Source organism: Jaculus jaculus, chromosome 5 (genome assembly GCF_020740685.1).
Source record: "Jaculus jaculus isolate mJacJac1 chromosome 5, mJacJac1.mat.Y.cur, whole genome shotgun sequence".
Lineage (NCBI taxonomy): Eukaryota > Metazoa > Chordata > Mammalia > Rodentia > Dipodidae > Jaculus > Jaculus jaculus.
Window position 1 is genome coordinate 25,431,439 of NC_059106.1, and position 70,630 is coordinate 25,502,068.

General features: G+C 44.1%; 2 protein-coding genes and 2 pseudogenes across 4 annotated transcripts; 2 read left to right on the forward strand and 2 right to left on the reverse strand.

Moving 5' to 3' along the window:
- Positions 1–4,818: 4,818 nt before the first annotated feature.
- Nifk (nucleolar protein interacting with the FHA domain of MKI67) lies at positions 4,819–16,663 on the reverse strand. 2 transcript variants are annotated; one of them, XM_045149743.1, is made up of 7 exons: positions 16,508–16,663; positions 15,052–15,189; positions 12,705–12,813; positions 10,324–10,535; positions 8,382–8,474; positions 7,153–7,263; positions 4,819–5,873 (listed from the first exon to the last, which is right to left on the reverse strand). In XM_045149743.1, exons 1-7 carry the CDS (start codon positions 16,610–16,612, stop codon positions 5,691–5,693), a joined length of 951 nt encoding a protein of 316 aa, XP_045005678.1. In that variant the 5' UTR covers positions 16,613–16,663; the 3' UTR covers positions 4,819–5,690. The 2 variants fall into 2 exon arrangements, with proteins under 2 accessions (XP_045005678.1, XP_045005679.1); XM_045149744.1 differs by lacking the exon at positions 8,382–8,474.
- A 2,348-nt stretch (positions 16,664–19,011) lies between these two features.
- LOC101596818 lies at positions 19,012–20,978 on the forward strand (annotated as a pseudogene).
- Positions 20,979–28,158: 7,180 nt separating this feature from the next.
- Positions 28,159–45,123, forward strand: Tsn (translin). 2 transcript variants are annotated; one of them, XM_004659750.2, is made up of 6 exons: positions 28,159–28,309; positions 30,213–30,306; positions 31,501–31,597; positions 39,354–39,469; positions 40,527–40,606; positions 44,779–45,123. In XM_004659750.2, exons 1-6 carry the CDS (start codon positions 28,244–28,246, stop codon positions 45,010–45,012), a joined length of 687 nt encoding a protein of 228 aa, XP_004659807.1. In that variant the 5' UTR covers positions 28,159–28,243; the 3' UTR covers positions 45,013–45,123. The 2 variants fall into 2 exon arrangements, with proteins under 2 accessions (XP_004659807.1, XP_004659808.1); XM_004659751.2 differs by lacking the exon at positions 40,527–40,606 and having other exon boundaries at positions 44,779–44,849.
- An 11,080-nt stretch (positions 45,124–56,203) lies between these two features.
- LOC123460645 lies at positions 56,204–61,289 on the reverse strand (annotated as a pseudogene).
- Between the last annotated feature and the right edge of the window lie 9,341 nt (positions 61,290–70,630).

Below are 70,630 nucleotides of genomic sequence, written 5' to 3' on the forward strand. Positions count from 1 at the left end.
CCCAGCAGTGGCGGCTTCAGCAGCGGACCCAGCAGCGGGGGTGCCCATCTACAGGGCCACAGTTGGCAGGCTCGGTTTGCCCCACAGGAAAAGCCAGTGCCCAGCTCCAGAAAACAACAGCGGTCCAGCGACCCAGCCAGCCTACTTGACTGAGACCAAAATCATCCAAAAAGGTAACTGGGATTGCACCAGGGAAGGGTCTCACTTGGTCACAAGCTGACTTGGAACGCTCAACAGACCAGAAATATTAACCTCTTTGTTGATGGAGGATCTGGTTGTTATAACACCTACTCTTGCATAAATACTCGGTGCTGTTGTTGATTGAATGTGTACAGTGTTTAGTTAAATTTTAGACTCTACCTGTATTTTGTTCCACTCAGCCTACTTGAATACTCCCATAGCAGGCAAACTCAACCCCTAGGAACACTTTTCTAGATACTCTGAGAGTGTTAAGAGCCACACCTAGCATCTTAATCTCCTACACTGAAGATATATAACATCAGATCAATTGATACAGTTAAGAATACCCAGCAAACTAGAAAATCCAAGCATTAACTTAATCCAAGATGCAAAAATATATACATTATAACACGAGAAACACCAAAAATCGAGACAATATAAATCCACCAAAAATATTAACGCATCAGAGATGACCTCCAGTGAGAACGAGTTGGAGGAAATGCCTGAGAAAGATTTCAAAAGCATGATTGTAAATATGTTCAAAGAAGTCAAAGAACAAATCAAAGGAGTCAAAGAGGAACTCAAAGAGGAAATCAAAGGAATCCAAGAAGATGAAGGACACCAATTTCATGAAATAAAGAAGGCAATACAAGACATAAATAAGGAAATAGAAATAATAAAGAAAAACCAGTCAGAATTACTAGCAATGAAGAACACAGTTAATGAAATAAAAAACTCTCCACCAGTAGAATGGATGAAGGAGAGGATAGAATATCTAAGCTAGAAGACCAGGTGGCAGACCTAATGCAGTCCAACAGAGAAAGACAAACTAATAGAAAAGTATAAATGGGAATTCCAAGATATTCGGGACACTATGAAAGGATCAAACATAAGAATTCAGGGCATAGTAGAAGGAGAAGAATCTCACTCCAAAAGCATAGTAGGCGTCCTCAACAAAATCATAAAAGAAAACTTTCCCCAAATTGGGAAAGAGGTGCCAATGAAGATACAGGAAGCCTTTGGAACACCAGCCAGACAAAACCTGGAAGGAACCTCTCCTCGCCATATTATAATCAAACTACCAAACACACAATCCAAAGAAAAATTTTTTTTTTTTTTGGTTTTTCGAGGTAGGGTCTCACTCTGGCTCAGGCTGACCTGGAATTCACTATGTAGTCTCAGGGTGGCCTCGAACTCTCAGCGATCCTCCTACCTCTGCCTCCCGAGTGCTGGGATTAAAGGCGTGTGCCACCACGCCCGGCTGCAAAGAAAAAATATTGAAAGCAGTCAGAGAAAAATCAAGTTAACTACAAAGGCAAGCCCATCAGGATTACAGCAGATTTCTCAACACAAACTTTAAAAGCTAGAAGGGCTTGGAGTGATATATTCCAAATTCTGAAAGAAAACTGTTCCATATTTTAATTTGAATGTTTACTTTGTGTTTTTATTTTTTTTTTTTCGAGGTAGGGTCTTACTGTAGCCCAGACTGGCCTCAAACTCACAGCACTCCTACCTCTGCCTCCCAAGTGTTGGGATCAAAGGCATGAGCCACCACATGTAGTTACTTTATGTTTTTAATCTCGGCTTCATGAATTAAAAAAAATTGAGAACAATGAGTGAAAAATAGGAAAATATCTTGTACATTATGGCTAAGGACTGCATTTAGTGTGATTTTGGTAGTAAAACAAAGTTCTCCTTTAGGAAATTTTGTTTCAGCCACACATGGTGACAAATGTTCAGTATTTGGGAGGCTGAGGTAGGAGGACCTTCATGAGTTCGAGCAGACCTTGAATGAGTTCTAGGGAAGCCTGGGCTGCAGTGAGACCTTTAATCCTAGCACTTGGGAGGCAGAGGTAGGAGGACCACTGTCAGTTCGAGGCCATTCTGAAACTACATAGTGAATTCCAGGTCAGACTTGGCTAGTGCAAGACCCTACTTTGAAAAACCAAAACCAAGCAAACAGTTAAAAAAAAGTTTAAAATAAAAGAATGAATGAATAAATAAATAAAAGTGGAGGTAAGGCATTAGGAAGGTTATGGAACAGGTGCCTAACATGCATGAGGTCCAGGTCGATCCATTCAATGGGTCTAAAAAAAAAAAGAAAAGGAAAAAGAAAGAAAACCATGAGAGTAGGAATGGAACTAATTTGGGAGGCAGAGGTAGGAGGACCATGAGTTAGAGGCCACCCTAAGACTAGAGTAAATTACAGGTCAGCCAGGCTAGTTAGACCCTACCTCAAAAGAAAAAGAGTAAGTAAGGTGTGGTGGCACATGCCTTTAGTCCCAGCCTCGGGGAAAAATAAAACAGAAAAAAGGGTAATAGGTGAATATGATCAAAATACATTAAGTACACTGTATTCATGTATGAAAGTGTTATAATGAAACCTATCGGGTGTAACATATGCTAATGAAAACCCCTTTTAAAAATGTTATGCTCTTTCTGTGCATGTGCTGTGTATATAATGATGCTTTACAAAACATCATTAAAAATATGCTAACATAAACCAGGCATGGTGGTGCTTGCCTTTAATCCCAGCACTTCGGAAGCAGAGGTAGGAGGATCACTGTGAATTCAAGGCCACCCTGAAACTCCATAGTGAATTCCAGGTCAGCCTGGGCTAGAGTGAGACCCTACCTCGAAAAACCAAAAATAATAAAAATAATAATAATAAAAAAGCTAACATTGGACAATAAATCACTTAACAATTTTGCATTTTGCTGTGAGGGCACTGTATATCACAGTACTTAGGATCTACTGCCACCTAGTGGTATATTACTATTATCTCAACTTGAGAACCTCTGCATAGAAATCTTGCCCTTCAGTCACCAAGTCTCATCCATGCAAGACTTTTCATCTTTCCTTTTTATTGTTAGGAATCTTCTAGCAGCTATAATCATACCATTGAAAGAAAACAGCCAAAACAAGAAAAAGAGATTGCTCAGTGGTTAAGGCGTTTGCCAGCAAAGCCTAATGACCTGCCTTCAATTCCCCACCTGAAGTTTGCTTGCAGGGGAAAGAGGATCTGGTGCATCCATATTCTTTTGTAAATAAAACACACACACATAAATGAAGAGGGGGGTGGAGAAATGGCTTAGCAGATAGAGCATCTGCCTGCAAAGCCAAAGGACCCAGGTTTGGTTCCCCAAGACCCATGTTAGCCAGATGCACAAGGGAGCACATGCATCTGGACTTCGTTTGCAGTGGCTAAAGGCCCTGGCACACCCATTCTCTCTCTCTCTCTCTGTCAAATAAAAAAAGACTGGCTGGAGAGATTATTTAATGGTTGCTTGCCTGTGAAGCCTAAGGACCCAAGTTCGATTCCCCAGTATCCATTTGGAGTTTGTTTGCAGCAGCTGGAGGCCCTGGCATGCCTATTCTGTTGAGGTAGGCCTCACTCTAATCCAGGCTGATCTGGAATTCACTGTGTAGTCTCAGGGTGGCTCTGAACTCACTGTGATCCTCCTAACTCTGCCTCCTGAGTGCTGGGATTAAAGGTGTCTGTCACAACTGGTTGTTTTGTTTTTGATACAAGGTCTTATTCTAGACCAGACCTGCTGAGTCATCTTTCCTTTTTTATTTTTATTTTTTTTGAGGTAGGGTCTCTATCCCAGGCTGACCTGGAATTCACTATCTAGTCTCAGGGTGGCCTCAAACTCACAACAATCCTCCTACCTCTGCCTCCTGAGTGCTGGGATTAAAGGTGTGTACCACATCTGGCTATCAACTTTCCATTTTGCAGTTCATGTGCCAGTCAAATGTACAATTTATATCAGTGATTATCCGAGTTTCCCATGGCTACATTGCCAAATGATGCTAGCAACAGAAGCAAAGCCAACAATCTTGAACCTGTTAAGTTTATTCACATGCCACTGAAACTCATTACCTAATTCCATCCTATGGCCAATCTGCAGACTGAAATGCCTGGCTCCACCTGAACCTCACCTCACTTAATATTTTTCTTTTCTTTTTAAAATAATTAATTTGAGAGACAGAAAGAGGCTGATGAATGAGCTAGGGCCTCTAGCCACAGCAAATGAACTGCAGACGCATGTGCTACCTTGTGTGTCTGGTTTATGTGTGTATCAGGGAATCGAACCCAAGTCCTTACGCTTCACAGGCACACACCAACCACTAAGCCATCTCTCCAGCCCTTTTTTTCTTTTCTTGAGGTATGGTCTTATTCTAGCCCAGGTTGGTCTCACACAGTGATCCTCCTACCTCTGCCTCTATTAAACATATGTGCCACCATGCACAGCTAATTTTTCTTTTGGAAGGTATGTATACATGTTGATTAAGAGGGGCCAGGCATGGTGGCTCATGCCTTTAATCCCAGCACTTGGGAGGCAGAGGTAGGAAGAATTGCCATGAATTCAAGGCCACCCTGAGACTACATAGTGAATTCCAGGTAAGCTTGGGCTAGAGTGAGACCCTACTTTGAAAAACAAGCAAACAAACAAACAACAACAACAAAAACCAAACACAAAAAATAAAAGTGCTGTACATTTTCCATCAGGATGCTAGGTGGCATCTTACTACATTACAACACAGCAGTTGAAAGTTGGATACAAAAGATGATCCATGGCAATGCTAATGAGTCTAGACTACAATACAAAAGAACTTTTCAAGGGCACCAGAAGCTTAAAACCAGTGAACAGAAATCTTTTATTTTTTCCTCACAGCACCAAGGTGCTACTTATATACAGATAAATTGGAGAAGTGTATTGGGAGAGGGAATTATCATGGTTTATTGTCAACAACAACAACAATAATAGCAATAATAAAGAAGTGTATTTGTTGGCCACTGTTTGGATCTTAAGTACACTGCCATACTGCTGATATGGCTCCAAAATGGCAGCTATCAATTGATCCTAGCCCACCCTAAATGCCTATTACTGGAGAAAACAAGTCATGTCTACTGTGCCAGCATGTAAACACATACGCAGACTGTATCAGCACTTGAACTGCTCCTCTCCACAGAATTCAGCTTCTAGTTTCAGCCACCTGATGAAGCCTAAAATATCCTTTGGGGGCTGGAGAGATGGCTGAGCAGTTAAGGCGCTTACCTGCAAAGCCAAAGGCCCCAAGTTCAACTCCCCAGCATCCACATAAACCAGATGCACATGGGGGCACAAACATTTGGGCTTAATTTGCAGTGGTTGAAGGCCCTGGCACACCCAATCTCTTGTTCTGTATCTGTCTCTTTCTCTCTCAAGAAAGTCAGTAAAAAATTTAAGAAGAAAATACCCTTTGGGTTCCACCAGGACTGGTGGTGACAAATGGCAGGTAAAACAAAAGGAAGCTATGAGCTCACACAAAGCCCATCATTGCACCCCTGTATTTTAACAAGGGCAACCAGCCACAATTACTGATGGCTTTTCTTAATGGCATGAATACACATTAAAAGTCTTAACATTTGGATTTTACTGTACCTAGTAAAATATGGACAGCCTTATAAAATTATCACATTTTTTCCCCCCAAAATATGCTACATATAAGATGTCTCTTCAGAGTCACTGGCTGCCTTTTCTTTTCCTTCGCCTTTTTTTCCCTGAGCATGCAGGCACTGGAGTCTTCTGTACTTCACTGGAAACAGGCTGTTTGAAAACGATTTCGTTATCTTTGTCATCATTCATGCCAGTCACTTCTGATTTTCGTTTCTCCAAAAACGTTGGCGTACAAACTGGTGTGGGCCCCTGAAATCAACAAGTGGCTTTATTATATATCAGTATGGGATATCAGGAATGACACTGCCCAAAATCATTTCGTCCTTTCAGCTCTCTCTAGACTGGGCATGTTATCTTAGGCCTCTTCTCATCTTCTGGTGACACAACTGCATACTTAGGGGTTTAGGGAATTATCAAATTTAGTATGAATAACCAGGGGTGGTAGCAAATACTATAATCCCAGCACTAAGGAGGTAACAGTAGGAGGATGAGAAGTTCAAGGTCACTCTTGGGTACATAAGGAATTCAAGATTAACATGGGATAATTGGGATCCTTGTGTCAAAAGAAAATTCAAATTTAGTATAGAAGGTAACTAACTGGATATTTAATTAGAAAGGTCTTAAAATACACAATTGCTAAATCTCCAGTTAAGGAAGGATCTACCAAAAATGTCAGGAGATTAAACCTGACACTTAGCCATGTGTGGTGGTACATGCCTGTAATTCCAGCACTTACTTGGGAGTGGAGTCAGAAGAGGAGTTAGGTCAGCCTTGACTACATAATGGAGGCTGGTCAGGGTTATATGAGATATTGTCTCAAAAACCCAAAACTGGGGCTGGAGAGATACTTAGCTGTGAAGGCCTATGAGAAGCCTAAGGACCCAGGTTCAATTCCCCAGAACCTATATAAGCCAGATGCACAGGGTGATCCATGTGCACAAGGTCACACATGCACACAAGGTGCCAATGCGTCTGGAGTTCTAATGCAGTGGCTAGAGGCCCTGGCGTGTCAATTCTCTCTCATTAAAAAAGCAACAACAAAAACTCCCCCAAAGCCCCAAAGCAAAACTAATCTGGAGAGATGGCACAGTGGTTAAAGGCACTTGTTTACAAAGCCTTATAGCCTGAGTTCCATTCCCCAGCAGCCACATAAGGCCAGTTGCACAAAGTGGTATATGTGCCTGGCATTCATTTGTAGTGCTGGAGGCCATGGCTCTCTCTGCTCAAAAATAAATGAAATCCGGACCAATAAAAATAAGCAAACAAAACAAAACAAAGAAGGGCATGGTGGCACATGCCTTTAATCTCAGAGGTTGGTGGATCACTGTGGTTTTGAGGCCACCCTGAGACTACATAGTGAATTTGAGGTCAGCCTGGACTAGGGAGACCCTATCTCGAAAAACCAAACCCAAAAAAACTTAAAATATGCCCTCCCCTCCAACTGAAAAGAATCGAGTAACAGAAACTGCTTTTTCTTCTTCAAATTCTTTTCTGTAATAACAGACACCAGGATACAAGGACAACCCACCTGGCTATCCACAGACTTCTCGGGAGTGTTAGGAGTGCCTTTTGAAACTGCTTTCTTCTTCTGTTTCTTAGCTATTCCCAAAGTCTGTTGTTTTTTGGTATCAGGCAAAACCTGGAAATACATTACAACTTGACTTAAGAACCTTGGGTACTTCTCTCCTTCCACCTTCCAATACAGGGCCTCTTTTGTGGCAACTCTGAGATTCTCCTGGCTCCACCTCCCATTACCATAGGCACATTGGGATTATAGACGTGTGCCACTTTGTGTCTGCCTTTATGAGTACTAAAGAATGAACTCAGGTCAGTAGGCTTTTTATAAGCACATGTCTTTAGAGGCTGAGCCATCTCCCCACTATTTGCATAGTCATCATTCATATCCAAGTGTTGTATGTTTTCTGTAAGCTTTACAGTCTAACTACCAAAACTGTTCATGTATTTCCAGGGAAAAGGCAGAATTGGGAGTTTGTGGCCAGCCTAGATTACATACCAAGAGCAGGTCTCAAAAAAGACCTTTGGGCCAGGGATGGTGGTGTACACCTTTAATCCCAGCACTCCAGAAGCTGAGGATCACTGTGAGCTTGATGCCATCCTGAGAGTACACAGTGAATTACAGGTCAGTCTGGGCTAAAAGAAAAAAGACTTTGGGCTGCCCATGGTGGCTCATGCCATTAATCCCAGCACTCAGGAAAGCAAGGTAGGACGATCACTGTGAGTCTGAGCCCAGCCTGGGACTACAGTGAGAGTCCCGGGTCAGCCTAGTGTATACACTGTGACACCACCTGGGGGGGGGGACTGTGGTGCTAGAGATGGCTCAGCAGTTAAGTGTGCTTCCTGTCCAAGTATGACGGCCTGAGTCCTCCAGATCTACATAAACAGTTGGATGTGGCCATATATGCCTGTAACCTGTCTGAAATGGGAATAGAGACCAGAGAATGGGACCACACTGGCAGAGGATTACCAACAATGGAAGCTGGCCAAAAAGGAGAGTAATCTAAATTTCTAGTTTCTGAGTAGGATCTAAAAAACTTGGGAATTGAAGCCATTTCTTAAACTAAATAATGTTTTGGAAATAAGCTGTCAGGTATGGAAGACCAAAACATTTTTAGATTTGATCAAGCCTGGGCATAGTGGCGCATGCCTCTAATCCCAGCACTTGGGAGGCAGAGGAAGGATTACTGAGACTTCCAATGGTTTCTGTAACTAGCACCTAGAATACCAAGGCCGCCTCACCTGGCCATCCACAGACTGCTCAGGCTGGGCTTCTGAGACTCTTTTCTTCTTTTTCTTGGATGGGCCTGAAACTATTTTTGGATTAGGTAAAACCTGGAAATAAATGTTAAGACTTTAAAAATTTGCCTATTTATCAGCCATAACCATATAGCACAATTGTATGTCAACTTTTAAAAACTTCCCTGTTCACTAGGCATGGTTTGCCAGGCGTTTAATCCCAACACTTGGGAGGCAGAGATAGGAAAATGGCTGTTAGTTTGAGGGCAGCCTGGGAGTACAGAGTTCCAGGTCAGCCTGGGCTAGAGTGAGGCACAAACAAAAAACCAATAAACAGGGCTGGAGAGATGGCTTAGCGGTTAAGAGCTTGCCTGTGAAGCCTAAGGACCCTGGTTCGAGGCTCGGTTCCCCAGGTCCCACGTTAGCCAGATGCACAAGGGGGCGCATGCGTCTGGAGTTCGTTTGCAGAGGCTGGAAGCCCTGGCGTGCCCATTCTCTCTCTCCCTCTATCTGTCTTTCTCTCTGTGTCGCTCTCAAATAAATAAATAAATAAATAATAAATAAAATTAAAAAAAAAAAACCAATAAACAAAGTCATCATCAAAAAAAAAAAAAAGCCCCAACCAACCCCCCCGAAAAAAAACAGGACTGGAGAGATGGCTAAGCAGTTAAAGGCACTTGCTTGCAAAGCCTGAATTTGATTCCCCAGTACCCATGTAAAGCCAGATGCACAAAGTGGTATAGGCACCGAAAGTTTGGCACAGGACCAAGAGGCCCCAATGTGCCCGTATTTTCTCTCAAAAAAAAGATGGGTTGGAAGCCAGGTGTAGTGGTGCACACCTTTATTTGTTCATTCATTCATTCATTTATTTATTTATACACCTTTATTTAATTCTAGCACTCGGGAGGGAGGCAGAGGTAGAAGGATCACCATGAGTTCGAGGCCACCCTGAGACTGCATAGTGAATTCCAGGTCAGCCTGGGCTATTGCAAGACATACCTTGAAAAACAAAAACACAAAACAAAAGAGATAGGCTAGAGAGGTTATGTAGAGATTAAGGCAATTGCTTGCGATGCACAAGGACCCAAGTTTGACTCCCCAGCACCCACATAAGCCAGTGGTACATGTGTCTGTGGAGTTTGTTTGCAGTGGCTAGAGAGCCTGCTGCATCCATTCTCTATTTGCCTCTTTTTCACTCTCACTATCAAAATAGATAAGTTAAAAAATGTATATAGCTTGGCATGATGGTACATGCCTTTAATCCCAGCACTTGGCAGGCAGAGGTAGGAGGATTGCCATGATTTCAAGGCCACTTTGAGAATACAGAGTGAATTCCAGATCAGCCTGGGCTAGAGTGAGACTCTACCTCGAAAAACAAAAAGATGGGGAGGCAAAGATATAGTTCAGTAGTAGTGATCGCCTAACAAGGTGATGCTTTTGGTTCCATTCTCAGCAACACACATACACATACTCCACATGCATTATTTCAAAAATGTAGTCAAGAGCTAGAGAGATGGCTTAGTGGTTAAGGCACATGCCTGTGAAGCCTAAGGACCCAAGTTCAATTCTCCAGGTCCCATGTAAGCCAGATGAAAATGGTGGCACTTGCATCTGGAGTTTGTTTGCAATAGCTAGAGGCCCAGGGGTGCCCATTCTCATTCTCTCCCTGTCTCAAATAAATAAATGAAAATAAAAAAATGTTTTTAAAAAATGTCGTCAAACCTTATGTGTAGCTCACCAGTAATACAGCACTTTACCTACTCATTCAAGTGAGGCCCTAGAATGAATTATATAGCCCAACACCCAAACACCACACCCCCAACCTAGCATGTGGTAAGCACTGAGCTATAGGCACCATCATTATACAGATACGTAGTTTAACTAGGGAGGCTTGAAGCCCACCCTAAGAAAAGCCACCAAGAAAACATCACATAGGAACATTTACCAAAGGAGGAAAACTGTAATCAATTCCTTTCTCAGCTAGCCTCTTCCTGAGTAATTTTTCTTTCTTTTTAAAACGTTGCTCCATCCGTAGCTTTTGTGCCAATTTCCGATCCTGATTGTAGCGCTTCACTGCTGGAAATGAGGGCTGACGAAATGGAACATTCCATTCCTTAAAAAGTTCCACATGTACTTTTTCTGGCGGTATATATTGACCTATATTTTTTTAAGTTAAAATAAACACAAAACAAGAAGTATGAAAGAATTGTAGTTTTAACTTCGGAATTTCCTCGGGCTCATTTCTCACATCATAACCATTCTACCCCAGTGAGATTGGTTAGTGCTTTTAAGCATAAGTTCCAGAACTCTGTAGAGTCCCAAACACTTTCTGCGACTCCCCACAAGTCTGGCACAGCACAGCACTGACCTGGAACATGCAAGCAACACCTATCAGAATCCTGTTCAGCCCATTCCCCCTAGCAAAATCTTTCAATGTGAAACGAACCCAGAACTTCCAATGAGAGTGTGCCACATTAATGCAGTGGGGTAGAAAGATGCTACTGGGTGGTCTGTCATATGAATTGGTCACCTAGGGGATACAAGAAACTGAGTCCTGCCATCTGAGGGCAGTGAGATCTGAATAGGAACTCTCGGTACTCTGTGTGAATGCAAGTACGGGGCTCTACTCAATGATTTCTGTGGGATGAATTTCTAGTCTGTTGCACACTGGTTTGTTTACTCCTTAAGCTCTTTCCTTCTGTAAGGCAATGCAGCCACTGCACACCTGACTGTGGAAGTCAGAGGTCACCACAGATGTTTTCCTCAATTGCTCTCCACCATTTCTCTCTCTCTCTCTTCTTTGCTTCCTTTTCTTTCTTCCTCTACCTTATTTCTTGAGACAGGGATTCTCAATGATTCTGGTAGACTAACCAGCCTGTGATCCTTAGGGACCTGCATGTCTCTGCCTCTCCAGCACTGAGAGTATAAGTACATAGTGGACACCTAGCTTTTTTAAAAAAATTTATTTGCTTAAGGGGACAGGCAGATAAAGAGAATGGGCACACCAGGGCCTCCAGCTACTGCAAATTACGTCCAGACAGGCCACCATGTGCATATGGCTTATGTGGGTACTGGGGTATTGAACCTGGGTCCTTAGGCTTTTCAGGCAAGTGCCTTACCGCTAAGCCAAGTCTCCAGCCCCACACCCAGCTTTTACCTGGGTGCTGCAGATCTAACTCTCCTTAGGCCCTTTTTTAGACTTATTGTGAAATGTAATTCCTTACTTTTGGTATTATGGCATCTAGACTCCATTAATGGGCTGCAAATTGGCTTAAGAATAAATTCTAAACCCAACTTATAAGGCCTTCAAGAACCTGACCTGGGGCTGGAGAGACAATTCAATTGTTAAAGACACTTGCTGCAAAGCCAGACCGACTCAGTACTCACATAAAGCCAGAGCAGGAAGTGGCGTATGCATCTGGAGTTTGTTTGTATGGAACACTTATACTCCCCCCCCTCTCTCAAGTAAATAAAAGAAAAAATTAAGTAAAAAGATTCTGGCACTAGAGAGATAGCTTAGCAGTTAAGGCATTTGCTAGCAAAGCCTAAGAACTCATGTTCGATGAAGGTTCCATGTAAGCCAGTTGTACAAGTGTGCAAGGCTGTACATGCACACAAGACAGCGCCTGTGTCTGGAGTCTGAATGCAGTGGCTCAGGCCCTGGCATGCTCTCTGCAGCTGGGCGTGGTGGCCTTTAATCCCAACACTTAGGAGGCACAGATAGGAGGATCGCCTTGAGTTCAAGGCCACCTTGAGACTACATAGTGAATTCCATGTCACCCTGGGCTAGAGCAAGACCCGACCTCCAAAAACCCAAAAACAAATAAATAATTAAAATAAGATTTAAAAAACGCTGGGCATAGATGTGGTGGTGCACACCTTTATTCCCAATACTCGGGGGCAGAGGTAAGAGGATTGCTGTGAGTTTGAGGCCAGCCTGAGACTACTGAGTAAATTCCAGGTAAACCTGAGCTTGAGTGAGACCCTACCTCAAAAAACCAAAACCAAATCAAACCAAACTAAAACAACAACAACAAAAAACCAATTCTGATCTGTAGCCTAGTTTTTCTACATTCCCTCACTGCAGAACATGGTTAGGTCCCTCTGGTTTAACATTTACCATCATCCCCTTGGCCAGATATCACCTCAGTCTTCACTCCCAATCTTTCCCATGACTCACTCATGTTCAATATTCAGTTTTCAAGTTACACGTTTCCCACTATCTATTAAGGATAGGTTAGCTCTTCCCATGCATCCCGAAAGTAACTTGACCGATGCCCCCTCAACATAATAACAGCTCTCATGCTGGAAGGTCATAGTACTTACACACCAGAAGTCTTTCACCAAAAAGGTAGTTGTTCATTGTTTCTGCAACTATCTTAGCAACATCCTCACATGCAAACTCCACAAAGGCATAGCCCCTGCTATTTCCAGTCTGCAATGGAAAACCCCCCACAAAAGAACAATTAAACCTTATCCATTATCAAAACTCCTATTGAGACAGATAATATTCACTGGACTGCACCAGTTTTCTATCATTTCAATTCCAACTTAAAAAATATTTAAGCTGAGTCTGGAATCCCAGCACTTGGGAGGCAGAGGTAGGAGGATCATCATGAGTTCAAGGCCACCCTGAGACTACACAGTGAGTTCCAGGGCAGCCTGGGCTGGAGTGAGACCCTACCTCAAACAAATATATATATTTATCTATTTGAGACAGAGAAAAGACAGTGTGGTAGTTTGATTAGGTGTCCCTCATAAGCTTATGGATTTTAAATGCTAGGTAACAATTTGGGAATTGAGCACCCTGGATTGCTGGGGCACACTTATGGGTGCTATAGCTAGCTTCCCCTTGCCAGTGTTTGGCATACACTTCTGCTGCTGTCCATCTAATGTTGGCAAGGAGGTGGTGTCCACTCTCTGCTCATGCCATCATTTTCCTCTGCCATACTGGAGTGTCCCCTAGAGTCTGTAAGTCAAAATAAACCCTTTCCCCCCAGGAAGGTGCTCTTGGCCAGGTGTTTTCTGCCAGCAAAGAGAAGCTGACTGCAACAGGAAGGCAGTAAATGAGTATAGGTATGCCAGAACTTCCTGCCACAGTAAATGAACTCCAGACACATGTGCCACTTTGCTTATCTAGTTTTACATAGACACTGGGGAATAGATCCAAGGCCATCAAGCTTTGCAAGCAAGTGCCTTTAACTACTTGGCCATCTTTCCAGCCCACCTCAATTCCAACTTTAACTCATGTGTACTGGAACTGTTGTGAGGAAAAACAAAATATCCAGAGCAATCTGAATGTGGAACATGCAGCTGTCTAATCCTGAGATTTTGGTTATGTACAACAAATATATAATTACTGGCTATAGTTTATTCAACAGCAATGTCTCACTGTATTAAAGAAATCTATTAGGCTTCCACAGTTCTAGGCTTGAATTCTTATTCACTACTCAGGTCACATCAGACAGGATGTTTCAACCAAAACTTCAGGTTGGTTGGGCACAGTAACACATACCCACACTCCCAGGTATGTGAGAGGCTGAGGCAGGAGGTTTAAAATACACACACACACATGGGCTGCAGAGATGGCTTAGTGGTTAAGGTGCCTGCCTGTGAATCCTGCTAGCTCGTGTTTGAAAAGATCATGACATCAAAACAAAAGAGAGACTGATTGAAGAGGAGGGGATACGATGGAGAATGGAGTTTCACAGGGCAAAGTGAGGGGAGGGAGGGGAGTACCATGGGATATTGTTTACAATCATGGAAGTCATTAAAAAATAAAATAAATTAAGCTGGGCATGGTGGCGCATGCCTTTAATCCCAGCACTTGGGAGGCAAAGGTAGGAGGATCACCATGAGTTCGAGACCACCCTGAGACTACATAGTGAATTCCAGGTCAGCCTGGACTAGAGTGAGAGCTTGCCTTGAAAAACAAAAACAAACAAAAAAAACAAAAACAAAAAAATGTATTTAAAAAATAAATAAAATTAATTAATTAAAAAATATATATTTAAAACAAATTAAAGAGACTATGGTGAGAGGGAGGGGATACTATGGAGAGCAGAGTTATGAAGGGGAAAATGGGGAAGGGAAACACCATGGTTTATTGTCTGTAAGTATACAAGTTGTCAATAATATATATAAACAAATTCAGAGGTAGGAGGATTGCTGTGAGTTCGAGACCACCCCGAGACTACATAGTGATTATCAGGTCAGCCTGGGCTACAGCGAGACCCTACCTTGAAAAACCAAAAAACAAATAACAAAAACAAGAAATAAATTCCCCTGTGGTTTTAGGACAACTACCAGAAGACAGAGGCATACCTCTTCCTCTCACATAAATCAAATTGAAGTTTATGCTAGCTACAGAATATCTACTGTGTTCAGTTCACTTAACAAGACTGTCAATTTAATCAAGGATCTGAGGTAATTACTTTAAACATTTAGAATGATACTGGTTTTCCTCTTGAGGCTGCTTCAAATTCCAAATTTTAACCCCCTTCCCAAGTGGAGCCCAAGAAGCAATAATGTGTGGCCATGCTCTGTAAACTGGCAGGTGTGTCCACCCTGCACTCATGGGCCATAAGTGTCCGAGGAGAGGAACTAACCGAACTTTGTAGGTAACAGTATTGTCTTGTGTTCAAAGGCTAGACATGCCTGCAAGACACCTTACCCGTTTGCTTCTAGACAGTCTCAATCTTTTAATAGTGCCGAACTGGGAGAAATATTCGTGGATCTGGCCTTCATAAAGTGCTGGAGGTAGGTGGCCCACAAAGATAACTCCAGGGGTAAGGTTTTCTTGCTTGTTTTGCTGAGGACACAAAGACCAAAAAAAAAAACATTGAAATACAAAACACTTCAGCAAAGCCTTCATAACCTCTAGTGCTGCTGGTGCAAGTCCCATTCTGTACCTCTCTACTCATCACAACAGTAATTAAAGAATGAATTAGTGCCAGGCGTGGTGGTGCACGCCTTTAATCACAGCACTCGGGAGGCAGAGGTAGGAGGATCTCTGTGAGTTCAAGGCCACCCTGAGACTCTGTAGTTAATTCCACGTCAGCCTGGGCTAGAGTGAGACCCTACCTCAACCCCTCCCCAGAAAAAGAATGAATTAGCGATCTGACATTTCTCTTCCCACAAGGACAATTGTCAAGCAGACAATGGAGAAGTAAAATTGTGTACAGAGAACACACATGAACCTTGAATGGAGATCACTGACTATCCGCACCATTTTCCTGAAGCTGGTTAACCCTACACTGCAGACTAAGAGACGTCCCTTCCCTTAACTTCTGCAACAGGAACATTACTCTCCCAATGTCCTTTATGCTTGGGGGGGGGGGGACGACCAACAGTATATAAACTGAGGGGCTCTAGTCAGCAAATAGAACTTGGCAAGTGCTGTGATTGCCTAGCTCAGAGATCTACTAGCTCTGAAGGAGTCAGCAGGTCAATTCCACGGACTACTGCTGAACAAGAGACATACCAAGTCTGACAGCAGACAGCACCCTGCTACCTTGAAAACGCCAGAGGAGTCAGATCCCTGGCTGCCAATCTCAGGAGGAAGGAGTTCAAAGCCCGCTGCCTTCCTATTTGCTAATGCTTCTCCCATCCCCCTCTCCCTGGACAATAAAACGCCCCCTGGCCGAATGCTGGGGGGGGGGGCGGGGGAGGGACAATTTACATTTCCAGACTCTGCTGAGACGTGAGATGTCCTTCTTCCAATAGTCTTTAATAAATACCAACTCTGTCGTTGATACTCCTGCTCTGTCACTTTCTTTTCCTAACAAACGTTAAGGACAGAAGCTCCCGGCTGACACAGACCTTACGCCCTCGTGTTGGGGACAGAGCTGGAACACACAGCTTTATTTAGCATGGGGCCAAGCGGTTTGGAGGTGCATTCTCCACGAGGTGGTTCTTCTCCCATGCAATCCCCTTCACCTCGCAGTCTTACACGTGACCCCTGAAGGCCGACCCGGCCAGACCCCACCCCGAGTCTCGATCGGCGTGCACCTCCTGACTGGAAAACGTCCGACCAGCTCGTGAGACGGGCTCCAGACTCAGGCCCGAGCCCACCGCGGGAGGCCCGCGAGCTGGGCGGCCGCCTCCCCGAGACCGCGCCGGCCGCTCACCTTGCCTGCGCGCCGGCGGACCTGCGCCACCTTCTTCTGAAGCTGCGAGTCTTCCCGCGGGTTCAGCGCGAGCCTCGCCGGGGCCGAACCAACCGACCCAGCCATGATCCACAGCCACGATTCCCAGCCACCGCCTCACGCGGCGCTCCCGGAAGCGGAAGAAGGAGCAGGAGGGGGCGTGGCAAAAGGAGGCGAGCTGCAGGGCGGGACCTGGGCCGAGCTCGCGCGCCCTCTACTGGCTGGGAGCTTCTTTACCTCTTTCTGACACTTCCCATTTGTCCTAATGGGAATGTCCAAAGAATTACTCTGCCTTTTTTTTTTTGGGGGGGGGTTGTCAAGGTAGGGTCTCTGCCTAAAAAACTATATATTTTAGCTGGGTGTGGTGGTGCACGCGAGACCCTGCCTTGAAAAGCCAAATTTATATATAATTTATTTATTTGAGAGAGAGAAAGAGAAAGGCAGAGAGAGAGAGAGAATGCGCGTGGCAGGGCCCTCCAGCTGCTGCAAATGATCTCCAGCGGTGTGCACCATTTTCTGCATTTGGCTTTATGTAGGTTCTGGGGAGTTCTGCCCTTTAGCTCTGCAGACAAGCACCTTTACTGCTAAACCATCACTCTCTGTCATGTGTCTGGAGTTTGTTCATAGTGACTGGAGGCCCTGGTGTGCCTGTTCTCTCTCTGCCTTTCAAATAATAAATAATTTTTTTTTTTTGTTTTTTTGAGGTAGGGTTTCACTCTAGCTCAGGCTCTCCTGGAATTCACTGTGTAGTCTCAGGGTGGCCTTGAACTCACGGTGATCCTCCTACCTCTGCCTCCCAAGGGTTGGGATTAAAGGCGTGCCCTACCACCGCCAGATTATTTTTATTTATTTTTAATTCTTATTTATTTGAGAGAGAGAGAAAGAGATAATGGACATGCCAGGGCCTCTAACCACTGCAAATGAACTCCAGGTCCATGTGCCACCATGAATGTCCAGCTGATGTGGGTCTTGGGGAATCAAACCTGGGCCCTTAGACTTTTCAGGCAAGCACCTCAGCCACCAAGCCATCTCACCAGCCCTAGTTTGTTTGTTTTTTTTAATTATTTAAAAAATATTGAGCCGGGCATGGTGGCGCAGGCCTTTAATCCCAGCACTCGGGAGGCAGAGGTAGGAGGATCGCCGTGAGCTCGAGGCCACCCTGAGACTACACAGTGAATTTTAGCTTACCCTGGGCTAGAGTGAGACTCTACCTCAAAAGACAAAAACAAAAAGAAATATATAATTCTAAACTACAATCTCACCTAGTGTTAAAAAGATAATCTAAGTAACACTGATTATTTAAAAAAAATTGAATTTAGCAGGGCATGGTGGTGCACACCTTTAATCCCAGCACTTGGGAGGAAGAGGTAGGAGGATTGCTGTGTGTTGGAGGCCGCCCTGAGACCACATAATGAAATCCAAGTCAGCCTGGGTTAGAGTGAGACATTACCTTGAAAAACAAAAACAAATATTGAAGATGCAATAATATCCCCCCACCAAATCTCCAAGCCCAGATTTTATTGGTAAATCCTACAAATATTTGAATAAGGAATTCTATCAATCTTACATAATCTTTTCTAGAAAACAGAGTAAATGCAAACACTTTCCAAATAACTAATATGTTCGTTTCTGGGCTCAGGGTCTCAGGTAGTCTAGGCTGGCCTTAAACTTGCTATGTATTAGAGGATGACCTTGAACTCCTGAACATTCTGCCTCACAAGTACTGGGACTACAGACTTGCCTTACTATGCCAGACATTGCATATTGATTTATTGTATTAACTTGGTACCTTATGTTTTTAAATTTTTAATTTATTTATTGGGGGGGGGGTAGATAGAGAATGGATGTGTATGCCAGGGCCTCTAGCCACTGCAAACCAACTCCAGACGCATGCACCACCTTGTGCATCTGGTTTATGTGGGAACTGGGAAATTGAACTTGGGTCCTTAGGCTTTGCAGGCAAGTGCCTTAACCGCTAAGCTATCTCTGCAGTCTCTAAAGCTGACATTTTCTTTTTCTTCTTTTCAAGACAGGGTTTCATTCTAGCCTAGACTGACCTGGAACTCACTCTGGAGTTCCAGGCTGGCCTTGAACTCACAGCCATCCTCCTACCTCTGCCTCAAGAGTTCTTAAAGGCATGTGCTACCACCCCTAGCTATTTTTTTCTTTTTTTCTTTATAAACTATTTTTGTTGGAGTAAGTGAAGCCATGGGAATCCTGAGATGTGAATGCCTAGCTAGAGGAAGATGGAAGAGCTGTGGCTATCACGTCTCTCAACATGGCACGAGGGACTGGTTGCGGCTGAGGCTCAGCATCGCCTCCTGGCCTGGGCTCGTTCCTGCCAGGGCCTCCGTGGTGTAGTGGCCACTACCATTTTAGTTGGGTGGTAAAAGTCGACGTGTTCATTGAAGAAGGGGAAAAGAACTGAAGAAAACTAAAATCCTGTTTATTGTATTTCAATACTCTGTCACATAACAGTCAGATAATTTTCCACTTGTTCATCAAGATGGAAAACTCAGATTCTAATGATAAAGGAAGTGGTGATCAGTCTGCAGCACAGCACAGAAGTCAAATGGACCGATTGGATCGGGAAGAAGCCTTCTATCAATTTGTAAATAACCTGAGTGAAGAAGATTATAGGCTTATGAGAGATAACAATTTATTAGGCACTCCAGGAGAAAGTACTGAGGAAGAGTTGCTGAGAAGACTACAGCAGATTAAAGAGGGTCCCCCACCACAAACCTCAGATGAAAATAGAGGTGGCGATGCCTCGGATGATGTGTCCAATGGTGACTCTGTAATAGACTGGCTTAACTCTGTCAAATAAACTGGAAATACGACAAGGAGTGGTCAGAGAGAAAACCAATCTTGGAGAGCAGTGAGCTGGACTAATCCAAACAGTGGTGATTTTACATTCAGTTTAGAAATAAACGTTAACTGTAATAATGGGAGCCAAACCCCAGAGAATGAAAATAAACCATCTATAAGACGTCCTAATGCAGAAAAATGTGGAAATCAATAGCCAAAGGCAAGTGGAAAATGCAGGATCTGAATGAACATTTGCCAGACCATCTCAGTCAGAAGCACCACCCACGAGAGGTCAGAGGAGGGCCAGAAGCAGAAGCGCAGACCATTGGAGAACCTGAGCAAGGGCTGAAAGAAGCAGGTCACGTCTGCATCCAACAAGTGAAACTCCACGAAGATCTCATCATGGCATCTTGTCTCAGACTTTTGAGCACCCTGTTGTAAATGAGACTGAGGGCAGTTCTAGAACCCGCCACCATGTGACCTTGAGACAACAAATAACTGGGCCTGAATTGCTAAGCAGAGGCCTTTTTGCAGCTTCTGGATCAAGAAATGCTTCTCAAGGAGCAGGTTCTTCCAATCCAGCTGGCGGTGATGAATGTACGGGATTGGGCAGAGACCTCCAACCATAGTCCTTGACCTTCAAGTAAGAAGACTTCGTCCTGGGGAATATCAGCACACAGAGAGAGCACAGTCAGCAGAACTCGGGCAAGGTCTCAGACACCAAATAACACTGTCACTTATGAAAGTGAACGAGGAGGTTTTAGGCGTACATTTTCATGTTCTGAACGGGCAGGCATGAGAACCTATGTTAGACCATCAGGATCCCTATTTGTAGAATCTTAAATACTGGACTAAGCGAGACTATATCTGTTGCCATTCTGACTACGTTAAGGCAGACAATGACAGGCTTTGGTGAGCTAAGCTATTTTATGTACAGTGATAATGATTCAGAACCCACTGCATCAGTCCCAAGTCGAAGTGCAGAAAGGGCAGAGTCACGGAATGGAAGGGGAAACACTGGTGGTAGTGGCTCTGGTTCCAGCTCCAGCCCTAGTCCCAGTTCTAGTGGTGAAAGTTTAGAAAGTAGCTCAGAGGTGTTTGAAGGCAGCAATGAAGGAGGTTCCTCATCTGGCTCAGCAGGGGCCAGGCGTAGCGCCCCAGTCACATTTGATGAAAGTGACTCTTTGCCCTTCCTTAGTTTGGCTCAGTTTTTCCTTTTAAATGAGGATGATGATGACCAACCTAGAGGACTCACCAAAGAACAGATTGGCAACCTGGCAATGAGAAGTTTTGGTGAAAATGATGCATTAAAAACGTAGTGTTTGTGCCGGGCATGGTGGCGCACGCCTTTAATCCCAGCACTCGGGAAGCAGAGGTAGGAGGATTGCTCTGAGTTTGAGACCACCCTGAGACTCCATAGTGAATTCCAGGTCAGCCTGGGCTGGAGTAAGGCCCTACCTTGAAAAACCAAAAAAAAAAAAAAAAAAGTAGTGTTTGCATTACAGAATATACAAAAGGCAACAAACTTTGGAAACTACCTTGTTCCCATGAATATCACGTTGACCACTGGTTATCTGAGCATTCTACTTGTCCTATTTGCCACAGGGCATTCTTAGCTTCTGGGAACAAAATGTTGTTTAATTGAGATCTGGACTCAGCTGTGTACCAAGAATACTGATGGGCAAACAAGAATCATTTGCTTACTGTCCACTTTTTTGAGTGTTGCTTAAATGTAAGAACCTGAATTGAGTCATTGCTTTCTGAAGGAATCATGTCTTTTAATTTCTCTTGCAGGATAAAAGGGATATTTAAAAAGCAATATTTTAGGACTTAATCTGATTTCAGTACCAGGTGAATCATTAGTATCTCTGTTACTGATGATTCATCCATATACACTTGTCAGTTTCTCCTTTGCTAAGATCTGCCTTAGGAGTGTCTCCTTTCAACATCATATTGACACGTTTAAAGTTTCCCAGGCCATAAAAGAGGCATGAAGAAAAGTCCCACTGAAGATTAAGTTACACTCTATGTTTCATAAGTAATTATGATTATGCCATTTCCAGTTAACTAGGTAACACAAAGTCACATTCTGAATACTTGTTCACCCTTCAGACTAGGTGATACTGGACATGTCAGTGTAAACACTAATGATGGCCTAAGACCATCACTGCGGCACACAACAGAGTGAGCTTATAGTTTAATTGAGATATTTATCTTGTGGAAATATTAAAAAGCCTATGCTTGTGTATGTGAAAAACACATTCGTTTAAAAATGTAAAGCTATTTTGTAGAGGCTCAGTACTTTTCTAATGCATTGTTGTATTAATGCATTAAAAATTGTAAAGCACCATGCTTAGAAAAAAACAACAAACTATTTTATGTATTTATGAGAGAGGGAGACAGAGAAGAAGAGAGAAAGAATGAATATGTGCATGCCAGGGCCTTTTGCTGCTGCAAACAAACTGTAGACGCATGCACCACCTTGTGCATCTGGCATTATGTGGGTACTGGATAATTGAACCCTGGCCAGCTGGCCTGGCAAACAAGTGCCTTTAGTTGCTGAGCCATCTCTACAGCTGGGATTTTCTCTACTCTCTTTTATTCAGTGTATGAAGCTTGCACATCCAACTAACAATAGATGTTAAAAGGACAGAAAGTCAGCAAGGGCACAGAACTCAACACGACCAGCACAGTAAAATCTTTTATAGGACTATTACTGATCCTATCTATCTATCTATCTATCTATCTATCAATAAATCATCTATCTGGGGCTGGAGCGATTGCATAGTGGTTAAGGTGTTTGCCTGCAAAGCCCAAGGACCAAGGTTTGATTCCCCAGAACCTATGTAAGCCAGATACACATGGTGGCACATGTGTCTGAAGTTTGCTTTCACTGGCTGGAAGTCCTAGTGTGTCCATTCGCTCTCTCTTTCTCTCTCTCTAATACATAAATAAAAATAAAAATAAATCAAATTTTGACTCATGGATGAACACTGAACACATTATGAAATAATATGAAATAAGCCAGACACAACAGACAAGAATTTTAAAGTTATAATTTTATGAAGTACATGGAACAATCAGATTTATAGAGATACAGGGGTCTTTGGCACATATTTTATTAATTATTTTATTTTATTTTAGTACTTTGAGGTAGGGTCTCACTCTAGCCCAGGCTGACCTGGAATTTACTATGTAGTATCAGGGTGGCCATGAACTCATGGTGATCCTACCTCTGCCTCTTGAGTGCTGGGATTAAAGGCATGCACCACCACACCTGCCTGGCACATGTTTTTAATATTCCATCCCCCTTTTATAAAAAAAGTTTTTTTAAATAGATTTGTTCTTTTATTTATTTATTTGAGAGAAAGAGAGAATGGGCAGGGCAGGGCAGGGCCTCTAGTTACTGCAAACAAACTCCAGACACATGTGCTATCTTGTGCATCTGCCTTACATTGGTACTGGGGAATTGAACCTGGGTCCTTAGGCTTCGAAGGCAAGTGCCTTAACCACTAAACCATCTCTTCAGCCCATCCCTCTGTTTTTCTTTTTGATTTTTCGAGGCAGGGTTTCCAGCTCAGGCTGACCTGGAATTCACTATGTATTTTCAGGGTGGCCTCAAACTCACAGCTATTTTCCTATCTCTGCCTCCCCAGTGCTAGGATTAAAGGTGTGCATCATCATGCCCAGCCCCTCTCTCTATTTTTTGACAGAATCTCACTACTAGTCTACATGGTTAAACTTATGATCCACTTGTCTCAGCTAAGTGCCAAGATTACAGGTACACACCACCCAACCTTGCCTAACTTTGTGATCCTCCTGCCTCAGACTCCAGAGTAGCTGGAGCTACCAGTGTGAAGTGTTAGACTTATCTCTAACTTTTAGCAGTAGAGGTAAACACTAATAATACTGACTTGACAAGAAAAAGGATGCCCTCAGGGGATGTTTATGAAAACAAGCCTTAGGACTGTCATTGGGGTTTTGCTGCTAGGTGAGCGAGCTGGTTCTAGCATGTTCCTCTTCCAGTATCCCCAGGCTGCTTGGCTTGCATGCCCACTCCTTAGGAAGCCTAATGGTGCAGGTACTAGGATCCTTTTTTGTCTCTGGGCTTTCTGAACACCTCTGGGTTGCTCTGTGGGACTCAGCAGAGAATGACACCCTTTTCCTCTTGTAGTGCGTGGCCCACCAGGCTCTTTTCCCAACTGTTCCACCAGCCACTGTCTGTCCTTGTGTCCTACCATACTTGCTGAGTGTGGTAGTGCATGCAGGTGGAGGCAGAAGGATTGGGAAGTTTAAGGTCATCCTATGCTACAGACTTCAAGGCCAGTCTGGGTTACATGAGACTTTGTCTCAAAAAACAATGTAGGAGCATTGGAGAGATGACTCAGTGGTTAAGGCACTTGCCTGCAAAAAGGCATATGCACAAACTGGCACATGCATCTGGGGTTTGTTTGCAGCAACTAGAGGCCCTGACACACCCATTCTCTCTTTCTTGCAAATAAATAAATAAAAATATTTAAAAAAATATAGGTGCCAGGTGTGGTGGTGCATGCCTTTATTCCAGCACTCAGGAGGCATAGGTAGAAGGATTGGCCTGAGTTTGAGGCCAGCCTGGGCTAGAGTAAGACCCTACCTCAAAAATGAAACAACAAATAAACAAGCAAACAAACCAAAATCACCTATATGTGGATGACCTAACACAGAGCTTTTGCTTTACTTTCCTTCCTAAAATTAATCTTGCTCAACTTGCAAAAGCTAAACAAAATGAGCAAGAACTCTCAGAGAAACATTTTGAATGGAGAACCATCACCCACACCCCAACAAGGTATCTTAGTCACATTCAGATCCTTCAAAGAAAGGGGAAACTTGGGAGGTGAGGAGATGGCTCAGTGCATGAAGATCTGAGGATGGATCCCCAGCACCCCTGTACCAGCTGGTGTGGGGGTGTGTGCCTCTAACAGCAGCACTGGGGAGGCAGACAGGAGGATCCCAAGGGCTTGCTGGCTAACTAGACTGGCTGAATTGGTGAGCTCTAGATTTGGGAAGAGATGCTATCTCAAAGAATAAGGTGGAGAGAAACTGAGAGACACCTGATATTAACACATGCAAAAAAGATAAAAAACAGGGCAAAACTCTCAGGATGGATGGCACTTGGGAGATTCATCTCCACTGTAAGAAGGCAGCTGCCTCCAGCAGCAGGGTCAGAATAGACCTAGGACAAGAGATCAGTGGTGTGTTTGCTGACCTCTGACCTACATTGGGACAAAAGGAAGAATGCAAACTCTTTTGAAGGAGTGTCCTGTTCTTCAAAGTCTGCTTTATTCCCCCCTGGATCAACAAGCTGGATTACACTGGAGTGTAAGAAATGCAGGAGAGAGGGTCATTGAGTTTGCAAAACAGTCTTGTGTTTTTGGAAATGGCTATGGACAGTGTGAAGCAGGTTTGTTGGATACCTGAATGGAGACTCAATGGAGGATGAACCGTGGGTTGCAGTGAAGACCCAGTGGAGATGCCAGGACTATGAGATAGCTGACAAGGAGAGCTGCTAGCACTGGATGACGTTTCTTGGAACTGCGAGTAGCCTATTTGGAGGGGTGGAATTGGAACTCCAGAGACTTGTCAGTGGCTAGAATTATCAGAATTCTTGACTTGTCATTGACTAGAGTTGTTGGACTTGGAGCTAGAGTTTGATGTTTACCCTATTTAAATCTTGCATTGGTTGAATATTTCTTTGCTATGCCCAATGCCATCTTTTGCAGTGTGAATTTTTATTCTGTGCCATTATGTTTTTTTCTTTCTTTCTGGTATTATGGCTCACTTAAAAGACCTTGGATTGAGCCGGGCATGGTGGCACATACCTTTAATCCCAGTACTTGGGGAGGCAGAAGTAGGAGGACTGCTGTGAGTTCAAGGCCATCCTGAGACTACTGAATTAATTCCAGGTCAAAGACAAACAAACAAACAAACAAAGACCTTGGATTATGGGGATGTTTGAACATCATTGGGATTAATAAAAACTATGGGGACTTTTTGTTTTTGTTTTTCAAGGTAGGTTCTCATTCTAGCCCAGGCTGACCTGGAATTCACTACGTGATTTTAGGGTGACCTCGAACTCATGGCAATCCTCTTACCTCTGCTTCCTAAATGCTGGGATTAAAAATTTGCACTATCACACCTGGTTTGGGACTTTTAAAGTTGGATGAATGCATTGTATGGTTATCAGTTTATGGGGGCCAGAGAGGGAGTGTGGTGATTTGATTCTGGTGTCCCCCATAAACTTAGGTGTTCTGAATACTAGGTTCCCAGCTAATGGAAATTAGGGATTTAACACCTCCTGGAGGCAGTGTATTGTTGGGGATGGGCTTATGGGTCTTACAGCCAGCTTCCTCTTGCCAGTGTTTGGCACACTCTGCTGTTGTTGTCCATTTGATGTTCGCGAGGAGGTGATGTCCACCCTCTGTTCATTCCTTCATTTTCCCCTGCCATCGTGGAGTTTCCCTCCAAGTCTTTAAGCCAAAATAAACCTTTTTTATTTCCCACAAGCTGCTCTTGGTTGGGTGTTTTCTGCCAGTAGTGTGAACATGACTACAACAGTGCCCTTCTAAGGATTATGAGCAACCTGCCCTGCTCCCAGAAGAAACCTTCTCAAATGTCACAGACGACTCCATCTTAGCTCATTTAGGGCATACATGCTCCAGAGCTTCCAGGAACTTGCCAGGGAAGATGGTGGCAATTGACTGTGAGATGGTATGCACAGGAGCAGAGGGGCATCAGTTCCTTGGCTTCATGTCGCATTGCAAGCCACAACGGCGATGTGCCATGTGACAAGTAAAACCTTCCCCAGGCCACCCTGTAGACTTCTGGACCAGAAGGAGTAGCATCTACAAGGGCCACATGGTGAATGGAACATGTAGATTCAAGATTGCTGGGGTGGGAGGCAGATCTTGAAGGTAAGATATGGGTGGACCATCCACAAACTTCAAAGCCTCAAGTACTGCCACCTGTGTCTCACCTGAAACACCTCCCAAATAATGCTTGTAAGCCAGAAGGCCAAAGACCAGAGGATGTCACTGTGTGGCTGAAGCATGTCACCAAGAAGCTACTGGAGCATTCCTCTGTGAAAGATATCCAAATCACCCTGGAGCTGAACAGGTTGGTTGAATTCAAGTGGCAACAGCACCTGGTCACAAGCCCCTGAAAAAACAGTGGCCACAGGGAGACAAGACACTAACAGGAGAAACAGGATGGTAGCCCAAGTACAACTTAACAATTGTTGGGGAAAAGAAAAGGCTTAACCTTGGGCTGGAGAGATGGCTTAACAGGTAAGGTGCTTGCCTGCAAAGCCAGAGGACCCAGGTTTGATTCCCTAGTATCCACGTAATGGCAAATGTACAAGGGGGCTCATGCATCTGGAATTTCTCTGCAGTGGCTGGAGGCCATGGTGTGCCCATTCTCTCACTCTTTCCTTGCAAATAATAAAATACTTAAAAAAAAAGTAGTCGTGGGGGGTGGGGGAGAGAGGGACTAGAGAAATGGCTTAATGGTTAAGGCATTTGCCTGCAAAACCAAAGGACCATGGTTTGATTCCCCAGGACCCACGTAAGCCAGATGTAGAAAGTGGCACATGCATCTGGAGTTCTGTTTGCTGTGGCTGAAGGACCTGGCATGCCCAATCTCTCCCTCTCTCTCTCTCTCACACACACACACCCATCTGCCTCTCACTAATTAACAAAAATAAAATTTAAAAAGTAGGCTGGGGATACAGCTCACTTGTAGAGCGCTTGCGTAGTACCATGCCCGCAGGATGAATCTTTAGTCCAAAAAGGAAACAAACTGTGTTTTCCCCTTCCTAACTGCCAACTACAGGTCCCAGGGTGCTTTGCGCCTCCCACGAGTCTCTCAGAGGACAAAGCATAACGGGAAATGTAGTCTCCCACACTTATCTTATTCTTAGGGAGGCTAGAGGTAGGGAATTTAGGCAAATAAATTTCTGTTACCATAGTTACTTCGCTTACCAGATAACTTGACAGGACTAGAACGATAATTAAACATGATCTTTACTGTAAAGAATTAGAGTAGCACTTGGCACATAGCACAGCAGTCCATCACCATTTCATAGACAAGCATCTTTGTAATTCATTTGGAGTGTCTTTTATACACACACACCTTTTCAGGGTAGTTACCGACATCGTGACAGTGCTTGCATAAAGGAGGTGTTAACTGAGCAAAAGAGAAACTTTCCATCTCATACGCTCAAAAACTCCGTTTAATTAAAAGAGCAGGCAATAACAGATCCATACAAAGGTTAAAATAAGAGCTGTGCATAGGAAATTTTCGATTCATATCCATTCCCTACTCACAGTTGTGAACTTTCACTTCCCAGTGGATTTGTTTTGCACGGGTTCCCTACTTTTACACGGTGACGACAATCTTGTGCCCTCGATTTGTTTATGCATATTCTTGGCTATGAAGCCCTTCTATGACCCCGCCCCCAAGGCAGAAGTACGTCTTCCCAGAATAAACAACACACATGCACGAGCTGCCCGCAGCGCCCGCAAGCCCCGCCTCCCCCGGGGCCACAAGCCGCCGAGGCCCCCTTCGCGGGCTGTTCCGGGAGATGCCTATCTGCCGGCCGCAGGCGAGGCCCCGCCCCCGCCCCGCCCCCCCGGCCGCGGCGCACGAGCCTCGGCACGTGACGCGGCGCGCGGCGCCTCAGGCAGCGCGGCGGACAGCCCGACCCCCGGCGCGCCGCGGGCATCGCAGGACCCCGGCGACGGCTGTGGCGCAGAGCCGGGCGGACGCGGCGGCGGCGGCGGCGGCGGGGCGTAGCGGTTGACTACGCGGGTGTCTGCGGGACGCACCGGCCCGGCGCTGCTCGCCGCGCTAGCTGATTGTTGGGCGGCCGGCGCCATGTCTGTGAGCGAGATCTTCGTGGAGCTGCAGGGCTTCTTGGCTGCCGAGCAAGACATCCGAGAGGCGAGCCCCCTTCCCTCGCATCCTCTGCTTCCCCTTCCCTTTCCCCTTCCCCTTCCCCTTTCCCGGCCGGGCGCCCTCCGTGGCTGGCGCGCTGTGTCTTGTGGTGGGGTCGCCTCCGAGGTTGGGGTGCTTCTCCTCCACTTTCGGCTTAGGCCGTCTCCCGGCGTCGGGTTTTAGTGCTCGGGCTCGTGTCGGTGCGCCCGAGCTCGGCTTTCCAGCGCACCTGCCCATTTTGCATGCCACTTCCTCCCCTGGCACTTGTGTGTGTGTGTGTGTGTGTGTGTGTGTCAGAGGCTCCGTGAGCGTCAGCCACGGCTATCCAGTGCACACTTCACGTGTGTGTTGTCAGTGTGCACACGGGGCCGCCGCCTTTTAAAACCACTCTCCCTCACTTCCCGTGCCCACCTCGAATAAACATCCAGATTTTTATTCGCACCGGGCTCTCCGTCCCCAGTCTCTTTTCCCCGTGTTGCGTGTGTGTAGCGTGTTCGCGTGTGTATCTTCTTCGCATTCCTCAAGTGCTCCGAGGGGTTTCCTCCCTGGCGACTCTAGCGCTCAGCGTTTGCTTTGCCTGCAATTTGTTGCTGTCACACTGGCGCTGTCTCTTCTCCCGCTCTTCCTGAGACAGGATCTCGCTGTGTACGCCAGGGGGGCCTCGAACATGAACCTCTTTCCCTTAGCCTCTTCAGTGCTGCGATTTACAGGCGTGCGCCACCAAATTTGTGTTCATCTCCTGGACCTCAGTGTAAATGACCGCTTTGCGGTTCCGTTTTCCACGTTAACTTTTCTCTCCCCACCGCCCCTTTTGAGGTAGGGTCTCACTCTAGCTCAGGCTGACCTGGAATTCACTATGTAGTCTCAGGGTGGCCTCTAACTCATAATGATCCTCCTACTTCTACCTCCCAAGTGCTGGGATTAAAGGCTTGCGCCACCACACCCGCATGCATGCATGCATGCATGTATGTATGTATGTATGTATGTATGTGAGAGAGAGAGAGAGAGAGAGAGAGAGAGAGAGAGAGAGAGAGAGAGAGAATGGGCGCACCACAGCCTCCAGATGCATGTGCCACTTGGTTCATCTGGATTACGTGGGTACTGGGGAATCGAACCCGGGTCCTTAGGCTTCACAGGCAAGCATTTTAATTGCTAAGCCATCTCTCCAGCCCCTCCATGTTAGTTTTTCTTACAAAAGAAAAATAAGGGGCTGGAGAGATGGCTTAGCGGTTAAGCGCTTGCCTGTGAAGCCTAAGGACCCCGGTTCGAGGCTCGGTTCTCCAGGTCCCACGTTAGCCAGATGCACAAGGGGGCGCACGCGTCTGGAGTTCGTTTGCAGAGGCTGGAAGCCCTGGCGCGCCCATTCTGTCTCTCTCCCGCTATCTGTCTTTCTCTCTGTGTCTATCGCTCTCAAATAAATAAATAAATAATTAAAAAAAAAAAAGAAAAATAATACTGTGATTAAAAAAAAAATCTGCCTTCCCCATTATTTGTTAAATTGCCCAAGGGAATACCTCATAAATGTGCCCCACAAATATCTGTAAAATGAATTAATGGAGAAAGTCAGTTTGTGTATTGCATTTAACTCTTCATTTCTGTAGATTGCTTTTTACATTATCATCTCTTTTAATTGTTAAAGTGTCTCAGTTCTGTATCTCGGGTGGGCGGCTATTATACTTTTAAGGTTTTCTGAGAAATCTGAGGCCTTTTTAGTGGTCCCTGAAGGTCTCATAGGAAATCAGTGAGTCAGAATTCACCTTTCAAGTATCAGTTCTTGTGAGGATCATTAATTTTTTTGATATATGTGAAGGTGGGTTAGATCAGATGTGCCAACTAGTGTATTTAGTATGAATTTGAGATAATGATTATGCTGGATTAGTATCTGATTTTGACTTTCAATTCTTTCTAGGAAATCCGAAAAGTTGTACAGAGTTTAGAACAAACAGCTCGAGAGATTTTAACCCTCCTTCAAGGGGTCCATCAGGGCACTGGGTTTCAGGACAGTAAGTTCTTCATTTGATTTTGAAAGTTTTTTATCTACTTTATCAATCCTTTAGTTAATTTCCACACAGAAGAGAAACCTAATCTATACCATTTTAATGTGAAAAATGTCCATTATGTTTAAAGTGAATAAAAATTGGAGAAGTAGTGTGATCATTTTATAGATTTGCAACATTCATTCTGTTTTTGTTGGCTTTTTTGTTTCTTCATAATGTGGTTTAAGTAGAGATGTTTTCTATTGGTATAGAATTCTGATGTTAATTACAGTGGCTTAATAACTTGTGTATCTAAGAACTTTGATTTGAGTTGTATATGTGGGTGTTTGGTTGTTTTGTTTTTAAGATGGGGTCTTATCAGAATGAGAGAAAGAGAGAACATGCACCACTTTGTGCATCTGTCTTTAAAGAAAAAAAGATGGGGTCTTATTGTGTTGCCCAGGCTGGTCTTGAACTGGGCTGAAGTGATGCACCTTAACTTCTTGAAAAGTTGGATGTGCAGGGCAAGCAACACTATGCATGGTGTGTGTGTGTGTGTGTATGTGTGTGCGTGCACACGTGTGTGTGTGTGTTTAAATGTACACTTTCAGTGATTGAGTACCTTTTAATATGTATTTGTGAATAGGTGACCACTGTAAAATGTTCTCAAGTTAATGTTTACAGTCAGTCCCTTGAGTGTAAATCGCATTTAGATGTGGAACATTTGTTGTAAGATGAAAGCAGCTTAGATGAAATTATTTTCTTTTGGGGTATATTATAATAATGTAGCTTGCAGCTTTCAGGGGCAGTGATTTACACTGTGATGTGGAGTTGACTAGTCTGGGAGTAGTTAGTGAAAGGTCTTCCTGAGCAGTCTGGGAGATAGAAGCATTCAACTTCAGACCCCTGACTTCCAAATAGGAGCAGCAGCTGGTGGACAGCCTCTTCAAGATGGGGTTATTTTTGACACTTTAAAAATTACCAAAATGTTTCCCACCATTCTCCGTTTCATCAAGTTTTTGTTTATTTTTCAGTAGTCTAATCAGCAGGGAAATGACATGACATTTTGAGAGCCAGATTGAAAAGCAGAGTTGTGTGCATTTGGCTGTGAGATTTTTTTTTAGTTGATTAATTTCCAGGTAGACTACATAGATTATTAAGCAAGAATTGTATTTGAAATTTGGTTTTCCATTATTAAATTTGATTATCTTTTGTGATCAGTTCCAAAGAGGTGTTTGAAAGCTCGAGAACATTTTGGTACAGTAAAAACACATCTAACGTCTCTGAAGACCAAGTTCCCTGCTGAACAGTATTACAGGTTTGTAAGAAAAATAGCACTGTTTTATAAGTATAGATTTAAAAAAAGGCAGGAGAAAAATAGGTACTGAATGATTACTTATGAGTAGGTAAAAATCCCATTGTAAAAGGAAAAACAAAAAAAATCACATTGATAATTGTGTTAATAAAATTGGTATTAATTTTTTCCCTTTGTTTAACTTGACCTTTTTTTAAAAACATGTATTACTTTTGTAATGTAAAAAAAAAAAAAAATGAACGTGCTGGAGAACTGGCTCAGTGGCAAAAATGCTTGTCATGCAAGCATATGGACCTGAGTTCTGATCCCCAGCACCCACATAAAAGCCAGGTGTGGTGGTGCATTGGTGAGGAAGAGACAGGAGGATCTCACAGACTTGTTGGTTAACTAGTGTAGTTGAGTTCCAGGTTCATTGTCTCAAAAAAAAACAAAAAAAAAAACAGCAGTTGGGGAAGACACTTGCCATCAATTTTTGGCCTCCACATGCACACCACACACAAGCAAAAAAGAAAAAGTAGTTAGGAAAATAACTTGTAAATGGCCAATAATTAAAAAAAAATATATGTATATTTATTTATTTATTTATTGACAACTTCTATACTTACAGGCAACAAACCATGGTATTTCCCTCCCCTCCTCCACTTTCCCATTCATAATTCTGCTCTCTGTCATATCCCCTCCCTCTCTCCATTAGTCTCTTTTAATTTGATGTCATCGTCTTTTTCTCCTATTATGAGGGTCTTGTGTGGGTATTGCTAGTCTTGGATATTGAGGCAAAATTCTGTCTGGACAGTTGTATGTAAGGAGTGGTACCCTTCCTTTGGCTCTTACATTCTTTCTGCCACCTCTTCTGCAATGGGCCCTGAGCCTTGGAGGGTGTGAGATGTTTCAGTGCTGGACACTCCTCCGTCCTTTCTTCTCAGCACTATGGTGCCTTTTGGGCCATCCCAGTGGTCATCACCATCTGAAAAGAGAAGCTTCTGTAACCAGAAGTGAGAGTAGCATTAGCATATGAGTATGAACATTAAGTGTAATGCTGTCAGGGCAGTTTGGTGAGAGTAATATATGCATTTATCCAGACAAGAGCAGGCTTTATACCAACCTAAGGCTCATGACCTCCCCTTCCATAGGCTTTTGCTTAGGTTTTCAGTACTAGGCACATATTCCCTCCCATAGAGTTAGTCTTCAGTCCAGTTAGAGAGCAGTTGGTTTCCCCCAGAGCATACATGCCACTATTGCACTTGTTCAGTCATTTGGCCTGTCTGGCCACACTTGAGGTTTCCATTGTCTACTGTTTTCACTGTTGATGCCTTCTGTCTCCCATAAGACTGCATACAGTGCAGCTTTTTCCAGCTTTCAGTTGGCTGGGCTACAGGGAGAAGGTTTTCGACTCAGCACCAGCTTGATTTCTCAGTGACTTTGCTGCTCAGGCATGTGAAGTCTTCAGCAATAGGGTCTTACCATCCCTTTCTCATGGGAAACCAAGGGCCTTGGCAATAGCCAACAACTCAGTGGAAGGAATCCCATCCCTCACACTGAAAATTTTCTAGTAACAGTGTATAGCTTCTGGATGTGCTATTATATAAGAAAGTAGATTTTCATATGTCTTAATTCAGAATATCTTGAATTTGGTTGACCCTCCCACCCCACTTTTCTTTTATATATTCTCTTCCCCTGACCTTGCTTAGGCCTTTCCTCTCCTTGTAATCTGTTTTTCTACTTACACATAAACAATACCATTCCCTTAAGACCTTCCCTTCCCTCCCTCCATAAGCCTTTTTTAGCTTATGGGCCTTTGGTACTGATTTTTGCTTTCAGCTCACACACTAGTAGCTAGGATCCACATATAAGAGAAGAAAAGTAAAAGTAGTTAAGAAAATAACTTGTAAATGGCCAATAAACTTTTGAAAAAGTATTCAACATACTTAGCCGTAGGAAAATTTAAAGTAAAACTACTTTTAGCCAGGTGTGGTAGCACACACCTCTAATCATAGGACTTAGGAGGCATAGATAGGAGGATCACTGTGAGTTGGAGGCCAGCCTGGAACTACAGAATGAGTTCCAGTTTGGCCTGGGTTAGAGTGAGATCCTTCCTCAAACACACACACACAATATAATAAAACTACTTTGAGATTCCATTTCACGTTAGTCTACAGTGACTACTACAAGAAAACAAATGATAGTTGCTGGTGAGTATGTAGGGAAAGAAAGAGGAACCCTTACTGCTATTAGGAGTGTAAACTGGTGCAGACACTATGGGCATCAGTATGGTGGTTCCTCACAAATGAAAGTACTATGACCTTGGGCATATACCCCAAGTACTCTTAAGTCCTACCACAGAGGTACTTGCACATGCATATTTACTGCTATTCACAATAGCTAAAAAATGGAAGCCACCTAGATGTTCATCAACGTGTGGGTGAATGGATAAATAAAATTGTGCATATACACAGTTGAATTTTATTTAGCTGTAAAGAAAACTGAACTGACTTTTGCAGGAAAATTGATGAAATGGGAAATTATTAAGTCAGAAAGACAATTGCTGCATGTTTTCTCTCATGGAATCCTTAGATTATATATATATTTTTCACGTGTGTGTGTATGTGTGCATGTGTGTGTATGTGTAGGTCATGATACTAGAAAAGGGATCATGAGAAGAGATCTTGGGAAGGCAGTAGGCAAAAAAAAGAGGTAAAGAACTTAATGTGATATGAAAGCAAAAGAAAGACTTGGGAGGAGGAGTAGACCAGGAGAAGGGAGATGGGACAAGACTGAGGACTGGGGAGGAGGAGTGAGAACAAAATGCATGTCAGCTTTTATAATGAAGCCCATTGCTTTGTATGCCGATGTAAACTAACAAAAACAAGGCACCTGTTGTACAAAAGCCAAAATTGAGAGTGTCCTTTTGCTCTTTTTAAGTTTATTGTGCAAAGTGGTAACTTCTACTTATGCTATGAAGGTTGTAGGGTTAGGTGGCAATATAAATCTGGAGTGGAACTGTATTATAAAGCTTGAATTCTGCTGCCAAGGGGTCATACCTAGCTAACAGTTCATGCTGCCACCATTAATTGTAAGATTATGCTTTTCTAGATGTACAGTAGGGAAGAACAAGAATTGCTTACCATTGATCATGAAATGTGGCTTGGAAAATGTCCAGCTTTCATAGGTGTAGGCCTGGGAAAAAACACCCGAGTGCTGATGAAGTATGATAGTATGATAAGTAAGAAACAGTAGTTTCTACTTCAATTTTTTATTTAAAAAGATGTCCTCCTGAGCCGGGCGTGGTGGCACACACCTTTAATCCCAGCATTTGGGAGGCAGAGGTAGGAGGATCCCTGTGAGTTCAAGGCCACCCTGAGAATACAGAGTGAATTTCTAGATCAGCCTAGACTAGAGTGAAATCCTACCTCGAAAAACCAAAAAAAAAAAAAAAAAAAAAAAAAAAAGAAAAAAAAAAGATGTCCTCTTGGGCTGGAGGGATGGCTTAGCAGGTAAAGCATTTGTCTGCTAAGCAAAAGGACCCAGGTTTGATTCCTCAGGACCCACGATAGCCAGATGCATAAGGGGTCACATGTGTCTGGAGTTCATTTGCAGTGGCTGGAGCCCCTAGTGTGCCCATTCTCTCTTTTTCTCTGCCAAGTAAATAAATATATAAAGATAAGTGGCTGGAGGGATGCCTTTGATCAGTTAAGGTGTTTGCCTGAAAAGCCAAAGTTCCCAGGTTCGATTCCCCAGGACCCATGTTAGCCAGATGCACAAGGGGGTACACGCATCTGGAGTTTGTTTGCAGTGGCTGGAGGCCCTGGCATGCCCATTCTTTCTTTCTCCCTTTTTCTCTGTTAAATAAATAAATAAATAAAATATTTTATAAAGAGATGTCCTCTTGCCGGGCGTGGTAGTGCACACCTCTAATCCCAGCACTTGGGAGGCAGAGGTAGGAGGATTGTCATGAGTTCGAGTTCATAGTGAATTTCAGGTCAGTCTGGGCTAGAGTGAGACCCTGCCTGGAAAAAACAGGAAAAAAAAAGATGTACTCTGAGAGAGAGTGTGTGTATTTAATAAACAGGATGTGTATGGGAGTAGCTAGCATAATCTCACAGCAAAATTTTGTAGGGTGTGGATCGGCAAACCACTGATGGTCCACTGTCTCAGAGAGCTAAGGGTTACTTTGTTTTGTTTTTGAAGTAGGGTTTTGCTTTAGCCCAGGTTTTGTCCTGGAATTTGACTTCGAACTCACAGCAATCCTATCACACCTGACTTACTCTTTTTCTTTTCTTTTTTATTTATATTTTTATTCATTTATTTGAGGGGGGGCAGTCAGAGAGAGAATGGGCATGCTAGGACCTTTAGCTGCTGCACGTGAACTCCAGACACATGTGCCCCCTTATCCCTTATGCATGTGGCTTATGTGGGTACTAGACAATTGAACTTGGGTCCTTTGGCTTTGCAGGCAAACACCTTAATCACTAAACCATCTCTCCAGCCCCTGTTTTTCTTTCTTTCTTTTTTTTTTTTTTGGTTTTTTGAGGTAGGGTCTCACTCTGGCCCAGGCTGACCTGGAATTCACCATGGAGTCTCAGGGTGGCCTCGAACTCACTGCGATCCTCCTACCTCTGCCTCCCGAGTGCTGGGATTAAAGGCGTGTGCCACCACGCCCGGCTTTTTTTTTGTTTTTTTTGAGATAGGGTCTCACTCTGGTCCAGGCTGACCTGTAATTAACTCTGTAGTCTCAGGGTGGCCTCCTACCTCTGCCTCCTGAGTGCTGGGATTAAAGGCGTGCGCCACCACACCCGTCTCTTTTTCTTTTTTGAGATTGAGTCTCACACTGTAACCCAGGCTGGCATTGAATTTGCAGTAATCCTGCTTCAGACTCCCCAGTGCTCTAATGAGGAGTGAGCCATCAGTCCCATCCTGAGGATTGCTTTTATATTTAAAATTGGTTTGTTAAACAAAACCAAGCTGGGCGTGGTGGTGCACGCCTTCAGTCCCAGCATTTGGGAGGCAGAGTTAGGGAGGATTTCCATGAGGTCACCCTGAGATTACATAGTGAATTCCGGGTCAGCCAGGACTAGAGTGAAACCCTACCTCAACAAACCAAAAAAAAAAAAACAAAACCACAGGCTGGAGCGATGGCTTAGTGGTTACAGTGATTAAGGTGCTTGCCTGTGAAGCTTAAAGACACAGGTTCTGTTCCCCAGCACTTAAGTAAGCCAGATGCACAAGGTGGCGCATATATCTGGAGTTTGTTTGCAGTGGTTAGAGGCCCTGGCACACCCATTCTGCCTCCTTACCTCTATCTTTCTCTTAAATAAATTAAAAAAAAAAACCCACAAAACCAAAGTAAGAATATGTGATCTCAAAAGTAGCATGCAGAGTCTAAAATGTTGGCCCTTTTAAGAAAATTTTGCCAGTTAGATGTGGTGGCACATGCCTGTAATCCCAGCACTTGGAAGGGTAGAGGCAGGAGGATTAGGAGTTCAAGACCATCTTTAGACTACATAGTAAGTTTGAGGTCATAAATCTACATATGGCCCTGTCTCAAAAAAGGGAGGGGTGGCTAGGCCAGGTGTGGTAGTGGTGTGTGCCCTTTAATCCCAGCACTCAGGAGGCTGAGGTAGGAGAAGTGCTGTGAGTTCAAGGCCAGCCTGAGACTGCATAGTAAATTCCAGGTCAGCCTGGGCTACAGAGAGACCCTACCTGGAAAAACCATAAAAGAGGGTGTGTGTGGGGGGGAGTAGGAGATGGCTCAGTTGGTACAGTAGTTGCTGTGCATGCATGGGAACCCACATGAAAAATGTCTGGGATGGTGCCATGTGCTTGTTCTAGCACTGGGGAAGCAAAGACAGGAGGATCCCTGGGGTTCACTGTCCAGCCTTATTAGTGAACTGCAGACCAGTGTGAGATCCTGTCTCAAAAGAGGTGGGCCACATTACTAAGGCTGACCCCTGAGGCTGTGCTGTTGCCTCCACATGCACAGTTTGCCAGTCATGGTAAGGTAGTGATTGAAAAAACACAGGATAACAGGCTTCATCTTTATTTAGTTATTTGAGAGAGAGGGAGAAAGAGAGAGAGAGAGAATGGGTGTGTCAGGGCCTCCAGCCACTGCAGATGAACTCCAGACACATACATTCACCTTGTGCATCTGGCTGATGTGGGTCCTGGGTAATCAGACTGAGGTCCTTTGGCTTTGCAGGCAAACACCTTAACCTCTAAGCCATCTCTCCAGCCCCCAGGCTTCATCCTTTGAGATTATCTGATGAAGGTCACACGAAGGTTGTCTTGTGGCTGAATTTGGCTCTCAGGAAAATTTTGCTTGACCTGCCTATGTCATGTATTGAGAAACTTTTGAGACAGGACCTTACTGTGAAGATGAATATGAAGCTAGGATGGCCTCGGACTTAAGGTCTTCCTGCCTCAGCCTCAGGTGGGATTTCAGTGTGTGTTGCCATGTCTAGTGAGAAACTTCTTTGATTTTTACTTATTTAGTATTTGCAAGCAGGGGTGGGGAGAGAATGAATGAGAGTGGGCATGCCAAGGCCTTTTGCCACTTAAAATGAACTGTACATGTGTGTAGTATTTTATGTGTGTGTCTTTATGTGGGTACTGGGGCATCAAACCTGGACTGGCAGGTGTTGCAAGCATGTGCTTTTAACCACTGAGCCATCTCTCCAGCCCCGTTGTTGTTACTATTTTTTCTCAATTTTTATTAAGATTTTCCATGATTATAAAATGTTATTGTTATTATTATTTTGTTTTTTTTTTCTGATGTGGGGTCTCACTGTAGCCCAAGCTGACCTGGAATTTACAATGTAGTCTCAGGATGGCCGTGAATGAACCTCCTACCTCTGCCTCCCAAGTGCTGGGGTTAAAGGCGTGTCCCACTATGCCTGGCTTTATTTATTTATTTATTTTTATTTATTTTTTTGGTTTTTTGAGGTAGAGTCTTACTCTAGCCCAGGCAGACCTGGAATTCACTATGTAGTCTCAGGGTGGCCTTGAACTCATGGCAGTCCTCCTAACCCTGCCTCCTGGGTGCTGGGATTCAAGGCATACACCACCATGCCTGACATCAGATTTTCATTAATACAGATTGCTTCTCTTTGATTCAACTTTAAGTAAATATTGTGAATTTGAACTTGTAACATATATACTAAATCCAATTGATATATTTGAGTGTCATGTTGCTTTTATATAGTTGACAATTGAGGTTTCACACAGGTTTTTAAAAAAATTTTTTTGTTCATTTATTTGTTTATTTGAGAGTGACAGAGAAAGAGGCAGAGAGAGGGAGAGAGAGAGGGAGAGAGAATGGGTGCGCCAGGGCCTCCAGCCACTGCAAATGAACTCCAGATCTGTGCGCTAATGCGGGTCCTGGGGAATTGAGCCTTGAACCGGGATCCTTAGGCTTCACGGGCAAGCGCTTAACTGCCAAGCCATCTCTCCAGCCTTTTTTTTAATGAGAGAGAGTGAATTGGTGCACCAGGTCCTTAGCCACTGCAGACAAACTCCAGGTCCATGCACCATCTTGTACGCCTGCGCCACCTGTGCATGTGTCACCTTGTGCATCTGGATTGTGTGGGCTCTAGGGAGTGGAACCTGGGTCCTTAGGCTTCACAGGCCAGTGCCTTAACCACTAAGCCATCTCTCTAAGGTTTTGCTTGAAAAGAATCCCACTTCTCAGGTGCTTAGGAATGCCTGTTGTAAGTGCTTCCTTTTGCAGGTCCTAACTTCGCAGCCCGCATGTGTTGCTTTTGTGCAGGTTTCATGAGCACTGGCGGTTCGTGTTGCAGCGCCTGGTCTTCTTGGCAGCGTTCGTTGTGTATTTGGAAACAGAAACGCTAGTGACTCGAGAAGCAGTTACAGAAATCCTTGGCAGTAAGTTTCTTATTGGGATCTGCAGGATTAGGCACTTTAGCTTAAGCTTTGGTGGGAGGAACCATTTCTAGTTCTTTCTATTTATTAAAATGGAAAGTTACTTTGATGGAAATGCAAAAACTAAAAATACTCAGTGGCTGGCTCACTTATACTTGGGTTCAGGCTGATCTTGAACTCATGGTGATTTTTCTACCTCTGCCTCCCTGGGGATTTAAAGGTGAGTGCCACTACACGGCTTTGGATGCTTCTTGTTTTGGATGAGGGGCGTTCCAAGGTAGGGTCTTGCTCTAGCCCAGACTGACCTGAAATTTACTATATAGTCTCAGGTTGGCCTTGAACTCACAGCAATCCTACTTGGTCTCCCAAGTATGGGATTGAAGGTGTGTGCCACCAAACCCGGTGGGTATTCCTTTTGTTTTTGCATTTTAATTTTAAGACTTCCCAGGAATGTTGAATGGACAATACAGTGAGCACCTGTTTATTCCCCACTGATTAGCCTTTTGTGCAGTCTTAGTTTTCTCACACCCCATGTGCTTGTGGGAACCATTGGGAAGTTAGTTGTATCATGACTTTTCCCATAAGTACATCAGCCTGTATTTTCTTTTTTTTCTTTTTTCTTTTTTTGGTGGGAAATAATGAGTTTATTTTGGCTTAGAAACTCAAGGAAAGCTCCATGATGGAAGGGGAAAACAATGGCTTGAGCAGAGAGTGGACATCACCCCCAGGCCAATATTAGGTGGACAATAGCAACACAGCCTGCATTTTCTAACAAGGCTTTTTATTTGTATTTTTTATTTTTTTTTCACCAACAAGATACTGCCTCTGGTGATAGACCTTTTTTAAAGAAAAGACTGGAAGGTAAAATAAATTTTACTTAGGTGCTTGAAATATGTATAGTGTCTATAGAGTTGCCAAGTGTGCAAAAGCCTTAAGCCAGAAAAGATTCGTCTTTGATCTTTTCTTTGAGCAAACTATTCATGTGCATATATATTTATATTATTTGTCTTATATTCCATTCTCTTCATGACTTTGTCTTTTGTTTGGATATCTTTTTTAGTTGAGCCAGATCGGGAGAAAGGATTTCATCTGGATGTAGAAGATTATCTCTCAGGAGTTTTAATTCTTGCTAGTGAATTGGTAAGAAGCTCAGTAATTTGCTGGGTTTTCAAAAAAGACTCTCACTATCCCAGGCTGACCTGGACCTCATGCTGTAGACCCAGGCTGGCTTCCTGAGTGCTGGGACCAGGCCTACTTGCTGATTTTTATTTTTCTTTTCAAAGATTTTTATTTGAAAGTAGAAAGAGGGAGAGGGAAAAGGAGAAAAGAGGGGAGAGGAAGGGGAGAGAAAGAGATAAGGCATGCCAGAGCCTCTTGCCACTGCAAACGAATTCTAGATGTATGTGCCACTTTGTGCATCTGGCTTTACATGGGTACTGGGGCATTGAACCTGGGCTAGTAGGTTTTTCAGTCAAGTTCCTTTAACTGTTGAGCTGTCTTCCCAGCCCTAGTAATTGCTTTTCTTTCTTTTTAAATTTCATACTTTTCAATATTTTACTTTTTTTTTTTGTTTGTTTCTTGAGGTAAGGTCTCACTGTAGCTCAGGCTGACCTGGAATTCACTCTGTGGGCTGACCTGGAATTCTCGGGGGGGGGGGGGCTCAAACTCTTGGTGATCTTATACTTCTGCCTCCCGAGTAATGGGATTAAAGGCATGTGCCACCACATCGACAATATTTGACTTTTTTTTTTTTTTTTTTTTTGGTTTTTAGAGGTAGGGTCTCACTCTAGCTCAAGTTGACCTGTAATTCACTCTGTAGTTTCAGGGTGGCCTTGAACTCATGGTGATCCTCCTACCTCTGCCTCCTCTGAGTGCTGGGATTAAAGGCATGTGCCACCATGCCTGGCTTAATATTAGACTCTTTTAGTATTTCCCCTCCCCTTCTCAATCATTCTCTCTTTTATTTTGATGTCATGATCTTTTCTTCCTATTATGATGGTCTTGTGTAGGTAGTATCAGGCCCTGTGAGGTTATGGATATCCAGGCCATTTTGTGTCTGGAGGAGCACGTTGTTAGGAGTTCTACCCTTCCTTTGGCTCTTTCATTCTTTCTGCCACCTCTTCTACAATGGACCCTGACCCATGGAAGATGTAGAGATATTTCAGTGCTGAGCACTCCTCTGTCACTTCTTTTCAGTATCATGGTGACTTCTGAGCCATCCCAAGGTCAATCAATGCTGTCTGAACAGAGTAGCTTCTCTAACCAACAGTGAGATTAGCATTAATATATGGCTATGAACATTAAGAGAAGTGCTTATTGGGCAGTTAGGTGAGCATAGTATATGCATTTAGTCAGAAATCAGCAAACATTACACTTCTAGGGCACATGACTACCCCTGTTGTAGGTTCAGTATCAGGGATGTTTTCCCTCCCATGTAGAGAGTGGTTGGTTTCCCTAATAACAGACATACCACTATTGCACCCATTGGTTCATTTGGCCTGGCTGGCCAAATTTAAGGCTTGCAGTGTCCACTGTTGAGTATCTCCACTGGTGATTTCTTTGTCACTGAACTGCATGTATTATGGCTTTTTGAGCTTTCTGTCATGTTAGCTGGTCTAGATGGAGAAGGTTTTCAGCTCAGCTCCAGCAGGGTTTCTCAGTGACCTTGCAGCCTGTTGCAGTCCGGTTCGCATTGCTGGTAGAAATCACCCAACCAAGAGAAGCTTCTGGGAAAAAGAGATTTATTTTGGCTTACAGGCTCAAGGGGAAGCTCCACGATGGCAGGGAAAAACGATGACATGAGCAGAGGGTGGACATCACCCCCTGGCCAACTTAAGGTGGAACACAGCAACAGGAGGGTGTGCCAAACACTGGCATGGGGAAACTGGCTATAAAGCCCTTAAGCCCGCCCCCAACAATACAGTCCCTCCAGGAGGCATTAATTCCCAAATCTCCATCAGCTGGGAACCTAGCATTCAGAATACCTAAGTTTATGGGGGACACCTGAATCAAACCACCACACAGCCCAAGTATGTGGAGTCTTCAGCAATAGGGTTTTACCATCTATTCCTGGTAAGAAACCAAGAGTTTTCTTATTTTCTCTTTCTTTTGGAAATATTTTATTTATTTATTTGATATATATATATATATATTTCAATCAAATAAATAAATAATATGGACATACCAGGGCCTCTGACTACTGCAAAAGAACCCCAGACGCATGTGTCCCTTGTACATCTAGCTTTACATGGGTACTGGGGAATCAAAGTTGGGTCCTTAGGCTTTGAAGGCAAGTGCCTTAATGTTGAGCCATTTCTCCAGCCCAGAGGTCTTTCTTTTTATTGTATTGTATTGTATTTTTTAATTTTATTTTTTGAGGCAAGCCCAACAGATTGGCCTTATTTATTTATTTATTTGACAGAGACAGAGTAAGAGAGAGAGAGAATGGGCACCCCAAGGCCTTCAGCCACTGCAAACAAGCTCCAGATGTGTCCGCCCCTTTGTGCATCTGGCTAATATGGGTACTGGGGAATCAAACCTGGGTCCTTTGGCTTTGCAGGCAAATACCTTAACCACTAAGCTATCCCTCTAGTCCTTTTTTTTTTTTTTTAATATGTGAGAGAGTGATAGAGAATTGGCATGCCAGGGCCTCCAACTTCTGTAATTGAACTCCAGATGCATGCGCCACCTATGCGCATGTGAACCTTGTGCATTTGGCTTACATGGGATCTGGAGAGTCAAACATGGTTCCTTAGTCTGTGCAGGCAAGTGCCTTAACTTCTAAGCCATCTCTCCAGCCCAAAGTCTATATTTTATTTGTTTATTTGAAAGAAAGAGGCAGAGAGAGGGGGGAAGAGGGGGAAAGAGAGGGAGAAAGGGAAAGGGTAGAGGGAGAGAACGGGTGTGCCAGGGTCTCCAGCCACTGCAAACCAACTCCAGATGCATGTGTCCCCTTGTGCATCTGGATTACATGGGTCCTGGAGAGTTGAAACAGGATCCTTTGGGTTTGCAGGCAAGCACCTTAACCACTACCAAAGGCTTTCTTGTTTAAGTCATCTTTCAATTACAAGGTAGTAATTGACCACTCTGTTTAGTGAGCCCTGGGCCAGTGAGAGACCCTGTCTTCAAACAAGCAAAGTTAAGAGAAGCCTGAAGGGGAGGACAAGCTTCATGGAGAAGGGAGGCTTGAGTTGCGACTGAAGTCCTTTGTTTGTAATGACAACAACACACTCTCCTAATCTTAGCTTCTTAGCCTGCCTCACCCTCATTCTGGTTCAGGAGACCAGGTTAACACTCAGTAGTGGGCTCTAGAAATATATTAATTTCTTGACAATGGTTTGAGTAACTGTCCGAGCTGATGAGATTACCCTGTCATTTCTTGTTATTGCACAATGTGCTGTAAAGTTGACACTTGCTAATTTAACATATTTTATTGCACAGTTGCCAGTTTAATCAGTTTCAGGCTTTAGAAAAAATTTAGAAGTCGTTAATTTTATTAAAACTGCGATTAGCTGGGCATGGTGGCACACACCTTTAATCCCAGCACTCAGGAGGCAAAGGTAGGAGAATTGCCATGAGTTGGAGGCTACCCTGAGACTACACAATGAATTTCAGGTTAGCCTGGGCTGGAGTGAGACTTTACCTTGAAAAATAACAACAGCAATAACAAATCTGTGTCTAGGGGCTGGGCAGTTGGATCAGTGAGTGAAGTGCTTGCTGTGCATGAGTACGTGAGTTTAGATAGCTGTGTAAAACGCGGGTGGGATGACACAGAAGGCAGGGACGGGGATGCCCCGAGCTCACTGGCCAGTTAGTCTGGTGAGTTCCAAATTCAGGGAGAGACCCTGCCTCAAAAAAAAATAAGGTTGAGCTGGGTGTGATGGTGCACACATTTAATCCCAGCATTCAGGAAGCAGAGGTAAGAGGATAGCCATGAGTAGCCATGAGTTAAAGGCCATTCTGAGATTACATAGAGAATTCCAGGTCAGCCTGGACTAGAGTGAGACCCTGCTTCTAAAAAAAAATAGAGATGCAGTAGGGGAAGGCACCTGAAATTCACCTCTGGCCTCTTCACATACATATGTGTCCACATTCATACTACCACACATCTATACACATATACACCCAAAAAAATTTTTGTGTTTAGCAGAAATTCTCATTTCTGGTAGGGTTCTTTTCAGCAAAGCTTCTGTTTTGTCTGTGCTTTACACATACTCTGAGCAAGCATCAGAGGTTCCAGCTTGTGGTCCAGGGCAAGATGTGTTGAGAAAGAAACAAGAATTCTAATACATTGTTTCTCTTTGCTTCTGCAGTCAAGGCTGTCTGTCAACAGTGTGACCGCAGGAGACTACTCCAGACCACTCCACATCTCCACATTTATTAATGAGCTGGATTCAGGTTTCCGCCTTCTCAACCTGAAAAACGACTCCCTGAGGAAGCGCTATGATGGCTTGAAGTATGATGTGAAGAAAGTAGAGGAGGTGGTCTATGATCTCTCCATCCGGGGCTTCAATAAGGAGACTGCATCGGCTTGTGTTGAAAAGTAGGAGGCTCTCCTTGCTCCTGGCCTTGCTGACCTTTGTGGTTGGCAGGGAGAGTAAATGGAGAGCCTCTTCCTGTAGTTAGGGTGCCCAGTTGCTAAAGAGTGCACTTTATTTTCTCACTTTATTTTCTTACCCAGTTGTGTGTGGTGTGAGTTTCAGAATTGAGACACTTTTGGGGTTTAAAAAAGTAGCGTTTTCATGGACAGGATTTTCTTTGTTGTTTCAGTGAACTTGCTCTGTAAGTCGTATTTCAGGTCTGTCAAAAGTGTTTGTGTGAGTCTCGTGGTAAAGTCCTTTCTTATTTTCTCAACTGTTGATGTACTGATTGAGAAATTTGTTGTTTGTGATTCTTCCAGAAGTGACACTTGGTATTTCCTATGTCCAAGTTAGCTATCCATTTCCAGGTGTAGCTTGGATACAATATAAAAATAGATGCTTAAAAAGGATGGCTGGCAAGCAAGGAAAACTTATATTTCCCTCCTTATTTCAAACCTTGTAAGTAAGTCAGGTGAAGTTTTTTTTGTTTTGTTTTTTGCCAAGGGAATCATAGTTCCAGGTTCTCTCACTGCCATCAGAATAGAAGAAATTAAACTGTAAAGTCAAGCTCAGTAATTCTTGTGGAAAGTTTTTATAGTAAGGGATTTAGTAATATCATATTTGGTTGTACTAGGTGGAGAAGTGGAATGTAGTGTTTGAAAACTCCCTGCTTTCTGATGTTGCCTTAACATTCTGCAGTTGCAGCAACTAAAAATAGTCTACACACACATCTTGAACTAACACCTCATGTGATATAGTCCTAAACTATGAGCCCGTTTTCCTAGCAGTCAGCTAGACCTTTTTGGTGTGGAAGTATAAAGTCATCCTCACATGTTAACAGTACCCCAATAAGTGTGTTCTTAGAGAACAATACTGTGCTTGGTATGGAAGAAAGTAAAGGTAGTGTTTTTTAGAATAAGAAATTTCAGGTTTTGATGGCTGTATAAATAGGTTTGTAATGTATAGTATGGGGCAGGTCATGTAAATTTTGTTGGTGCCCCATTCTCTCCTTTTTCAGATAGTACTAAGAATGTTTACCAGTATCTCTTGCTGCTGAATTGAAATTGTTAAAATTGTGGCTGATAATGTGGCTCAGTGGTAGAGCACTTCCTAGCACTGAAAAAAAAAAAGAAAGCAAAAAAACAAAAAAAAAAGAAAGAAAGAAAGAAAAGAAAAGAAAAAAAAAAAAAAGAGAGAGACCTAACTTACAGTTGTTTTGCACCTATGAAAGGAAGTTGCTGGCATTTCCAGTACAGTATGAAGTGTTTAGTAGGAGTAACCCCTTTGCTTCATACCAACTCGGGCTTCCTGCTTGTACTGTGGGATGTTTTTATTACTGCCTTCACAGCTTTTATCAGGCCAGCTTAAAGGCTGACTGCAAAGCGGAGCCTGAGGTGCAGGCCTGTAATTCTTGATACTCAAAAGGCTGAGGCAGGTTCGAGGCCAACCTGGGCTAATGAATGTGTTCAAGATTATCCTGGGCAATTTAGTGAAACCTTGCCTCAAAAGGAGGTTTAAAGAGAGAGAGAGCGCTAAGGGTGTGACATAGTGATAGAGTGCTTGCCTAGCATGTGCAAGGTCCTAGGTTCAGTCCCCTGTACTATGGGGAAAAAAGACAAAAAGGCTGGCTACATTTTCCCATCATAAAGAAGTAATGGTGAGGCATGAGGCTGTGCTTTCTCAGCAGTTCTTGCAGAGCTAGTAGAAAAAGGTGTTAGGTTCTTTTTTGTTTGTTTGCTTTTTGAGAGAGGGTCTTGCTAGTAGCCCAGGCTGGCCTGGAACTTGTGATCCTCCTGCCCAGGATGGTGACTTGAACAGGCAGTGTGAATGCTGCCCAATTTGTGCATACAGGGCTTTCAGCCACAGGAGCAGGAGGGTCCCCAGCACTGTACCCTGCCTCTCTTAAGTGTTGACCTTGCTATAGAGCATTTTAATTCTTGCCAGAAGGTGTGAATTTTTTTTTTTTTTTAAAATGAGGTTTCTATGTTGTTTAGGTTGGTCAGAAACTTTGAGGCTCAGCTTGCCAAGCAGCTGGGACTTGAGTTTATGCCGCTGTACCTGACTCTTGAATTTCAGTTTAACAAATGCTGTAAAGTTGCACTTAAAGTGGAGGAGCACATTCTGGTCTGTTAGTCCGTGTTGAGAGTTTTAAAGTGTCATGTTTATAATTTAGTTGTGTTTGTTGCTGGCTTGTAAAGCAATAAAAACTGGTTTTGTTTTTTTTTTTGTTTGTAACAGTCTACTGTTGTGAGAACTCTCCTGTGTGAGACTCACTTGTGAGCATGTCTCTGATGCTAGAGTGTGAGTGAGAAGCACACGCTGCTCTGTGGCAGTTACGCTGACCAACTGCCAGCCGCTCCTAGTGTGGGTAACATCTGTGTGGTCGGACTCAATTGGGAATTAAAAGAACGAGTTGAAAATGTGGAGAAAACTTGCCTCTGGTTTTAATGCTTTGTTTTTCTTGATGGTTCTGGGATTAAACTCAGGGCCTCCCGTGTACTACGAACATTGTATACAATTTCACTATATAACTACTCAGATTTTTTTTTTAAATTTTTTAAAATTATTTTATTTATTTGAGAGTGACAGACACAGAGAGAAAGACAGATAGAGGGAGAGAGAGAGAATGGGCGCGCCAGGGCTTCCAGCCTTGTGCATCTGGCTAACGTGGGACCTGGGGAACCGAGCCTCGAACCGGGGTCCTTAGGCTTCACAGGCCAGCGCTTAACCGCTAAGCCATCTCTCCAGCCCAGATTTTTTTTTTTTTAATTTTAGAAAATCAAATAGGAAAAGTAGAGAGGCCAGGTGTGGTGGTGCACGCCTTTAATCCCAGCACTCAGGAGGCAGAGGTAGGAGGATTGCTGAGTTTGAGGCTATTCTGGGACTACAGGGTGTGAACCAGGTCAGCCTGAGCTAGAGTGAGACCTTACCTCGGAAGAAAAGCAAAATAAAACAAAAAAATAACAACAGCAACAACTTAAAAAAATAAAGTAGAGATGATTTAGGGGAGATTTTCTTACAGATTTACAAGAAGAGAGCCAGTCAGTCATAATAAATACGTGGTGAGATTTTTTTTTTTCTGTCGTAAATAGAAATCATAATGAGTGGTGTTGGAAGGACTTAATACAGAAGGTAAGCATCAGCAGGGTCTGCAGCCCCCTGAAACAAGTGGCTCAAGGGGGAAAACGCATATTGCAAGCAGCTGGGTTTTGTTAAAAAATTTTTTTTCTATTTATTTGAGAGAGAGAGAGGGACCTTTTTATACTGGGCTGGAGAGATGACTTAGTGGCTAAGGCACTTGTCTGTAAAGCCTAAGGACCTAGGTTTTATTCCTTAGTACCCATGTAAGCCAGATGCACAAGGTGGCTCATGCGTCTGGAGTTCATTTGCAGTGGCTGGTGGCCCTGGTGTGTCCATTCTTTCTCTTTCTAATAAATAAGTAAATAAAATATTTTTTAAAAGAAAACTTTTTATGGACAACTTCCATCAGTATAACATGATTATACTCTCCCCTCCCACCATTCCCTTTTCTCCCTCTTGAATCTCCCTTCCACTGATTCCGCCTCCCCCCCCCCCTTTTTTTTTTGAGGTATAGTCTTGCTATGGACTTTACTATGTAGTCTCAGGGTGGCTTCAAATTCATGGCACTTCTCCTACCTCTGCCTCCTAAGTGCTGGGATTACAGGCGTGTGCTACCACACCCAGCAAGGATGTCATTCTCCTCCCCCCCACTTATTATTCAGGTCATGTGTAGGTAGTGTCAGCCGCTTTTAAGTCATGAATACCATGACTCTTTTGTGTCTGGAAGACTATTGCAAAGCACTGCTCTTTTTTTGGTTCTTTCATTCTTTTTGCCACCTCTTAATGCAATGGTCTTTGAGCTTTAGAGGATGTGATAGAGATGTCTCAGTGCTGACATACCATTGTCATTTCTTCTCAGCATTTTGGTGAGTTTTGAGTTTCCCCAGTGGTCACAACAATCTAAAAAGAAAAGCTTCGTGCCAGGAGAAGTGGTTTAGTGGTCAAGGTGCTTGCCTGTGAAGCCTAAGGACCAAGATTCGATTACCTATTACCCTTGTAAATCAGATGCACAAGGTGGCACATGTGTCTGGAGTTAATTTCAGTGGATGAAGGCATGCCCATTCTCTCTCTATCTGCCTCTTCCCCTCCCTCCCTCTCTCAAAAAAATAAAATTAAGAAGAAAAAGAAAAAGAAAAAAGCTCTAGCCAAAAGTAAGAGTAGCATTAATATTTGGGCATAAACATCAGTATTTTTTTTTTTCAAGGTAGAGTCTCACTGTAGCCCAGGCTGACCTGGAAGTCACTATGTAGTCTCAGGGTGGCCTCGAACTCACAGCGATCCTTCTACCTCTACCATCCGAGTGCTGAGATTAAAGGCGTGTGCCATCATGCCCGGCTAAACGTAACTTTAAAAAAAAATCATTTATTATTATTATTATTATTTTTTTTTGAGGTAGGGTCTCACACTACTAGTCCAGGCTGACCTGGAACTCACTATGTAGTCTCAGGGTGGCCTTGAACTAAGCGATACCCCTACCTCTGCCTTTTGAGTGCTGGGATTAAAGGCATGCGCCATCATTTATTACTTTTCTTTGGATAACATATATAGACATGCACAAAATACTGTCAGAATCTTCTTGTAATTTCATTTGATTTAAAAAATGGGACAGCAAAGTGACTTAGGTCAGTAATACTGTACAAAAATAAAGCTGATGAAACAGTTGTAAAAATCAATATCTTACAGTGTTACAGACTATTCGTACTCAAAGAACACCTCCATCTACCCAGAGTGATGCGTACTGTCCTAAATCCATCTGTAGACTGACCAACTAATTGGCCTCTAATTATAACTCCCAAATGTGATTCTCAAAGGAAGTGTGATGTGCAGCTTAAAGCCAGGGCATCATTCCCCAATGGTGAAGGGCTTTCTTCTTCCCTAACCAAGGAGAGGAGATATCTTAACTCTAAAACTTACATTTCTCACAAGTGACAACTTGGAGGATTAGATAAAACAGCTTTTCTTTCTTTTTAAACATCTGCAATAGTCTTTCAAAAATTCAGATAAACAGAGGGCAGTTTGTTGAGCATGATATATCCCGTTAGCCAGATGGCATTAGTAGTTTTCCTCCTATGGCTTATGACCTCTTGATCTAGAGGTCCCCACTCTCCCCTACAAGTAGGATCTCACTAGCCCAGGCTGACTTGGAACTCATTCTGTAGTCTTAGGCTGGCATCAAACTCTAATTAATCCTTTTACCACTGCCTCCCGAGTGCTGGGATTAAAAGTGTGTGCCTCCATGCCTGGGCCCTAGCTGTAGACTTTTGTTTAGGTTTTCAGTAGCAGGCATGAATTTCCTTCTCTGGAGTAGGCCTCAAGTCTAGTCAGAGATCAGTTGGCTTCTCCCATGACAAACATGCCACCATTGCACCAATTGGTACATTTAGCCTAGCTGACTAGCCAGAGCTTGTAGGGTCCACTGCTGGTTAAGCCCCTTGATGACTTCTCACTCAGCAGGCTGGGTAACTCTTCCCAGTAGTGAGAGCTAGTCAATAGGGAGAAGCTTCCAGCTCAGCTCCAGCTTGATTTCTCAGTGACCTTCAGTCCAAGTATGCAGAGTCTTAGGCAGTAGGGTCTTACCATCTAGTTCTGGTGGGAAACCAAGAACCTATAATATTTTGGGGCATCAGGGACCTCCTTGGCCAAAAACTCACTGGGAATTATCCCACTCCTAGCACTGAATTTTTCTTATAACAATATCTTCTGGACATAGCATTATCCACTGCCACTGGGTACTTATGCTCAGACCTTTTTTTTTTTTTTTTTTTTAATTTGAGAGAGAATGAAAATGGGCATGCTAGGACCTCCTGTCACTGTAAATGAACTCCAGACACATGCAGCACTTTATGTATCTGGTTTTATTTAAATATATTTTATTTATTTATTTGGTTTTTTTCAAGGTTGGGTCTTGCTCTTGCCCAGGCTGACCTGGAATTCACTGTGTAGTCTCAGGATGGCCTTGGACTCACAGTGATCCTCCTACCTCTGCCTCCTGAGTGCTGGGATTAAAGGCATGCACTACCACACCTGGCTTCAATTTTTTTTTTTCCTAAGGTAGGGTCTCACTCAAGCTCATGCTGACCTGGAATTAGTCTCAAGGTGGCCTTGAACTCATGGTGATCCTCCTACCTCTGACTCCTGAGTGCTGGGATTAAAGGCATGTGTCACCATGCCCAGCAAGGGAGTATTTTTATTTGCAAGGAAAGAAGAATTCCAAGAGACTTCCTTCTCATCCAGGTGATGGCTGCTGACTCATTGGGATGCCACTTGGCCACCTGCTCCTGTCCATTGTTCCCCCACTTCCCACAAGTTCCTTAGAACTTTCCCTGGAGCCTGCACTATTTCACCTTACCAATGCACAAAGTTGCATATAACTTAATTTTTTTTTTTTGGGGGGTAGGGTCTCACTCTAACCCAGGCTGACCTGGAATTCACTATGTAGTCTCAGGGTGGCCTTGAACTGACAGCAATCCTCCTACCTCTGTTTCCCTAATGCTGGGATTAAAGGCGTGTGCTACCATGCCCGGTAATAAAAAATAATTTTTTAAAAAATGTCTTGGGCTAGAGAGATGGCTTAGCACTTAAGCGCTTGCTGTGAAGCCTAAGGACCCTTGATCCAGGCTCCATTCCCCAGGACCCATGTTAGCCAGATGCACAAGGAGGCGCACATGTCTGGAGTTTGTTTGCAGTGGCTGGGCCCCCTGGTGTTCCCATTCTCTCTCTGTCTCTCTCTGCCTCTTTCTCACTCTGTCTGTTGCTCTCAAATAAATAAAAATAAACAAAATTTTGGAAAAAAATGCTGTCTTCCAGTTTTTTTCTTACTTTCCCCAATAACTTTAAGAATAATCCCTCTTTTATTTAGGGATGCAGAGCTCCCCCTCTCTTATCACTTTGTATCTCATCAGTCTTCCCTGGTGTCAAAATAAGTGTTTTGACCAAAGAAACAATTTATCAACAGCTTCCTTCTATCCCAAACCCTGAACCTCACACCTTGCAGTGAGGTGGTCACTCTGTTGTAGGGTTTGAAAACCATGGGGCTTTTCTCTGCCCAGGTGTGGGGCAATTCACAAGGCTACCAAAGCCATTCCCAAACTCAGTGCTTCTTGAGTTTGTGCCACATGCCAGAGAGATTAAGGGATAGGAACAAGGAGTGAGTAAGCCAAAAGTAGACTTTATTTTTATTTATTTTATTTTTTTTTGGTTTTTCGAGGTAGGGTCTCACTCTGGTCCAGGCTGACCTGGAATTAACTCTGTAGTCTCAGGGTGGCCTTGAACTCATGGCGATCCTCCTACCTCTGCCTCCCGAGTGCTGGGATTAAAGGCGTGCGCCACCACGCCCGGCTCTGACTTTATTTATTTTTTAAAGTTATTTATTTGACAAAGAGAAAGAGAAGGCTAGGGGGAGGGGAAGAGGTTGCACCAGGGCCCTCCCGTCACTGTAAAGGAACTCCAGATGCAGGCGTCTCTTGTGCATCTGGCTTATGTGGATACTGGGGAATCAAGCCTTGAACCGGAGTCCTTAGGCTTCACAGGCAAGCGCTTAACCGCAAAGCCATCTCTCTAGCCCATACTTACTCATTTTTGAAAACCTTTAAAAATTTCCAGTGTTAACCTATTCTATATGGAAAGTAAAACCAAACCAAAAATGCTATGATTTTGTGTAAATAAGCATTGAATGATACTATACTAAAATGAACTCTAGGCAGTGTTAAGAGCCAAAAGTGATAAAAATATCAGCTTCCTCTTTTACCTAGATGATGATGATTATTACGTTTTTTTTTTTTTTTTTTTTGTTTTTCGAGGTAGAGTCTCACTTTGGCCCAGGCTGACCTGGAATTTGCTATGGAGTCTCAGGGTGGCCTCGAACTCACAGCAGTCCTCCTACCTCTGCCTCCTGAGTGCTGGGATTAAAGGTGTGCGCCACCACGCCCGGCTTACTTTTTTTTTTTTTTTTTTTTTTTGGTTTTTCGAGGTAGGGTCTCACTTTGGCCCAGGCTGACCTGGAATTCACTATGTAGCCTCAGGATGGCCTTGAACTCACTGCAATCCTCCTACCTCTGCCTCCCAAGTGCTGGGATTAAAGGTGTGTGCCACCACACCCAGTTTACTTAGATTATTTTTAAAAGGACTGTAGCCAAGTAAATGTTTATAAGCCAAGTAGTGGTTTAAGAATGTGCTCAATATTAAAAGATCACATGGAGATACTTTAAGAATTAAATATAAATTATTAGGTAGGTTAATAATGTATTACTGTATGTGCAGGACACTATCTTTTCAGGAATTCAGAAAATTTTTTTGGATTTTTAAAAAATTAACTTTTATTTAGAAATATCTCATTATGCATTGTGTGATGGAGTTTCTTCTTTATTTTATTTCTGGGGCTTGAGCCCCTTGCCTACCAGGCAAGCGCTCTACACTGCCTTCCATGTTGCAGTGTCCCTCTGCTATCTTAAAAATTTTTTTTTTTTATTGACAGTTTATATACTTACAATAAACCATGATAATTCCCTCCCCCACTTTCCCCTTCACAACTCCACTCTCCATATCCCCTCCTCCTTTCTGTTAGTCTCTCTCTTTTTTTTGTGTGTGGATTTTTTTCTTAATTTTTATTTTATTTTATTTTTTAATTTTTTTAAATTTTTATTTGCATTTTCCATGATTATAAAAAAAAATCCCATGGTAATTCCCTCCCTCCCCCTGCCCCAAGTCTTAATACAGATGCAAGATCACTTTATTTAATAAAAGATCACTTTAGAGCTGGAGAGATGGCTTAGCAGTTAAGCGCTTGCCTGTGAAGCCTAAGGATCCTGGTTCGAGGCTCGATTCCCCAGGACCCACGTTAGCCAGATGTACAAGGGGCCGCACACGTCTGGATTTCTTTTACAGTGGCTGGAGGCCCTGTCGCGCCTGTTCTCTTTCTCTCTGCCTCTTTCTCCCTCTGTCGCTCTCAAATAAATAAATAAAAATAAACAAAAAAAAATTAAAAAAAGATCACTTTATTTTAACAGGGAAGTGCTAGAAGAGAAGCTTCCTGTGAAGCACTCTTTAAAAATAAACCATGACTTAAGTTACTACAGGGTAGGTCACCTAATGAAGGCAGAAAGAATGAACTTTTTCCTTCCTTTCATGAATCTTACACGGCTAGTGTACAGTGGCTTTCAAATGTCATATAATGGACTGTCAATCAACCTCTACATTAATCATGTTTATTTAAAGCATTCTTCACATTAGACATGTATAATGGGAGTAAAAAAGCAGTGAACAACCAATTCCCATTTTCCATTCCAGCCCCATAAGCCATCTGTAATGAATGACACAGATTTTAGCTGTAGCTTGTAAAATAGTCCAAAAGCTGACATAGTCCCAAGAACTAGAGAAAACTATTACCACAAATAAACTGCCACAGTAATGGAAATACAGGGTGGTTCAGGCCCAGACAAGCCCAAGTAACTTTATAAATACCTGATGAAAGAACAATTTAAACCCTATCATAACTAAAAGTTTTAAATGCAGAAATCTCAACCTTCCTTCAATTAGACCAGAAACTACCACAAAAATGGATCATACAAACAGAATGAATGGAATGTTTTAAGTTCAGGCCAACCAAAAAAGCTCCAAGTAATTATTTTCTTTCTTCCCTCCCTCCCTCCCTCCCTCCCTCCCTCCCTCCCTCTCTCTCTCTCTTTCTAAAGTAGGGTCTTGCTCTAGCTTAGGCTGACCTTGAATTCACTGTATAGTCTCAGGGTGGCCTTGAACTCAGCGATCGTCCTACCTCTGCTTAAACTCACAGCAATCCTCCTATGTCTGCCTCTGGAGTGCTATTTCTTTCCCTCCCTCCCTTCCTTCCTTCCTTCCTTCCTTCCTTCCTTCCTTCCTTCCTTCCTTCCTTCCTTCCTTCCTTCCTTCCTTCCTTCCTTCCTTCCTTCCTCCCTCCCTCCCTCCCTCCCTCCCTCCCTCCCTCTCTCTCTTTCTTTCTTTTTTTCTGAGGTAGGATTTCACTCTAGCTCAGTCTGACCTGGAATTCACTATATAATCTCAGGGTGGCCTCGCCAACCAAAAAAGCTCCAAGTAATTATCTTCCTTCTTTCTTTCCTTCTTTCCTTCTTTCTTTCTTTCTTTCTTTCTTTCTTTCTTTCTTTCTTTCTTTCTTTCTTTCTTTCTTTCTTTCTTTCTTTCTTTCCTTCCTTCCTTCCTTCCTTCCTTCCTTCCTTCCTTCCTTCCTTCCTTCCTTCCTTCCTTCCTTCCTTCTTTCTTTCTTTCTTTCTTTCTTTCTTTCTTTCTTCCCTTCCTCCCTTCCTTCCTTCCTCCCTCCCTCCGTCCCTCCCTCCCTCCCTTCCTTCCTTCCCTCCCTCCCTCCCTCTCTCTCTCTCTCTTTCTTTTTTTCTGAGGTAGGATCTCACTCTAGCTCAGTCTGATCTGGAATTCAGTATGTAATCTCAGGGTGGCCTTGCCAACCAAAAAAGCTCCAAGTAATTATTTTCTTTCTCTCTTTCTTTCCTTCTTTCTTTCCTTCTTTCTTTCTTTCTTTCTTTCTTTCTTTCTTTCTTTCTTTCTTTCTTTCTTTCTTTCTTTCTTTCTTTCTTTCTTTCTTTCTTTCCTTCCTCCCTCCCTCCCTCCCTCCCTGCCTCCCTCCCTCCCTCCCTCCCTCCCTCCCTCCCTCCCTCCCTCCCTCCCTTCCCTCCCTCCCTCCCTCTCTCTCTCTCTCTCTCTCTCTTTCTTTCTTTCTTTCTTTCTTTCTGAGGTAGGATCTCACTCTAGCTCAGTCTGACCTGGAATTCACTATGTAATCTCAGGGTGGCCTCACACTCACAGCGATCCTCCTACCTCTGCCTCCCGAGTGCTGGGATTAAAGACGTGTGCCTTCACACCCAGCACCATGTAACTTCTTAATATAATTGTTTACTCAAATATACTGTAAGTAGGAACGATGGCAACACAGCAAGCAAAAGAAAGTTTGCAAGTGAAGTTTCTAGAAGGTCATGAAAACAATACCATCCCATACTACAGATGCAAAAGGAAAACAGTTCTAATGATATTAAGAGTACTCTGGTCATCTTCAGTCATTTGGTCTTGCAAGGTGTTAGCTGTCTGCTTCTCGTATCATAAAACTAGCCACAGGAGCTGCTGGTGGATCCTGTCCATTATGAGGACTGGCTGGCTTGCCCGATAGGTCGGATCCTCATAGATTAATTAGGCCGTCTCAGCAAGAACAAGATCACTGCCATTACCTCTGTCACCAGAGGGTCCTGGCAGTTCTCAGGGACATTCTGTGTCTGCACAGTAGGGCTGGGACCTCTGCAAAAGATCGATCAGCCTCCTCATCACATGTTCATGAGAGCAAGCGCATTTGCAGGGACCGAAGGCACCTTCTGCCCTGATTACCCAGCTTGATTTTACCTGACTGCTTAAATCCTCCCAGACAACTGGCTGGGCGGGGACGGTGAGCGCCTGACCGGGCAGAAACAACCGAACGCTGCTGCTGGCTTCCTCCCCCGCTCTGCTCTGGAGTCATTAGACCACGTCACTCCACGAGATGCAGATCTGGATCTGGAAGACAGCATTTTCAAAAATACTATTTGTATTTATTTACGTGGCTACTGGGGAATCAACCTAGGGGTCGTTAGGGTTTGCAGGCAAGCGGCTTTAACCACTTAGCAGTCTCCCCAGCACTCGAAGACTGTATTTATTACAAAGAACTTCTCCCTTTTCTTTGGCTCTTTTTTTTTTTTTTTTTTTTGTGGTAGGATCTCATTCTAGACCTGGCTGACCTGGAACTCACTCTGTAGTTTCAGGCTGGCCTTGAACTCATACCATTTCTTCTATCTATCTCACAAAACCCAAAACAAAACAAAAAAGTCATCATGGTGATCCTGCTACCTCTGCCTCCTGAGTGCTGGGATTAAAGGCATGTGCCACCATGCTTGGCCCCTTTGGCTCTTCTTTTTGTTTTTATTTTTTGAGGTAGAGTTTCATTCTAGCCAAGGCTGACCTGGAATTTACCATGTAGTCTCAGGGTAGCCTCAAACTCATGGCAATCCTCCTACCTTTGCTTCTCAAGTGCTGAGATTAAAGGCATGCACCACCATGTCTGGTCTTTTGGCTATTTTTTTTTTTTTTTTTTTAGTTTTTCAAGGTAGGGTCTCACTGTAGCTCAGGCTGTCCTGGAATTCACTATGTAGTCTCAAGGTGGCCTTGAACTCATGGTGATCCTCCTACCTCTGCCTCCCAAGTGCTGGGATTAAAGGCATGCAACACCATGCCCGGTTCTTTTGGCTCTTTTTTTTTTTTTTTCCTTTTCACAATTTTTATTAACATTTTCCATGATTATAAAAAATATCCAATGGTAATACCCTCCCTCCCCCCCCACATTTTCCCCTTTGAAATTCCATTCTCCATCATATTACCTCCCCATCTCAATCATTGTACTTACATATATACAATACCAACCTATTAAGTACCCTCCTCCCTTTCTCTTCCCTTTGTATCTCCTTTTTAACTTACTGGCCTCTGCTACTAAGTATTGTCCTTCTCACACAGAAGCCCAATCATCTGTACCTAGGATCCACATATAAGGGAGAACATGTGGTGCTTGGCTTTCTGGGCCTGGGTTACCTCACTTAGTATAATCCTTTCCAGATCTGTCCATTTTTCTGCAAATTTCATAACTTCATTTTTCTTTACTGCTGAGTAGAACTCCATTGTATAAATGTGCCACATCTTCAATCAGATTAGGGACATCTAGGCTGGTTCCATTTCCCAGCTATTACAAATTGTGGCTCTTTTTTTTTTTTTTTAAATCTTATTTCATTATTTTCAAGGAGGGAGGGAGAGAGGGGGAGAGAGAGAAAATGAACATGATGCCAGGGTCTTTTGTCTCTTCAAACAAACTCTGGATGCATATGCTGTTTTGTGTGTCTGGCTTTACATGGATACTGAGACATTGAACCTGGGCATGAGCTGCTGAACCATCTTTCCAGCCCCCTTTGGCTGTTACATCCTTTCCACCATATCTTCTGCAGTGGTCTTGTAACAAGGCTTGTGGGAGTTTAGGAAAAGTCCTTGAACTCCAAATCCTGAGTTCGTGTCTGTTTGTTTTTCTTTTTTTTGAGGTAGGGTCTCACTTTGGTCCAGGCTGACCTGGAGTTAACTATGTAGTCTCAGGGTGGCCTCAAACTCACGGCAATCCTCCTACCTCTGCCTCCTAAATTCTGGGATTAAAGACATGCACCACCACACCTGGCATTCGTGTCTGTTTTTAACCAAAGAATTGAGATAAGCCAGATTGAGAATGATAATTTTTTTCTTTTCAATTTTTTATTAACAACTTCCATGATTATAAAAAAATATCCCATGGTAATACCCTCCTTCCCCCCATTTTCCCCTTTGAAACTCCATTCTCCATCATATCCCCTCCCCATCTCAATCAGTCTCTCTTTTATTTTGATGTTATGCTCTTTTCCTTCTATTATGATGGTCTTGTGTAGGTAGTGTCAGGCACTGTGAGGTCATGGATATCCAGGCCATTCTGTGTTGTGGGGAGTACGTTGTAAGGAGTCCTACTCTTCCTTTGGCTCTCACATTCTTTCTGCCACCTCTTCTGCAATAGACCCTGAGCTTTGGGAAGTGTGATAGAGCTATTTCAGTGCTGAGCACTCCTGTCATTTCTTTCTAGAACCGTGATGCCTTGAGTCATCCCAAGATCACTGCCATCTGAAAAGAAAAGATTCTGTACCAAACATGAGAGTAGCATTAATATAAGGGTATGAACATTAAGAGAAGTGCTTACTGGGCAGTTTGATAAGCATAGTGTATACACATTTAGCCAGACAGCAGCAGACGTTAAACCCCTAGGGCTCATGACTACCCCTGTTTTAAGTTTTCAGTATCAGGGATGTATTTCCTTCCATGGAGCAGGCCTCCAGTCCAATTAGAGAGCAGTTGGTTTCCACCATGACAGATGTGCCACTATTGCACCCATTGGCTCATTTGGCCTTGATAGCCAAATATAAGGCTTGCAGTATCCACTGTTGAGTATCTTCTCTGGTGATTTCTCTCTCTCCCATTGAACTGCATGCAGATGGAGAAGGGTAATTTATAAACTACTACATTTTATTTGGAACTATCAGGGATATGGGGGAGTGGGAGGGTTGAGAGCTGTGTGTGTGTGTGTGTGTGTGTGTGTGTGTGTGTGTGTGTGGGGAGGTGGATATATTCACATGGTCTGAGAGCCTATGTGGGAGAACAAACATGGACCCTGGACACAAAAATGTAAAAAGGGAGCTAGGCATGGTGGAAAGGGAATTCTCTTCTGTGAGCCTGGGTAAGAGATTTGGAGTCAGGGATTTGGAAGAGTTTGGCACACCTGTGTCAGGTGTGAAAGTCAATTGGCCTAGACTCACAGAAGGGGTCTACCCCCACCTGAGTGTGGTGCACACTGGACAGGGAGATCTGATTGGGTGAAGTGAGCAGACACTGAAGCCCAGTCCTGCAGCTGACATAGGCCTGGTGAGGGTGTGGCATAGGAAAGAAAGACTTCCCTCTTGTTTGATTCTTTTTCTCTTTCTTTCTTTTGAGACAGAGAGAGAGAGAGAGAAGGAGAGAGAGAGGGAGGGAGAGAATGGGCATAGTAGGGCCTCGGGCCACTGCAAATGAAGTCCAGGTGCATGCACCACCTTGTGTGTTAGGTGGATCCTAGTGAATTGAACCTGGGTCCTTTGGCTTTGTAGGCATATGCCTTAACCAGTAAGCCATCTCTCCAGCCCAATTTCATATGTTTATTTATGTATGTGAGAGAGAAAGAGGGAGGGAGGGAAGATTTCCTTCTTGTGAGCCTTTCCCCTGTCTAACTGCTCATCAGCGAAGTTTGCTTGACTAGTTCCTCTCAGTCCTTGAGCCTTGAAGGTAGGGTGGGGAGGTCTCAATGAACACTCTACTGTCTCTTCTCTGCACTTTTATGAGATTTGAGTTGTCACCACCATGTGAAAAAAGTAGATTTATTAAGGAGATAGAAAGACTCCCAAGAGGGGCGGGGGAATGGGCATGCCAGGGCTTCCAGCTGCTGCAAACAAACTCCAGATGCATGTGCTACCTTGTGCATCTGGCTTATGTGGGTACTGGGGAATTGAACCTGGGTTCTTTGGCTTTGCAGACAAGCATCTTAACTACTAAACCATGTCTCCAGCCCCTATTTCAGATTAAAAATATTGTTTATTTCATGGAGAAACAGGCAGTTAGAGAATGGGCATGCCAGGGCCTCCAGCCACTGCAAACAAACTCCAGACTCATGTGCTACCTTGTGCATCTGACTTATGTGGGTCCTGGGGACTCGAACCTGGGTCCTTTGGCTTTGCAGGAAATCACCTTAACCCCTAAGATATATCTTCAGCTCCCACTTCAGATTAAAAAAAAATTACTATTATTATCATTATGGTCAAGGTAGCTTCAGGTGAAGAGGTTTTTCAGCCAGAAGCTCAAGCTGTACTGCTTCAAATTGACCACAAGATGGCACGAGACACAAACGATTCCACCTGCTCCAAGGCCACCAGGTAGGTACCTCTTTCAGCGTAGCCTGAAAACCTGGATTCAATTTGAGCGTCCTGGCTTTTTTCCTAAGCGTCTGAGGCACGTAATCCTTAGTAGAACATGATATTAGTGAGGAAGCCAAAATCGGGAAAGGAAACAGAACGAAAACAAGCCAATAAACAGAACAATACTGTAGGACAGAGCAAAGCCCATTCGGTCTCCGTGTCAGAGGACTGGCTGGCTCCAGCATGCACCAAGGAGGTGTCGGCTGCTTGACCTGGGCTTGGTCCTGCAGGCTCCTGGGCATCGCCGTGGGTGGGGTGGCAGGTTTTCATTCTGGATCTTCTAAACAGGACTGCGTCGTGTCCAGCCCAGGAGGATCTTGTTAGCGCCTCTCGTACACCATCCATGTGTCTGGCCCTGGGGATGGTTCCACCGTCCTCCTCTCAGTGGCATCCCCTGTCTCTGTTCTCCCTGCTGTACCTCACAGTCAGCCCTGGGGTCCCCTCTCACCTCAAGGACGTGCAGCATTTCCGAGGCTGATGATCCAAAGTGGTTCCCTCCAGTGTACCAGACTCCCATTCCACGAAGGTGGCAGCAATGGGCACCACGCTGCTCTGATCGTCATAGTGCCAGTGCTTCATACCTACCTGTCGAGTAAACCAAAGAACCAGGGTGCTGTGAGGAGGGCAAGGGAGCTCCAGAAGTTTAGGGGGTGACCTGCCCAAGGGCGTTTGTAGAGGCAGAGACAGACCTGGTTCCACTGGCCGTTCTTGCTGGGCGCAGCAAAGCGTTGTTCCCTTCTAGGCTTGGGTTGGGGGTGGGAGGTGGGGAATGTTTGGATGACTCTCCTGAGAAATGATAGCCAGAGGGCGAGTGTGTTTGTGTGTGTGTGTGTGTGTGTGTGTGTGTGTGTGTTCATATGGGTGAGTATGGGCCCATGCATGCTGTGTGTGGCGGTTAGAGTACAATTATCAGGTGTCGGTCCTTACCTTCTACCTTGTTTGAGACAGGAGCTCTCATTAAAAAAAATATAGAGAGCCGGGCATGGTAGCACATGCCTTTAATCCTAGCACTTGGGAGGCAGAGGTAGGAGGATCTCTGTGAGTTCGAGGTCACCCTGAGATTGATTACATAGTGAATTTCAGGTCAGCCTGGGCTACAGCAAAACCCTACCTCGAAAAACCAAAAATAAATCAAAATAAAATACTAAAACTCAAAACAATGTTACTATTGGGCTGGAGAGATGGCTTAGCAGTTAAGGGCTTGCCTGTGAAGCCTAAGGACTCCAGTTAGAGGCTTAATTCCCCAGTGCCCACGTAAGCCAGATGCACAAGGTGGTGTATGCATCTGGAGTTTTTTTGCAGTGGCTGGAGGCCCTGGTGTACCCATTCTTTCTGTCTCTCTGCCTCTTTCTCTGTTTGTTGCTCTCAAATAAATAAATAAAAATTAACAAAAATTAAAAAAAGTTTTATTATTTCTTTTCAAGGGGGGGGAGAGAGAGAGAGAGAGAGAATGAGAATGGGTATGTCAGGGCCTCCAGCCCCTGTGCATGAGCTTCATATGCATGGGCCAGTTTGCACATCTGTTTGTGGATACTGGGGAATCAAACCCAGGACGTCAGGCTTTGCAAGCAAGTGCCTTTAGCTGCTGAGGCATCTCTCCAGCCTTGTCTCTCGTTGTTTATGTTGTTCACTGCTGTATTCTCCAGGCTAGCTGGCCTGTGAGCTTCCAGGTGATTTTCTGGCCTCTGCCTCCTTTCTGTCCCGTGTATGCTTGGATCACAGCCGCTATAGCATCAGCTTTATGTGAGTGCTGCGGGTGTGAACTCAGGTCTGCGTGCTCGGTGGCAAGCACTTTATTCACTCATCCAGAACTGAGTGATTAGGGGGCTGAGGGATCACTTTCTTGTTAAACACAAGTGACAACGCAGGTTTGAATTCTATCCACAGAGTACGGTGCTCCTGTCTTCTGGGGTGGGGGGCATATTTTCCCCAAGGAAGGCAATGCGGACGGAAAGGTTTGGACAAAGGTCGGGTTCAGAGTGGGCCATCTGCTCCCCTGCATGACCCTGGTCCCCATCACCTCCTCCCCACCCCGCGCTCACGTGGATGGTGTGCTACATCCGGATTGCTCTTGGTATCACTCAAGGGCTGTGTGAGTGACGCCTGATATGAGAAGGCTTGAGTGACATCCCCGTTATGATATTTCAACACTCAGGCCCTCTGCAGGGAAGGCAAAGGGCCAGCGATGTTAATAAGACTGGAGTCTTCGCTTTGGCCCAACATGGACAGAGGAGGGGACTACGAAGTCCACAGGAGGAGAGCAAAGCAATAAAGAAAATGGAAATCTTTTGATGTTTGGTGACTCTACCTCCAGGATGGGCTGGGCACTGGGGAAAAGAATTGGAGAGCCACACAAAGTCTGCCTTTTAAAGGCCAGAAATTTCCTTAAGGCAAAGAAAGGGGCAGGAAAGGGCAGAGCGGTCCTAAAAAGCAATCTTTTTCTTACTTTGTGCAGATGCATGGGATGTTAGCTGAAGGGATAATAAGACGGTCTAGGTTCACACGGCTTCTACAGCAGGCTAGCCTCGCTCCCACCACAGCATGGCCTTGCCAAGGATGAAGAGACTGTGAGCTCTGGAGTGAAAAGGACAGTTGCTTGCTGGCCACCCAGGAAATGCCACTTTTTTGTGTGCTAAGCTCTCTTTCTTTCTCTCTCTGTGTGTATAAGTGCACATATGTGCACATGCATGTGGAGGCCAGAGGATAACCTCAGGGATCGTTCCTCAGGAAACTTACACTCTTTTTTTTTTTTTTTTGAGGCAGGATCTCACTCTCTAGCTCAGGCTGACCTGGAATTCACTACGTAGTCTCAGGGTGGTCTTGAACTCACAGCAATCCTCCTACCTCTGCCTCCCGGGTGCTGGGTTAAAGGCGTGTGCTACCATGCCTGGCCCCTTCTACTCTTTTTGAGGTGGTGTCTGTCACTGGCCTGGAGGTCACCAATTAGGCTAGATGGCCAGCCAGGGAGTCCCAGGGGTCCATTCCTCCCTGCCTCCCCAACACTCTTCCTCCCAAAGGCCCAACAGCTTTCCTCAGTTGCCACTAGCTAGAGACCAAGTATTCAAGACACCGGAGGTGATGGGGGACATTTCACATTTAAATGACCACATCCACGTTTAAAAAGCTGGGATGGTGGCAAGCATAGGTTGGTTGGGACCAGTGCACAGAAACAAGGGTCTGGGGGCTACACTGTGACCTGTGGTATTCGGAGGCAGGGACTTCATGTGGTATTTGGGCTTACCCATCCAACCCTGGAGCACTTGGAAGAAAGGCGCTCTGTTCAGGTAATGCTCTTGGAAGCAGGAGGCATTTGGAGAGGCATGTGTCTAGGAAAAGCTAACAGGGCTGTACTGGTTGGCTCTTGGCTGGGGCTTTGTATGTAGATCTGGTTCACAAGAAGAGAGAATGCCTTTCCCCTCAGGATGGGCAGGGCTGAGGTGTGCTTGTTGCTGTAGGCAGGGGGGCACTGGCTGAAAGAATGTCATTAGCTAAGCGGGAGCCCATGGCCGGCCTTTCCCTTCTGAAACCTGGAGGCAGCTGCCAGAGGGAGGTCTTGGCCTTATCCTGAAAGAGAGTGCGGGGAACCCGGGCAAGATTAGCTAGGGGCAGGGCTAATGTTCAGTAGGTGGAGGCAATGAAGCGATCATTTGATGCCTTCCCCAGTGTGGACTTTTTGTTGGACTCCTCTGCCCTGCCCTGACAAGGGGACCTGTCTCAGAGTTCAACTTCAAGGAGCAGAAAGAACCCCCAAGTTGGCACTTCGGCTTTCTTGGGCTTGCACCCTGCATGGTGGTGACTCATGGACTTGACCTCCATGGGACGGGTAGCTCACTGGGAGCAGAGGAAACGCATCCAGCCTGTCTGCCAGGAGAGATGCCACTGCAAGTCCCAGGCGAGCCTGGACCTGCTTGCTGGTGCTGCTCCTGCCAAGCTGGGTTCCATAGCCAGGTGAGTCTTGTTTGCCAATCGATGTTCTTGGGAAGCCTCTCAGCTTCCATCCTGGCCTCATAATTACAGATTAACAAGAGGATTCCTCTTCCTTCCTCCTGCCTAAAGGTGAGGCTCCAGTATCAGGGGCCATAGCTTGAGTCTCTGGCACTGTCCCCAGGGATTTCTGGGAGGAGGGAGCAGCTGTTTTTCACATCGTCCTCTAAGAGGCAGGGCTGTTCCTTAAGTACCTGCTATAGATTGACTGTGAATTTATTTAAGCCCTTGCTCAACCTGTTTATGTTTCATTAAACTCTCTTATTGATCCTCTTAATTCTCTTTTTGCAGATTTACTTTTGCCCTCGACTTCACCCCCTTGCCAGGGCTCACTTTCAAGGGTATCCAACGTGTGTCTGGAGTCCATGGCTCTGGCCAGTGCCACAACCTTTAGCCACCTGTCACCTCTCACATCCTTCCCTCTTCTTCCTCCTGCTTCTCTGGAACCAACAGGAGGGTCAACCCAGTCCTCAACACACACACACATACACACATATAATTTTATTTTAAAATATTTTATCATTTTATCTATTTATTTATTTGAGAGAGAGAGAGAGAATGAGAGAGAGAATGGGCACATCAGGGCCTCCAGCCACTGCAACCAAACTCTGGATGCATGTGCTATCTTGTGCATCTGGCTTATGTGAGCCCTGAGGAATTGAACCTGGGTCCTTTGGCTTTGCAGGCAAGTGCCTTAACTGCTAAGCCATCTCTCCAGCCCAGTTTATTTTATATTTTTGAGGTAGGATTTCATTCTAGCTCAGGATGACCTGGAACATACTCTGTAGCCCAGGTTGACCTCAAACTCCCAGTCATCCTCTTCTCCCTCCGCCTCCTGAGTGCTGGGACTAAATGTGTGCACCACTACAACGTGGCTTGATCGCCCTTTTAAATGCTTAGCACCAGCAGTGCATCTGTGAAGGTACAATTTCAGGCCACCGTTTTCCAGTGGGGTGAGATTTGTGAGTAGGAAGGCCTGTAGAGTTCTCTTTTGGTATGGCTCTCTAGATTTTGGCAAAATCTGCTCATTGAATCCATAATTCGGGTTGAGGAGATAGCATAGTAGGCAAAGTGCTTGTGTTGCAAGCCTGAGGACCAGAATTCAGTCCCCAGAACCTACATAAAAAATAAGTAAACAAGGGCTGGAGAGATGGCTTAGTGGTTAAGCGCTTGCCTGTGAAGCCTAAGGACCCTGGTTCGAGGCTCGGTTCCCCAGGTCCCATGTTAGCCAGATGTACAAGGGGGCGCACGCGTCTGGAGTTTGTTTGCAGAGGCTGGAAGCCCTGGTGTGCCCATTCTCTCTCTCCCTCTATCTGTCTTTCTCTCTATGTCTGTCGCTCTCAAATAAATAAATAAAAAATTAAAAAAAATAAGTAAACAAGCCTGGTGTGGTGGTGCATGCCTTTAATCCCAACACTTGGGAGGAAGAGGTAGAAGGATTTCCATGAGTTCAAGGCCACCCTGAGACTACATAGTGAATTCCAGGTCAGCCTGAGCTCAAGTGAAACCCTACCTATATAAACAAAACAAAACAACAACAACAACAAAAAAGTAAACAGCTCTGACCACTTGGGAACTTCGAGCTGTGGGTGAGTTTTTCCCTCAGTTGGGCCTGAGCCCAGCCTGGTTGAGCTGAGGGGAGGAGCCCCTAGCCCTTACTCTCCACATGGGTTCTTTATACCCACCAACTCCCCACATGGCAGTAACTCCTTGAACTTTCTTTTCTTTTCATGGTTTTCCCAGGCCCTCCATGTGGGATCTCTAGCCACATGGATGACTTTTCTTGGCTCTGTACATCCCTCAATAAATATAATAATTTAATAATTAAAAAAGTAAATTAGAACTGAAGAGATGGCTTAGTAGCTAAGGCATTTGCCTGCAAAGCCTAACAGCCCAGGCTCGATTCCCCAGTACTCATATAAAGCCAGATGCACAAAGTGGCCCATACATCTGGAATTCTTTTGCAGTGGCTAGAGACCCTGGCACATCCATTTCCTCTGGGTCTGTCATTCTCTGTTTGCACATAAATAAATGATAAATAAATAAGTAATAAAATACTTTAAAAAATCAGGCTGAGGGTGGTGGGTGTGATCCCGGCATTGGAGGCTGAGGTCGGAGGATTACTATGAGTTCAAGGTCAGCCTGGGCTATAGAGTAAGTTCCAAATTAGCTGAGGCTAGAGTGAGACCCCGCCCCCACCAAAAATGTCAGACATAGTGGTGTGCACTCATAATCCCGGTGCTGGGGAGGTGGAAAGTGGTGGATCTCTGGGGTTCACTAGCTAGCCCTTTAAGCCTGTTTGGTGAGCTCTAGGCCAATGTCTCAAGAAAAGGTGGACCTGATGAGGACCTGGTGAGTGACAGTTGAGGTTGTCCTCTGACTCCTACGTGCTTGAGCACACACATGCTTGTGCAACTGCACACACATATGCACATAACAAAAATAAATCCACAATCTGCCGGATGGCTGGAAACTGGGCAGTTTACGGAATGACTGCTGGACCAGTTTGGGAAATTTGCAGATGGTTTATTTCAACCCATTTTCCATTGATCTCACAAGCTGAGTTCTGTTCACATTTGGCACATAATGCAAAGCCTCACCCTGTGGCTATTTTGGCAGAATGGAAGGGGGCACTGAGCACTGGCCTCTGCTCATGGGGGGCTCTGTCCTTTCTGTACTTTAGACTAGGGCTCAGTTCTGGTCCTACTTCTCTGACTAATCTGTTCTTTGGAGTATTCCTCCTAAGCACCATCTAGGAATGGGGTTTTCCAATTACTCCTTACCTGAGTTATGGGGGAAAATGAAAAAAAATAGTGGATTAAATTTTTTTTTGTATTACATTATTTGGATATTATTTACTTAAGACACAGGATCTCATGTATCTCAGACTGGTCTCAGAGCTGAAGATTATCTTGAACTTTTTTTTTTTTTTTCATTTGTTTGTTTTTGAGGTAGGGTCTTGCTCTGGCCCAGGCTGACCTGGAATTCATTATGTAGTCCCAAGGTGGCCTCAAACTCACCACAGTCCTCCTACCTCTGCCTCCCAGGTGCTGGGATTAAAGGTGTGTGCCACCACGCCTGACTTGTTTTTGGTTGTGAACTTTTAAATCTTCCTTCCTTCCTTCCTTCCTTCCTTCCTTCCTTCCTTCCTTCCTTCCTTCCTTCCTTTCTCTCTCTCTCTCTCTCTCTCTCTCTCTCTCTCTCTCTCTCTCTCTCTTTCTTCTTCATCCACTGCAAATGAACTCCTGATGTGTGTGCCCCCTTGTGCCTCTGCATGTGTGACATTGCATGATTGTATCACTGTGCATCTGGCTATGTGGGACCTGGAGATTTGTACATGAGTTCTTAGGCTTCCCAGGCAAGCACCTTAACTGCTAAGCCATCTCTCCAGCCCTATCTAGAATTTTTATGTAAGTCATGTGTTGCATTGTTTTGGTCAGTCTGACTGCAAGTAGGACAGTGGTCCCATAAAATCATGTTGCCTAGTGCCAGCATGGTTGGCGTAGTTGTCTGTACTCTGTGAGGTGTGCACATTGATGAAATCACCCATGGACACATTTTCTGCAACATTCATGTATTGTTAAAAAACATACAATCATATTCGTGATAGGATTTAAGTTAACTTCTTTTGCCATTTTTCTGGAACTGGAAATTCTCTGCTTCTATTATTTGAACCATTAAAAATATATTTATTTATTTATTTGTGATGAGAGAGAGAGAGAGAATGAGAGGTGTGGGGGGGAGATAAAGTAAAACAGAGCAAGACACAGAGAGAGTATGGGTGTGCTAGGGCCTCTTGCCACTGCAAACAAACTCCAGATGCATGGACCACTTTGTGCATCTGGCTTTATGTGGTTACTGGAGGTTCTGGGAAATTTAACTGGGGCTTCAAGCTTTGCAAGCAAGTGCCTGAACCCATTTTTATTTATTTTATTTTATTTATTTTATTTTTTATTTATTTTATTTTATCACAAAGTAATAGGTTTACTTAAGGCGTTTTCATACATACAGTTTTGGTTGATCCGTCTTTCTCTCCCTCATCTTCCTGCCTCCTTCCCTACTGTACCTTCTGCCTCCCAGGATTCTCCTTCCCGCTTTTATCCCTCATGTGTTCTATTGCCCTCCCCATCCCTCCCTTTAAGTCTCTTTTCCCTTTCTTGTGGCCCCCTTTCTAGTTTCCTGGACTCCATCATACTTGCTCCCACCTAAACACATGTATTTAACGATTAGATCTGCTTCTATTTTTCTTTTTAATTTTTTTAAATTTGTGTGTGTGTGTGTGTGTGTGTGTGTGTGTGTGTGTGTGTATTTTGTTTATTTGGACTGGCTGCATGACTTTTCTCCTCTGTGGGCACTTGGCTGTGACTACACTCTTATGGGAGACTCTGACCCTGGTTACTGACCATGGACTTCTTCCTCCTAGCCACTCACAGTCTGCATACATGCCTCACACTTCATATGTCTGGGACTGCTCTGGAAACTGGGGAGTTACTATAGTAACAGTTTTGGCAAGTGATAGCAACATGCTTGTGGAACCTTTTTCTAATTTTCACCAACTCCCCATTTGGGATCATGCCAGGGCTGCTCAAGAGTTTCTTTAAGTGTGATCTTTATTGATTCCTGTGCAGAGTTGTTCTCTCAGATGTGTTCTGCTAACTGCTCCTGTTTGGTGGCAACCCAACAATGGTAGCAAACACTGATTGAACTGATAGTGTCTGTAACTAGTTGCTAAGTTTTAGTGAGTGTTTGTTGTGAACAAACATTTGCAAACATCTGTATTTTAGATGGTTCTAAAATATAGTTAGCCCTCTATTTTTCTTTTTTTTAAAAATATTTTATTTATTTGTTTGGGGGCAGAGAGAATGGGCATACCAAGGCCTCTGTAAACAAACTCCAGATTCATGTGACCCTATGCATCTGGCTTTACATGGGTACTGGGGAATCAAACTCTAGTCCTTAGGCTTTGCAGGCAAGTGCCTTAACTGGTGAGCCATTTCTCTAGCTTTCTTTTTCTTCTTTTTTGCCTCCTCCTCCTCTTCTTCTTTGTTTTTGGTTTTTGAGGTAGGGTCTTGCTCTAGTTCATGCTGACCTGGAATTCCCTATGTAGTCTCAGGGTAGCCTCAAACTCATGGTGATCCTCCTACCTCTGCCTCCCGAGTGCTGGGATTAAAGGTATGCACCACCATGCCTGGCCAGCCCTCTTTTTTTTTTTGGATGCAGGGTTTCATGTAGCCCAGGTTCCTTTCAACTTCATATGTAACCGAGAATGACCTTGAACTCCTAATCCTTCTGCTTCCATTCCCTAAATGCTGGGTTACAAGTGTACCCTAACACTTTTGGTTTTATGCTATATTGGGAGTCTAATCCTAGGGCTCTCTCCTCAGTGCTAGGTGAGCAGTCTACCAATTGAACTTTTTCCTCAGCCTCCACTTGCCTAAATCCACACCATGCAAAGACAGGCAATTCCAGATGGATTGCTGATGTGAATATAAATGGTAAGACAGGGGCTAGAGAGGTGGCTTAGCAGTTAAGGTGCTTGCCTGCAAAGCCTAAGGACCCAGGTTCAATTCCCCAGTACCCACATAAGCCAGATGCACAAGGTGGCATATGTGTCTGGAATTCGTTTGTAGTGCCTAGAGCCCCTGGTGCACCCTCTCTCTCCCCCTCGCACTCAAATAACTAAATAAATAATTTTTAAAAAGGTAAGGCAATACCATTTCTGGGAAATAGTGTAGGAGAATCACTTCATGATTTGGGGGCAAGTAGAGATGTTACAGCATGTCACAAAATGCATTAGCAAGCATAAAGGGCATTTTAGTCCATATTCTGTTGGAATGCTGTTCTCTGTGTTTTGGTATCCATTATTTACCATTTCACTCTTTCCCCCTCTCCCTTTTCTACCTTTTCTTCCCTTTATTCTGTGTGATCAACATTTT

Excerpts from the sequence above, each read along its gene's own strand:
- Nifk (XM_045149743.1), bottom strand. The coding sequence starts at position 16,612 with ATGGCTGGGTCGGTTGGTTCGGCCCCGGCGAGGCTCGCGCTGAACCCG. Across the intron at positions 10,536-12,704 it reads TGGTGAAAGACTTCTGGTGT|GTCAATATATACCGCCAGAA; the intron begins GTAAGTACTATG and ends AAAAAAATATAG. Across the intron at positions 7,264-8,381 it reads AGCAGTCTGTGGATGGCCAG|GTTTTGCCTGATACCAAAAA; the intron begins GTGAGGCGGCCT and ends ATGTATTTCCAG.
- Tsn (XM_004659750.2), top strand. The coding sequence starts at position 28,244 with ATGTCTGTGAGCGAGATCTTCGTGGAGCTGCAGGGCTTCTTGGCTGCC. Across the intron at positions 31,598-39,353 it reads CCTGCTGAACAGTATTACAG|GTTTCATGAGCACTGGCGGT; the intron begins GTTTGTAAGAAA and ends GCTTTTGTGCAG. Across the intron at positions 40,607-44,778 it reads TAATTCTTGCTAGTGAATTG|TCAAGGCTGTCTGTCAACAG; the intron begins GTAAGAAGCTCA and ends TTGCTTCTGCAG.